Source organism: Hypanus sabinus, chromosome 16, assembly GCF_030144855.1.
Source record: "Hypanus sabinus isolate sHypSab1 chromosome 16, sHypSab1.hap1, whole genome shotgun sequence".
NCBI lineage: Eukaryota > Metazoa > Chordata > Chondrichthyes > Myliobatiformes > Dasyatidae > Hypanus > Hypanus sabinus.
Genome location: NC_082721.1, coordinates 44614617 through 44686705, shown reverse-complemented (window position 1 = coordinate 44686705; position 72089 = coordinate 44614617). Strand labels below are relative to the sequence as shown.

General features: G+C 40.9%; 1 protein-coding gene across 1 annotated transcript; it reads left to right on the top strand.

Moving 5' to 3' along the window:
- Positions 1-35477: 35477 nt before the first annotated feature.
- LOC132405900 (putative proline-rich protein 21) lies at positions 35478-56171 on the top strand. The gene is made up of 2 exons (XM_059990877.1): positions 35478-35577; positions 55348-56171. The coding sequence occupies exons 1-2, from the start codon at positions 35478-35480 to the stop codon at positions 56169-56171; spliced, it is 924 nt and encodes a 307-aa protein (XP_059846860.1).
- Positions 56172-72089: the final 15918 nt, after the last annotated feature.

The window sequence follows — 72089 nt, the reverse complement described above, 5'->3', positions numbered from 1 at the left end:
AAGCCTACTGTGCCATTTCATTGTGGTTGATCTATTTTGTCTCTCAGTCCCAATCTTCTAAATTTTAAAGAGATGTCTCTTTATTCTAAGGCTGTGCCCATAGGTCCTAAACTGAACTGCTCTAACCAGTCTTTTCAGTGTCAGCTAAGTTTCAGTGAGATTTCCCCCCTCATCCTTCTGAACTCCATCGAGTAGAGGCCCAGAGAAAACAACTGCTCCGCACATGTTAACCCTTTCATTCCCAGATTTGTTCTTGTGAACCTCTTCTGGACCTTCCCCAGGACCAACACATCTTTCTTTAGATGTGGCACCCAAAATTGCACACAATATTCTGAATGTGATCTCATCAATGCCTTATAAAGCCTCAGTTGTGGACCTGGTCCCTTCACATTACCACTTTAGTCAAGAAAGAACTACAGCGTATCCACTTTCTGAGGAGTTTGAGGTGAGCGAGGCTCTACCCCCTCCATTATAAGCAATTTTTACAGGAGCACCATTGAGACTCCCCTGACCAGCTGCATCATCGTCTGGTACAGGAATTTTAAGACATATGACTGTAAGACACTATTGCAAGGACTTCTGAAAGGATAATTGCTCTCTCTCTTCAATCCATCTGAGATATTTATCAGGACCACTGCATATTAAGAGTCCTTAGCTTTATCAAGGATACTTCCCATTCATCCCACAATTTCATTGACCTCCTCCCATCAAGTAGGAGGTACAATGGCATTCGGACAAGGACTTTTAGGATGGGAAACAGCCTCTTCCCCATGTTGTGAAATTATTGAACTCCCTGCCACCACCGAGATCTCATCATGCATGAAGTGCCAGTAGGATTATACTGTTTACTTCTTAACATGTCATAAATGCACCTGATATTAAATGTAATTATCTGAAATATATTTTAAATTTTGTTAATTTATTTGTGGGAATATTATTTTATGTATTGCAGGTGAGTTATATGTACTATTGTACACCTTGGTCTGGAGGGGCATTGTTATATTTGTCTGTATACATGTCTGTGGTTGAATAGCAATCTACTTAAGCTTGAGCTTGAACTTGAGCAATAAATACATCTTTCTTGTTATATTCTAATTCTCTTGAAATGAAAGCTAACATTGCATTTGCCTTTTTTACTACCCAGTTCAGCTTACAGGTTATCCTTAAGGAAATGCTAAACTAGGACTCCAAAGTCCCATGGCACTTCTATTTCTAAATGTTTTCCCTATTTAGAAAACAAGCTACACCTTTATTCTTCCTACCAAAGTATATAGCCCTGCTCTTCTCTATGCTATCCAAAGGTTCAGTTTATTATCAAAGTAGGTAACTCAGAAATTCTCATTTTCTGGGTAGCCATGAAATTAAGAAAGCAAAGAAAGGCAATATCATCAACTCCCAAATCCCCCCTCCCTGCACAAAAAAATGAACAAAATGGATTGGAAACATCAATCTCCAAATCTCACCTCATGCACACAACCCGAGCAAAATGAATCAGGCACATTGACCCCCAAAGCCCTCCTCCTGAACAAAAGAATCAAGCAAAATGGATCAGAATGGATCAATCTGCCACTGCCACTTCTTTAACACTTTTCCTCATGACATAGGGGGTCATTCAGCACACTGAAGCAATGTTAGCTCTCAAGTAATCCCAACAATTCATCTCCCTATAACTTATTCTCTCTCATATGCCCGTCAATTTCCTCCTGATTCTTGTGTTGTCCACGTGAACTTGGGGCAATTTACAACAACAGCCAAGCAGCATTCCAGCATTTCTTTGGAATGTGGGAGGAGCATTCAGGGAAACCTACACAGTCAGAGGAGATAATTTGCACACTCCACATATTCAGCACCCAAGGTCAGAATTGATCCTGTGTTGCTGAAGCTGGGATGCAATGCTAGCTACTGTGCCACCCAAATGTGAAGCTTTTTTTCTCTTTAATCATGAACTATCAGACAAAGTAATATATAAACAACCTAAAAACTACAGGTGGAATTTGGAATGATTGTAAAAAGAACAACGTCTGTACTGTTTTTTTTTGTAATATTTATTTATTTATTTATTAAATTTTACAAAATCACAAAGAATAAATGTGATGATAAAATAGTGAGAAAAATAATATTAACCCTCCCCCCCCCCCTTAACCCTTATCTAAAGAAAGTAAAATAAGAGAGAAAGATTGCCTAGATATCGGAGGATCCCCACATGCTCCATGGAGCTCAAAATAATTTTAAGATTTATTTTTACTTTCCCCAATTACTTTATAATTTTATCTTCAAAGGACCTATGTACTTAATCCTATCTTTTGTATGTATGGGAGCCAAATTTTCAAAAATATATCATACTCATTTCTTAGATTGTATGTAATTTTTTCAAGTGGAATACGACAATGTATTTCATTATTCCAATGATCCATAGTTAAATATAAATCAGATTTCCAAGTAACTGTGATAACTTTTTTGGCTACTGCCAATGCAATTTTTATAAATTTTTTCTGATACTTATTCAATTTAAGTTTCGGTATTGTCCCTTCAATGTCTCCTAATAAAAATAATACTGGACTATATGGGAGTTGTACTCCAGTAATGTGTTCCAATAAAAGTTTTAGATTTATCCAAAATGGTTGAATTTTAAAACAAGACCAAGTAGAATGTAAAAAAGTACCAATTTCTTGATTACATCGAATACATTGGTCAGACATATTTGAATTTAATCTATTTATTTTCTGTGGTGTTATATATAATTGATGTAAAAAATTATCTAAGTCGAACATTTATTGTATTTCTCATACTATCAGAACATAATCTTGACCAGTTTTTTCCATCAATTTTAACATTCAAATCAGATTCCCATTTTTGTCTTGATTTATGAATTCCTGATTTAATTGTCTGTTTTTGAATCAAATAATACATACAAGATGTAAATTTTTAAATTTTTCCTTTTTGAATTAATATTAATATTTCACTAGATTTTGGCATCAACATTGTTTGACCCAGCTTTTCTCGTAAATAAGCCTTTAATTGAAAATAACAGAAAAGAGTGTTATTTGATATTTTATATTTATTTTTTAATTGATCAAACGACATCAATATACCTCCTTCAAAACAATCACCTATATATTTAATCCCCTTTTGGAACCAATTATGTAAAATTTTATTATCCATTGTAAAAGGAATAAGCCTATTTTGAATTAAAGTTCTTTTTGCTAATAAAGATTTCTTTATCTCATCGTCCATATTTACCTTATTCCATAAATCAATCAAGTGTCTTAATATAGGAGATTTTTTTTCCCCATATCCATTTGGATTCCTATTTATATATAAAATCTTCTGGTATGTTTTCTCCTATCTTATCTAATTCTATTCTAATCCATGCCGGTTTTTCTTCATCAAAAAAAGATGCAATAAATCTAAGTTGATTTGCTTTATAATAATTCTTGGAAGTTGTAACCCTCCTAAATCAAATTTAAATGTCAATTTTTCCAATGATATTCTTGACATCTTTCCTTTCCAAAGAAATTTCATAACATATTTATTCAGTTCTTGAAAAAACTTCTGAGGTAATTGTATTGGTAAAGTTTGAAATAAATATTACAATCTAGGAAATATATTCATTTATACAGCATTAACTCTACCTATTAATGTTTGGTAACATCATCCATTTATCAAGATCCTTTTTTATTTTTTTAATAATGGCAAATAATTTTGTTTATATAATTTTTTTACATCATTATCAACTCTAATACCTAAATATTTTATCCTGTTTATTGACCATCGAAATTGAGTTACTAATTGACATTGATTATAATTTCCTTCGGTAAGGGGTAAAATTTCACTTTTATCCCAATTTACTTTATACCCTGATACTTTCCCATATTCTTCCAATCTAAAAGATAATCTTTGCAAAGATTGCAATGTGTTTGTTAGATAAATCAAAACATCATCAGCAAATAAAATAACCTTATATTCTTCTTGATTAACTCTAAAGCCCTCAATGTCTGAAACTGTTCTAATTAATTCAGCTAATTGTTCTATTGCCAATACAAATAAAGCAGGTGATAATAGGCAGCCTTGTCTAGTTGACCTCCTTAAGCAAAATGGTGTTGAAATCTGACCATTTGTAACTACTTTACCTTGAGGATTAGTATTTAAGGTTTTAATCCATTGTATTTTTAAATATTTTGCTAACTCATATTTTTCCAATACCTTAAATAAAAAATCCCATTCCAATCTATCAAATGCTTTTTCTGCACCCAAAGCAACTGCCACACTCATTTCCTCTCTTTTTTGTGCCAAATGAATTATACTAAGTAACTGGGTTCTATTATCCATTGATTGTCTGTTTTTAATAAAACCTGTTTGATCCATATGTATTAATTTTGGTAAATATTTAGATATTCTATTAGATAAAATTTTTGCTACTATTTTATAACCTGTATTCAACAAAGAACTTGGCCTATATGATGTTGGTTTTAAAGGATCTCTATCTTTTTTTTGGCAATATGAGTTATGATCGCTGTTAAAAAAGATTGTGGGAGTTTATGCATTCTTTCCACTTGGTATATTAATTCCATAAAAGGAGGAATTAATAAATCTTTAAATTTTTTATAAAATTCAGGAGGAAATCCATCTTCTCCTGGGGATTTATTACTCTGAAGTGATCCTAAAGCTTCTTCAACCTCTTTTAATGTAAAGGGCATATCTAATCCTTTCTGTTCTTCCAAATTTAATTTTTAAAGGGTTATTTGTGATAAAAATTTATCTATCTCAGCAATCTTCTTTTGTGATTCTGATTGATATAGTTCAGTATAATTTTTTTTAAGTTTCATTAATTTCTAAAGGTTTATAAGTAACCTTATTTACACTTGTTCTAATTGCATTTATTGTTTTAGAAGCCTGTTCTGTTTTCAACTGCCAAGCAAGAATTTTATGTGATCTGTCACCTAATTCGTAATATTTCTGTTTAGTTCTCATAATTACTTTTTCTGTATGATATGTCTGGAGTGTATTATATTGTAGTTTTTTATTAACAAGTTGTCTTCGTTTTTCTTCTGTCATATATCTTTGAGATTCTTTTTCTAACTTTATATCTTTTTCCAATTGATCTATTTCTGCCATGTATTCCTTCTTAATTTTAGATGTATAATTTATAATCTGACCCCTTAAATATGCTTTTATCGCTTCCCATAATACAATTTTATCCTCAACTGAATATAAATTTGTATCCAAAAAAAATTGAATCTGTTTTTTCATAAAATCACAAAAATCTTGACGTTTTAATAAAATTGAATTAAATCTCCATCTATAAATCGATTCCTCCTTATCCATCATTATCATTGTCATTATCAAGGGGGAGTCTGTACTGTTGTTAGTATAAATGCAAAGGGTTTCACTCAGTATCTGGGATGTTATATACAAGGTGATGTGGCAACATTTTGCAAATTTCCCTTAAACCTTGGAACAAGTATTCTCCTTCTAGTAAAAAGGAAGGGGTAGTTTTACTATATCCCACCTAGCAGGATTAGATCATTCATTGGATTTGTACCCACCTCTAGCCCTGTATTTAAATTCCAACTGTCTTCAACTGCAAGCATAATCAGGCATGGTTTAAAAGTGCTGGGCCCCCTAAGGGTCCCTGCTGGGTGGAGCAGTTTTCAATGAATCCCAACATCAACACCTTTTTGCAGCTTTTAATGACTACTATTTTAATCAATTGTAAGCAAATTTTTACTGTAGGCAATTTAGCCAATTAAGGTTTTTACAGCTAAAAATAATCTTCAGTCATATTCCATTAGCATTTCTCATACAGGGAGGCAATCAATTAAAGAATGTACATAGTGTAAAGTTTTGCAGTGTGCCATAGAATTCACCTCAGTGAAGTATAATGGGTCGATAGAAACAGAAAAAAAACATTGAATTAGCCAGTCTCAAAAAAGGATCTCAAGTATAATGGAGATTAGTGTGAAATTTAGAAGAATTATAAAGAGATCCCACTGAGGCATCCTTTGAAGGTTTTTGAGAATGTAATGAGGGACATTGAAATCCAGATTTGAGCACTGCAAAAATATGCATCTGACAAGTCCCACTGAGCTGAGCTGTTAATTGCCAGTAGTTCCTGTTGTGTTTTTTATGGATTCTGTACAAAGGCAACACTTAGCCTGCTTGTAAAGTGCTGCAGAAGAACAGTACAAAAGAGTTTCAAAAATATTATTACCAGCTCCTGTTTCCATAAATATCTAGCTCACAATTACCTGGTATAAGGTGCTGTTCTAGCTTTGAGATTGGGTATATCATAGGTATCCATTGTTTAATAGAGGACTTTGTCAAATGGTGCAAACTGAATCATCTGCAGCTCAACTTCAGTAAGACAAAGGAACTGGTGATGGACTTTTGGAAGACTAAGCTTGCACTGGTCCTTGCTGTTATTGATGGTCAGGTCATGGATATTGTAAGGACCTAAAAGTACCTGGGTGTGCAGCTGGATTACAGACTTGTGTGGAACACCAGCTGTGTACAAGAAGGGCCAGAGTCACCTCTACTTCTTGAGGAGATTGAGGTCCTTTGGAGTATGCAGACCTCTCCTTCACATGTTACATAAGAAAAAGGAGCAGGAGTAGGCCATTTGGTCCATCGAGCCTGCTCCACCATTCAATAAGATCTTTGCTGATCTATGCATGGACTCATCTCCACCTACCTGCCTTTTCCCATAACCGTTAATTCCCCTACTATGCAGAAACCTATCCAACCTTAACTTAAATATATTTACTGAGGTAGCCTCCACTGCTTCATTGAGCAGAGAATTTCACAGATTCACCACTCTTTGGGAAAAGCAGTTTCTCCTCATCTCCGTCCTAAACCTAGTCCCCTGAATTTTGAGGCTATGTCCCCTAGTTCGAGTCTCACTTACGTGGAAACAACTTTTCTGCCTCTATCTAATTTAAGCCTTTTATAACTTTATGTTTCTTTAAGATCTCTCATTCTTTCTGAATTCCAACAAGTGCAGTCCCAGGTGACTCAATCTTCTCCTCATAGTGTAATCCTCTCATCTCTGTAATCAATCTGGTGAACCATCTCTGCACTGCCTCAAAAGTCAATATATCTTTCCTCAAGTTAGGAGACCAGAACTGTATGCAGTACTCCAAGGGTGGCCTCAGCATTACCCTGTACAGTTGCAGCATAACCTCCCTGCTCTTAAATTCAATCCCTCTAGCAATGAAGGCCAACATTCCATTTGCCTTCTTGATAGCCTGCTGCACCTGCAAACCAGCCTTTTGTGATTCATGCACAAGCAATCCCAAGTCCTTCTGCACAGCAGCATGCTGCAATTTTTTTTACCATTTAAGTCTTTTATGTGGCACTTTATCGAACGCCTTCTTGAAATCCAAGTAAGTATCCATCTGTTCCCCTCTATCCACTGCACTCGTTATATCCTCAAAGAACTTTATTGTCAAGCAGGACCTGACTTGCTGAATCCATGCTGTGTTTGCCTGTTGAATCCATTTCTTTCCAGATATCTTGCTATTTCTTCTTTAATGATAACTTCAAGCATTTTGCCCAACAACAGATGTTAAACTAACTGGCCTATAGTTACCTACCTTGTGCCTCCATCCTTTTTTGAAAAGTAGAGTGACATTCACTGTCTTCCAATCTGCCAAGACCTGCCCAGAGTCCAGAGAATTTTGGTAATCATCGCCAAAGCCTTGACTATAACTTCTGCCATTTCTTTCAGTACCCTGGGATGCATTCCATCAGGACCAGGGAACTTACTTATCTTCAGGTCCACAACCTTGCTCAGCACTATCCCTTTAGTGATAGCTATTGTATTGAGGTCCTCACCTCCCATTGCATCTATAACATCTCTCCTTGAGATGTTCTACCAGTCTGTTGTCGTCAGTACAACCTTCTATGTGGTGGTGTGCTGGGGCAATGACATTGACATAGGTGATGTCAACATGCTCAATAAAATGATTAGAAAGGCTGGCTCTGTTATTGGAGTCAAAGTGGGCACACTGGAGGCTGTGGTAGAATAAAAGACCCTCAGAAAATCCTTGCAATGCTGGACAATGTTTCTCACCCTCTGAATGCCACCTTGGCTGAACAGAGGAACACTTTTAGTAATAGATTAAGACAACTGCACTGCTCCAAAGAGAGCTATATGAGTTTATTCTTTCCCTCAGCCATTATGTTCTATGATGAGTCAACCTATAGCCGGGGACATGATGACCCTCTCTTGTTAGATTGTTTGAGGTTACTTCTTAAAAATTATTTCTTACTCCTCTTCTAATATTCATAAATATTTGTATCTGTGCACTTGTAATAGCACTGTGACACTGTAATTTCCTTTGGGATCAATAAAGTATCTATCTATCTATATGCTTTTATCATTGATGACCTTGTTATCCAGTTTTGCAAGAGAACAATGGCCAAACTCAGACTCTCTTCTCTTTACTCATTCCATCAGCTAACTTGACTTCTTCTAGCTGTAGGATGGGAAAGCCACATTTTCACATTTATGATTATGTTTGGGATCTGTAGAATGAGAATGTAAATAATATCATAATTTGGATAAAATAAATATGGATATTTAATGTGGTGGCAACCTCCTCATCAGAAAATAATTTAAGAGGAGCAATAGGAGCTGAAGATAGATATCCATAATTTACTAAAAATAGTAATATGCATTGATAAAGAAACATGGGTCATATCCTGAGGAAGTCGAAAGCAGAGAAATATTAAATTTTGTAAAGAACTTTTTTTTTAAAAGCCACATGCTAGAAATCTGGATAAATCAGAAAATGCTGGAAATACTCAGCTGGTCAGACAGCACCTGTGAGAGGAGAAACAGAGTTAATATCTCAGATTCAAGACGGTCAGAACTGGGTAAGAGAGAAAATGTGTTAGTGTGCAGAGAAGGTGGGGAGAAGTGGAAAGGATGAAAGGACCAACTCTTATAGTGCAGAACCAAAAGGTTTAATGTGCCAGGTAATACAGGTTCCTCTGTGCTGTCTGTTGCTAATAAGCAAGCTGTGGGAATGCCCAGTGTGTTATGCTTTTTGTGGTAACCTCTGGAATCTATAGCAACATTGGGGAGTGGTTGAATGTATGTGCGGTGGGATGCCTTGTGGCTGTGTGGTGAATTTGAGCATGCCTTAGACTTGATGGTCCCAACTGATTGGTGAGTTTCTGCATGGGGAGGAATCTCAGTTCTCTTACTATCAGAGAGGTATTGGCAGTAGTTACTTTTCTAGTTACGATCTTAGTTTATAGGGTGTACAGGTCTGGAAAATAAGACATCACAGTAACACTTCAGACAGACTATTGATGCAAAACCTTATCCTCAGTCCCCTCATCATCTCCAACTGGTCCTTACTCAGCCCCATATTTGCCACTCCTGACCCTCAGCCTCCAAATAAGTCCTGCCCTAAGGCACTGACATCTCCAGACTTACCCGCACCTTATTTTGTAACCCCAGGTTTTAAAAGCTCACCAACACTCACATCCCACACAACTTAACGAACTCAGGATTCCCAAAGTGTTATGCACCCTCTGACAACCCAAAACAATAACTGTTGACAGAAGTAATTGTTTGATGCTACTCGTGAGCTTGCCAAATAGCTTGCAGATATTTCATCACCAGTCGCCGTGATGTCTTCAGTGCGAAGTTGTTGGTGTTTCTGTCTGGGAGTGTTGGCATTTATATAGGTCCCCATTTGCTTGCCTTGGTCCTGACCTTTGACCTCCAGCTGACCTTTGAATTCTATTGGCTTGCATTTCTTTGGCTCTTGGGAGTTCATAGATGGTGTCTGTTTTGATATTTGTGTTGATGGAGTGATCAGAAGAGAACCACGCTTTTAAACATTCTCGTGACTGCTTCACGTTTGCCTGCGCCAGAACCTCCTTGGAGTCCCAAGTTAAAGTGGTGTCCTTCTCGATCTTCATGTACTGAGATCAACGACAGTGGATCATGTCTCCAAACCAGTTTGAGTTCCCGTAGACAAATTGAGAGTTTACGTTCTGTCTGGCCAATGTAGTTCTCTTTGCAGTCTCCACAGTTGATTATGTGTACAACATTGCTTTTGTTGGTAGCCTTTACTAGTACCCTCGTTCTTGAAACAAGCCTCCTTATTCAAAGTGCTCCAGAACAATGGTTTCCACAGAATTTCATCAGGAGATGCTTAATAAGGAGGGAAAGTCATGCAGACCGTAACATAAATTGAAACGCACAACACAGCCATCAAGAATATCTCAGATTTAACAGCTCGACTGCATAACCCTCATGACATCACAATCACTCAAAAACCAAGGTGACTTTAAGGAAGCTTGTCTCAAAAACCAAGGTCCCAGTAAAGACAACCGACAAAAGTAACGTAATGTACCTGTGGAGACTGCAATAAGAATATTTGTAAACAGAACATAAACTCTTAACCCATTTATGGGAACACAAACTGGTGTAATGGAGACATGATTCATTGACGCTGATCTTGGTACATGAAGGACACCACTTTATCTGTGACGCTGCAGAGATTCTGCTATAGGTAAACTGGCAGCAGACACGAGAATTTTTAGAATTGTGGTTCTCTGCTGATAACTCCAAAAACAAACATATCAAAATATCTAAATAAACACCATCTATGAGCCTCTAAGAGCCAAATAAATGCAATCCAATAGAATTCAAAGGACAACTGAAGGGGTAGCCAATCAGCACTGAGGCAAACAACTGGGCGTGGAGGAGTGGTGGGGGCTACACAAATGTAGGCAGTCCCAGAAAGAAACACCTACAACTGCACACTGAGTATGTCACCTCGACTGGTGATGAAGTGTCTGCAGGTTAACTGAAAAGTTCTGCAAACACGGTAACATCAAACGCCTCAACCCGAGCCACCAATACTCACCAGCATCCTCCAGGTAATTATACTGCCCATCCATTCACTTTATATCAAATCGCCCTAATTTATGTGACACTCATCTACACAAAGTTTTGGGGAAGTTAATACACTTCACAACATCTTTCCCCAGAACCCAAACCATCTTAAATCCACATGAAAAAAAATCTATTCCCAACCTTGAACATAAATGGGTAGGCTAGTTTTATTGCAGGGATGGGGAAGGAACCAGAACCAGCTACAACTGATAATCAGGTAAGTGTTGCAACTGATGGATTGGGGATGAACGATGAACCTGGAAGACATGTCAGCAATTGTATGGTGTGTGTGGGGGGGGGGGTGGGGGAGAGAAGAGAAAAGAGGAGAGAGAGAGAGAGAGAGAGAGAGAGAGAGAAAAGGGTAAATCAGAGATTAAGGGCAACAAGAGTAGACTCTCACTTACCTCTAGCCAGGTTCAAAAGTTTCAAAGGTACATTTAATATCAGAGAAATGCATACAATATACATCCTGAAATGCTTTTTCTTCTCAACCATCCACGAAAATGGAGTGCCCCAAAGAATGAATGACTGTTAAATATTAGAACCCTGAAGTACCCCCCCCCAGCTTCCCCCTCCCACACGTAAACAGCAGCAAAGCAGCAATCCCCCTCCCCCCCACCGGCAAAGAAAAGCATCGTCACCCACCACAGTTTTTTGATGTATAAGTAATTAATAGCAACAATCTTGTTAAGTTAGAAAGTTTAAGGCACATCAAGAAGTTTCAGGCAGTGTTTTAGCCTTTGAGAGTGAACTCATCTCCCACCCAACTTCATGCCTTAATTACAGAAAGAAATGAGTATGTTCTGTTACTAAGTATCCTGTTCCAGATATTTTAGTATTTTAGTTTTTAAACCAGACTAAACCACTTTAGGCATCACGCATCAATCATGCTTTCTTTTCTTGCTCTTATCCAGCAGCCCCTATCAGAAAATGGTTTTGAGTAAACGTTGGATTAAGTTGCACATGGGTTTCAATTGCTCTGCACCCTATATTGAATATTCTGTCACCAGTCAAAGAGGAGACTCACACCTGTGTGATGCTGTCAATCTCTCAATGCTACCTATCCCCATAAACACAGGCAACCGGCAATAAAAAGAGATTTTAAAAAAGGGCAAAAACAGATGCAAAGAAAATGTGAAAATTAACAAGAAACACAGATTATACAAATGGTATAAGATCTTAACCATAAAAATAGAGTTCAGAGTTGTGGGGAATTGTTGTTCACTGATAATTGCACTTGGGTCAACAGCATTTTCAAACTAGTCCTGAACACTAATTTGTCAAATTACTAAAGACAAGCTGCAAGGACCATCACTCCTTTCATTCTCAAGTCTATCTTGATAGTAACTTTTCATAATCATTAATGATTATCAAGCTCCATGTATTGCTAGATAGATTAGAATTTATTGGACATTATTGCAGGTTCTGTGTGAATTAGAGTGTTGATATTTGAATTACATGACATAAAGATAAAGAGTCACATTGGTCTCTGGATTAGTCAATGACACAGCTTTCCCTGATATTTACTTTGAATTGTAAAGCTGGAAATCTTTCTAAAATTTAATTTGTGGTAAATTAATGATTAGCCCATGCTGAATTATGAAAATTTTGCATAACCCCTAAATGGCTTCCTATTGAAATTGCAATTTTAAGGCAAAAGTCATTTGGATAAGTTTATGGATAGAAAAGGTTTAGAGGAAAATCCGCTAAGCAAGGGCAAGTAGCTTAGGTGGTTAGCATGGAGGAGTTGGGTTGAAGGGTGTATTTCCCCATTGAATGCAATATCAACAGAAGATTGACATACTTGTTCAAATTTAGGTATTAAACTGTAGATTGTAAAGGATGTGTGATGCATAGTATAGTTGACCTAGATGTACCTAGTGCCAATTTGGAGAGAGTACTTTGAAATTTTAGTGCTGCATCTCTTCCCTTGCAAGCTTATTTAGCCTGATGACCCTCCAAAATCTCAGTGCTCTTCCAATTCTGGGCAGCAGTGCAACTCTGTATTTTACTATTCTTCTGTTGGCAGTTGTGGTTCAGCTGCCAAGTCCATTGGTTGTGGAATCTCCACCCCAAATCTCTTCCTCTCTCAAACCCACTGTTATGATATTTGGGTTTTGAATGTAGAAAGCAAATGGCTGGAGTCACTTAGCACTTTTGCGCAGGGGTGCTTATTGGTGTGTCAAAATCAAACTTACAAAATTAGTGAAAACAGTAAAAAGAAAACAACCAATATTTACAAAAAGATAACTACCAGAAATCACAATTATGATTACATACTACATCCAGTGTGAACTTCTCTCCCCCTCCCCCTTCCTTCAGAGAGAGATCCATTTCATTTTTTTTTGGAACATGCCATTTTAATTACCCACAAAGTTAGCTTACGACTGCATATGAAGCAGAGTATGAATCACTCTTCAATGTAGTTACAATGATATTACAAAATAAGCAGAAGTATTTTCCTTAAATAAAGAATACAAACAATATATACACATCATTTACAGATCCCCATTACTAAAGAGATAGAATATTCCATCATGTACGGTGGGAAAGGCTCCATAAAGCCAAACACTTTAGGACACTTTAGTAGAATAACTGGGAGAAGACATTGAAGTGTTCACACTCAGCACAATGACAGCAGAATGAGCAGGCAATGTTTGCGTGTGTAAGGAGTATGTTTACCGACCATCACAGAACCACCCATTGGTGACAATGTTCGGTAGCTGAGACAGGTAGTCTGCAGAAGCATTTCTTTTCCCTGCTTTATGGTGGACACAGAAATTGAAGGGTTGAGCTCCAGCTACCACAGTGTCACTCTGACATTATGGTCCTTCACTGTCTGAATCCATGTCATCACTTGGTCTGTGTAAAGGTCAAACTCCCTGCCAAGGGGGTAGTACCAGGGGCTGCCTAGGGCCCATTTAAAGGTGGAATACCTGATCTCCTTTGGAGAAGTTTTCAGTTCAGGTCAAAGACAGGACGCTCATCTGCAGGTTCTCCTTGGACCAGCACTGCCCCAATACTTGCTCCTGAGACATCAGCCTGGACAAGGAACGGTTTGTCAAAGTCTGGGGTCTGAAGGGCAGGTGAAGAACACATGAGCTTTAAGGGCTCGAAAAGTGTTTTCACACATCCACATCACTCTCATCCACATCACTGGGTTACTTACAGACTGCCCGGTAAAATCAGTCAGAGGTGTGCCCAGAGTGGCGGATTGGGGAATGAACTTGCAACATCATCTTACCAGGCCCAGCTAGGACCTCACTTCCCTCTCAGTGCGAGGTTGACGACAGTTGTAGATCGCTTCGACTTTGTCCACCTGTGCTTGAACCTCTCCATGTCGCAGCTGGTAGCCAATGTATCTGGTTTCCCTTTGTCCCCTCTCACATTTTTGTAGCTTGAGGGTGAGATCAGCAGCATGAATATTCCCCAGGACTCTGTGCAGATTGTCCATATGCTTTTACCACACCTGACTGTAGACAGCTACATCATCTAGGTAGGATGATGAGAACTGTGGTTCTCATAGCCTTGTCATGCCCAGTCCATCAATTGCTGGAGCACCATAAAGACTAAAGGGCATCATGGTGGACTGAAACATGCCCAGGGGTGTGTGAAGGGCAGTGAGGGGGTTTGATTGGTCATCCAGGGGAACCTGCAAGTAGCCTTTACTAAGGTTAAGTGTAGTAATGTAGTTTGCCTGTCTAATTCTTTCTATAGGTCATCAATACAGGATAAAGAAATGGCATTCAGCTTATGGAAATCAGTGCATACCCTCAGGGTGCCATCCTTCTTGGAGACGATAACGATAGGACAACTCCACTCACTATTTGAAGGCTTGATGACTCCCAGCTCCAGCATGGTCCAAGCCTTATCCTTCAGGGCTCCTCCAAGTCAGGTCTGTAGCAGTGCTGGTGTACTGAACCCTTGTCAGCTCTGATCCAGTCTTAGACCTTCTCCAGTCCTCGTTTTTTTGGAACAGTTGTAGAAAGTCAGTAAAACTCTCTTGTAGCTCCACTCTTTGGTGGCAATCAAAGATAGGAGAGGTCAACCTTCCCAGGCCCCTTAATATCATAATCTATGGGTATATCACCTGTACAAATATCACCAGAGGCAGGAGAACCAGCATATTTCTCAGGGTGCCATTGCTGGTGTGACTTTCTAGGTCTTTTGGTTCCTCCCTCGCATAGACGCGCATCTAAGTCAGGTAGGGATTGTAACACCCCACCATTGCTTTGTGTTGGCAGGAATCATGTCAAAATACAAAACAGCACTACCTACTCCTGGATTAATGGATATGATTGGCTGTTTCCCTTCCTTAGTAACTCATGTAACACAGGTAAATCTTTCCCCAGATTCACGCCAACTCATTGTTTTTCCAGCACCCCCCCCCCCCCCCCATTTGTCAAATACTTGTGGTCATCTAGCCCAGGAGTGAGTTCTGCCCGAGGCTCAGACTTACAGTCACCAAGGACACATTGAACAGGTGTTTGGTGACTGTAGTCAACACCAAATGCAGGGGACACACACAGAGTGCTCAGCAGGCCAGGCAGTATCTATGGAAAAAAGTACAGTCGACGTTTTGGACTGAGACCCTTCAGTAGGACCAGAAAAAAAAGGATGTGGATTAGATTTAAAAGGTGGGGGGAGGAGAGAGAAACACAAGGTGATTGGTGAAACCAGGAGGGGAAAGGATGAAGTAAAGATCTGGGAAGTTGATTGGTGAAAAAGATACAGGGCTGGAGAAGGGGAAGTTTGTTAGGAGAGGACAGAAGGCCATGGAGGAAAGAAATGGGGGGAGGAGTACCAGAGGGAGGCAATGGGAGGGCAAGGAGATAGGGTGAGGGAATGGTGAAGGGTGGGGGGGAACGTGTCTGATGTAGATTGGGAGACTGCTTCACCGAGCACCTAAGCCCTGTCCACCAGAAGGCCCGACATAAGACCGCTTTGCTGATCACCTCGTCTGCTCGAAGAAGCATGATCTCCCAGTGGCCACCCATTTTAATTCCACTTCTCATTCCCATTTCAACATGTCAATCCATGGCCTCCTCTACTGTTGTGATGACGTCACACTCAGGTTGGAGGAACAACACCTAATATCCCATCTGGGTAGCCTCCAACCTGATGGCAGGAACATCGACTTTTAGAGCGTGTGGTAATGGCCCCCCTCTCCTTCACCATTCCCCATTCCCTTTTCCCTCTCTCACCTTACCTTCCTGCTTGCTCGCTCATCGCCTTCCTCTGGTGCTACGCCCCTCTTTTCTTTCTTCCATGGCCTACTCTACCTACCTATTGACTCCCCCTTCTCCTGTATGTCTTTTACCAATCAACTTCCCAGCTATTTATTTCACCCCTCCCCTCACCTTTTAACTCTACCCCTCATTTTTTTTTCCAGTCCTGCCAAAGGGTCTCGTCCCAAAACGTCGACTGTACTCTTTCCCATAAGTTCCTTCAGCATTTTGTGTGTGTTGCTTGGATTTCCAGCATCTGCAGATTTTCTCTTGTTTACCAAAAGCAGTGGCATGACTTTTCTTAATAAATGACAGCGTGGTACCAGAATTTAAAAGAGCTTTAACGCGTTTTCTATTGACTTTGACAACTATAAACAAAGTCTCTTTCTCCTCACATTCTGCTTGTTTTTCATTAACAGTCACAATCATTACAGTCATTATCATTTTCACATTCCTCTCTTGCTACATAGCACATACCTGACAATTTGTGTTTCTTGAGAGGACATACAGAGGACTTATGACCTGGCTGCTGACAATGGTAGCAAATAAAAGACTTAGGAGCAACTACCAAAGGTTCTTTACCCTCATTTCTCCCATTTCCCAATTCCACAGAGTTACCCTGACAGTGCCTTGGAGGGTTGGTGTCTCTATTGCTTCAGAATGATGGCCATGATGTCTCCCCCTTTCAGGCATTGTGGCTCTGCAGGGCAGATGGGCTGCAGTGAGTCCATCTGCTGGCTCATACTCTTGGACCCATGTTCTGGTCTCTGGAGGAAGCACTTGTAGCAGCTGCTCCAAAACCATGGTCTCACCAACCTCCTCTTCTGGTCTGGTCGAACCCATCGACGGTAGAAACCCTTCAGGTGATGATATATTTGTGTGGGTGACTTCCCCGGTGGTAGAGAACTGGAGCAGAAGCATTGACAAAAGCTTTCTACCAAGAGATCAAATTTAGCCAGCAGCACCTCCTTCAGGTCAGGATAGTTGTTGGACTTCTCTTCATCCATTGCAGTATAGGCTTTAAGAGCTTTATACATCAGTAGTAGCACCAGTTGACAGGCCCACTCCTCCTCTTGAACCTGAGGAGATAGTTTTCAATATCGTCACCTAGTTGGTAAGACAGCATTTTGGCAACCTTTCCTCAGGCTTTAGAATTCCTTCCTAAAAGCATCATGTCTCCTCCACTGGGCAGCCAAAAAGTCTCGGAACAGATTTTCCAGCAAGGGTTCGGAGAGTTCTTCCTCCTCTGAGGTCTCCACTGTTTCCCAGGCAACTTCTTGATTCTTTGCCTCTGGGAGTTTCCTGACTCAGGACCCGAGTTCCACTTTTGTTCAATTTAAACACATTTATTTATGGGTATCCTACTATTGTTACCATATATTACGATTCATGGGTTTTGACTGAAGAGACAAAATGGCTGGAGCTACTTAGCCCATTAATGCAAGGGTGTTTATTAGTGCATCAATATCAAACAAAAATTTAGCAAAAATATTAACAAGAAAACTGCCAATACTTACAAAAAGATATCTACCAGAAAATACAATAATAGATACATTCTATGTCCAGTATGAATTCCTGGTAGCTCAATCTCTTTCTCCCACTGAGAGAAATCTGTCCCATTTTTATAGACAGGAACATCTCTGACTCCATCACACTGAGCACTGGATCACAACAAGGCTGTGTGCTTAGCCCATTGCTGTTTACACTACTAACACATGACTGTGCAGCCAGATTCAAGGAGAACCTGATCATTAAATTTGCTGATGATACCACAGTAGTGGGGCTCATCAGCAAAAATGAAGAAACAATGTACAGGGAGGAGGTCAAACACCTACAGAGCTGGTGCAGTGACAACAACTTGATGCTTAATGTCACCAAAACCAAGGAGATGATTGTCGATTTCAGACGGTCAGCATCAGAGGCTCCACAGTGGAGAGAATGGAAAACATCAAGTTCCTTGGGGTGCAGATCTCGGACAATCTCACCTGGTCCAGGAACACCACTGGGATTGTGAAATGAGCCCAGCAGAGATTGCACTTTCTGAGGAAGCTTAAACAAGCATCACTCCCCACTAACATCTTAACTACATTTCTACAGAGGCGTGGTTGAGAGTGTGCTGACCTTTTGCATCACAACCTGGTACTCCAGCTGCAGTGCTGCCAACAAAAAAGCCTTGCAGAGGGTGGTTAGGGGAGCAGAGAAGGTTATTGGGGTCTCCCTACCTACTGTCCAAGACCTCTTTCAGAGTCAATGCCTCCAGAAGACACGATACATCATTAAAGACCCCTCACACCCTCTCCATGAACTGTTTGTTCTTCTGCCATCAGGTAAATGTTACAGGAGCATCAAAACTAAAACCACAAGGCTTCTAAACAGCTTCCTCCCACAGGCAGTCAGACTGCTAAATAGCTGCTCTACCTGACTCTGCTTTGGACACTTTTAACTTGCACTGGACACTTATAACTTGCTTTAACTGACATGTGGCTGTGTGTTCTACTATTTATTATTTACTTTTTATTGTTATGTTTATTATTTAGTGTTGCATTTGTTATGTTATGATTGCACTGCTCCTGGGAAACGCTGTCTCATTCTGCCCTGCAGAGCTGATGTATGGTTAGAACGACAATAAAGTTTTTGAATCTTGAATCTTGAATCTTGAATATACCATCTTTAATTACCCACAAAGTTAACTTAAGACAACACATGAATCAGAATATAATGCACTTCACAATGTAGTTATAATTATATTACAAAATAAATAGTAGTATCTATCTTACATACAGTGTACAAACAATATGTACACATCATTTACACAACCCCATCACTAAAGAAATGGAATATTTCAAACAGTATGGCAGGAAAGGCAGCACAACGACAAACCCTTTAGGACTCATTTGTGGAATATACTGGGGGAAGACAATGAAGTGTGCGCTCTCAGTGCAACTTCAACAGAGTGACAATGTTTGTGCGTGTAGTGTAAATGCACGTGTACTGAGTGCGTTAACCGAGCACTCTCCATTACTCCCAATCTTCCCTTTTAACATTATAGTCTTGCATTGTGCTACTATTACCATATCTGTCTCAGACCTAAAATCAGTTTGAGAGTTTTAACATTTTACTGACATGACATAAATGTAAAGTGTCGTAACTGGTGTCAACAACTTATGCTTTAATTCTATTCCAATAGCAGAGGGAGGTAGTCATGTTTTCTAATGCCAGTTCTAGACTTATTTTCTCATGGCTTTTATGATTTTGTAGAGCACTTTTCAATCAGCATGTATGGGGAATGTGGGGTTGAGCTGCAGAAAGGGTTGGTGGTAAAATACTGTATGGCTATGATGTATCTTGGGTGATATAGAGAAAATACATGTACACTGTGGGTAATGCACCTGCAGTGTTACTAACTTTAAATTGCTGAAAATTTGTGAATGACGCAAGATTAGGAGGCATAGTTTATAGCGAAGAAGGTTATTATAGATTACAGTAGAGTAATTGATGACCCCACCCACTCAAAACATCCTCTCTTCTCCCCTCTTCCATTTGGCAGAAGATATTAAAGCCTGAAAACATTTACCACCAGGCTCAAGGACAGCTTCTATTTCTCTGCAATAGGACTATTGAACGGACCTCTTATATAAGATGGATTCTTAGCCGCACAATCTGCTGTATCTCGTTGTGGTTCTGCATGTTATTGTCTGCCTGCATTGCACTTTCTCTGTAACACTCTGCATACTGTTACCGATTTTCCATTGTACTATCTCAATGTATTGATGTAATGGAATGATTTGTATGGTTGGCTTGCAAAACAAAATTTTTCACTGCACCTTGGTATGTGTGACAATAATAAAACAATTTACCTAGTATTTTAATTCATTTAAGGGAGGTGGGTGTTACTGCCCATCTTTAAATGTCCTTGATATTTTGATGGTGAGTAACCTTATTTAATTTTAGCAATACAACACGGAGTAGGCCCTTCCAGTCCTTCGAGCCTTGCCGTCCCAGGAACCCCACAATTCCAACTAACCTTAACCTAATCACAGGACAATTTACAATGACCAATTAACCTACCCAGTATATCATTGGTACTGTGGGGGGAAACTGGAGCATCCGTGGAAAACCCACACTTTCCATGGGGAGGACATACAGAAACTCCTTACAGAAAGGCACCAGAATTTGAACTTTAAACTCTGGAATGCCTTGAGCTGCAATAGCTACAGTGTTGAGCTGTGTTTGAACAGCAACAGTTCATCTGGTGTTGTTGGCTATCAGTGCAAGATTTTAGGTAGAGTAACAGTGAAGGAAATACAATATATTTCCAAGAAAAGTTTGAAACATGAAGGGGAACATGGTGGTGTTCCCATGGGCCTTCTGCCTTTGTCACCTTGGGCATTATGTTCTAGACCGCAACCAACCGTAAATCCCTTCTCACCTATTCCTCTTCACCTTAACTTATGCCCCTGGCTTTAAACACCACTGTTATGGGGAGAAGTTTCTCGTTATTTATCCTTTCCTGTCTACTGATAATTTTGCATATGTCTATTTGATCTCCACTCAGCCTCTCCTGGTACATGTGAGAATATACATCAATTTGCCTAATAATTAAATTCATTTAAGGGATGCTACTGCCCATACTTAAATATTCTTGGTAATTTGATGAATCCTCCCCTGCTCCAGGAAAACAAGCCCAACTGTTCAGTCTGCCCTCGTTAATAAAATGTTCCAATTTCAGGCAGCATCCCAGTAAATCTCCTCTGTAAATTTCCTGACCATAGAGTAATAACCAGAACTGCATATATTACTTCAGTTGTGGTCTAACCGAAGTTTTATAAAGTTGTACTATGAACTCCTTGCTCAGTACTTCCTGTACTTAATAAAGTTGCCACTGAGGGTTTATTTGTGATCTTCTGCTGCTGTAGTCTGTCCCACTTCAAGGTTTGACATATTGTGTGTTCAGAGATGTTCTTCTGTTGTAACGTGTGGTTATTTGAGTTTCTGTTGCCTTCTTAACGGTTTGACCAATTTGTCCAGTCTCCTCTGACCTCTGTTATTTTTGCTCACAGAACTTCTGCTCACTGGGTGTTTTTTTGTTTGTCTGTAAACTCTAGAGACTGTTGTGTGTGAAAATCCCAGGAATTCAGCAGTTTCTGTGATACTCAAACCATCCCACCTGACACCAACAATCATTCACAGTCAAAGACACTTAGATCACACTTCTTCCCCATTCTGATGTTTGGTCTGAATAACAGCTGTACCTCTAAACCAGCTCTGCATGCTTTCATACATTGTGTTTCTGCCACATGATTAGATATTTGAATTATTGAGCAGATGTATCTAATAAAGTAGCCACTGAGTGTGTTCTATACCTGGAGTAATGAAGGCTGACATCTTGTGAACTTTCTTCAGCACCTTATTTACCGACACTGCCACATTTTGAGAACTATGAATATTTACTCCAAGGTTCCCCTGTTCATTAATTCTCCCTGGACCATAACCAAAGTCCTCTCTTACTAGACCTCTCAAAATGAATAAACATGCATTTACAGGTTAATTTCAATTTGTCTGGCTCCCCCAAATTTACCAGATGGTTCATGTTTTTGGTAATCCGACACTGATCATGGTAACTGTACTGCTTTGGGCAAATGGAAAGTACTCTATCACCTTCCTGGCTCGTGCATTGAAAATTGTGGGAAGAGTTTAGAGAGTCAGGTTGTTAGTTAATGCAGGATACCCAATTGACTTGCTCATGTAAACACAGTACTTAATTGGTCAGTCCAGTTTAGCTTCTAGTTACTGGGGAACCCAAGGTGTTGACGGTGGAGGAACTGGTATAATAAAGGTCACGAATGTCCGGGTTAGACAATAATGCTCTCTCTTGCTAGAGGTTGTCATTGCTGGTGAATGTGGTGTATATGTTACTTTCTGTGTATCAGCCCATGCCCAAGTGTCGTCTAGGTGTTGCTACATACATTTGTGAACTGCTTACTGATTGAGTGGGTTCAAATGGAATCGAATACTGTGCATTATCAGTGAACATCCACACATCTGACTTATAATAGAAGGAAGATCAGTAATGAAGTAGATGACAATGTCTGGGTCTCCATTCACCACACTGTGTTCCAATTCCAACCTCACTCCTCTGGTCTTCTGCCTGCTCTGGATCTCTTTATTGCTAATAGCCAATGGGACATCAACCGTCTCGACTTCACCACACCGTGTTCAAATTCCAACCTCACTCCTTTCACCACACCATGTTCCAATTCCAACCTCACTCCTTTAACCACATCATGTTCCAATTCCAACCTCACTCCTTTAACCACACTGTGTTCCAATTCCAACCTCACTCCTTTCACCACACCGTGTTCAAATTCCAACCTCACTCCTTTCACCACACCATGTTCCAATTCCAACCTCACTCCTTTCACCACACTGTGTTCCAATTCCAACCTCACTCCTTTCACCACACTGTGTTCCAATTTCAACCTCACTCCTTTCACCACACTGTGTTCCAATTCCAACCTCACTCCTTTCACCACACTGTGTTCCAATTCCAACCTCACTCCTTTCGCCACACTGTGTTCCAATTCCAACTTCACTCCTTTAACCACACTGTGTTCCAATTCCAACCTCACTCCTTTCACCACACTGTGTTCCAATTCCAACTTCACTCCTTTAACCACACTGTGTTCCAATTCCAACCTCACTCCTTTAACCACACCATGTTCCAATTCCAACCTCACTCCTTTCACCACATCATGTTCCAATTCCAACCTCACTCCTTTCACCACATCATGTTCCAATTCCAACCTCACTCCTTTCACCACACCATGTTCCAATTCCAACCTCACTCCTTTAACCACACTGTGTTCAAATTCCAACCTCACTCCTTTAACCACACTGTGTTCCAATTCCAACCTCACTCCTTTCGCCACACTGTGTTCAAATTCCAACCTCATTCCTTTAACCACACTGTGTTCCAATTCCAACCTCACTCCTTTCGCCACATTGTGTTCAAATTCTAACCTCACTCCTTTCACCACACCATGTTCCAATTCCAACCTCACTCCTTTAACCACACCATGTTCCAATTCCAACCTCACTCCTTTCACCACACTGTGTTCCAATTCCAACCTCACTCCTTTCACCACACTGTGTTCCAATTCCAACCTCACTTCTTTCACCACACTGTGTTCAAATTCTAACCTCACTCCTTTCACCACACTGTGTTCCAATTCCAACCTCACTCCTTTCACCACACTGTGTTCCAATTCCAACCTCACTCCTTTCGCCACACTGTGTTCAAATTCTAACCTCACTCCTTTCACCACACCATGTTCCAATTCCAACCTCACTCCTTTAACCACACCATGTTCCAATTCCAACCTCACTCCTTTCACCACACTGTGTTCCAATTCCAACCTCACTCCTTTCACCACACTGTGTTCAAATTCTAACCTCACTCCTTTCACCACACCATGTTCCAATTCCAACCTCACTCCTTTAACCACACCATGTTCCAATTCCAACCTCACTCCTTTCGCCACACCATGTTCCAATTCCAACCTCACTCCTTTCACCACACTGTGTTCAAATTCCAACCTCACTCCTTTCACCACACTGTGTTCCAATTCCAACCTCACTCCTTTCACCACATCATGTTCCAATTCTAACCTCACTGCTTCACATTTAATTGACTCTGCCTCCCGTTGTTTCTCCTGTTGAGCTCTGAGGGTGACACTCTCTGCCATAAGAAGGTACCTGACGTCCCTATCACAATCCCTTCCATGCCTCTGGGACACCTTTTTCTCCGTTTGCAATGGACCTGTCCGTTATTTCATCCTTTGTCGGATCCATGTGTGCAATCGCCATTTCTTTGACTTTATCATATCCTGCAAGGATCGCAAGATCTTCCATCTGCAGACCCCAGAGCATGGATTTTGTATCGCGGCCCTGGGTCCGGCCATCGATCTCGGCTGCCCTAGCTACCCAGGGCATATTCACAACCTGGACTCCAGCACCATCAACGCAGGTTCCAAAAATCTTGGACAGCTTCAAAGCAATTGCACAACCATCGACTGCGACTCCAGCCTGAACTCCAGGCCGGGTCTTCACATGCTGCGATTGTGACTCCCGTCTCCCCTTCCCCCACCACCACTCTGCAATCTCCTCTCTCTCAGATCCCATCATCAGCTCCTGGGCCCTCAGAGGCTCCATCTTCCTCTCACCCCAACCCTCCCCTCTCCACCGACACCACCAGCCTCCCTCCCTCCTCTGATCACATCTCTCATCCGTGCCGGGTCTTTACCATCTCCTCCGACCTTCAACTCTCTGAGGCAGAGCGCTCTGTCCTCATTAAGGGCCTCAGCTTTGTCCCCCTTCACCCACACTTCAGCCAGTTCTGCGTACGCCATGACGCTGAACTGTTCTTCCGCCGGCTCTGTCTCCGAGCTTACTTCTTTGGCAACGACTCTCCTACCCCCACCGATGACCCCTCCTCCTGTCTTCAGCCCTCCTCCTCTTCATGGACACCCCGCTCTGGTCTCTGCCTGCTCTGGATCTCTTTATTGCTAATTGCTGATGGGACATCAACTGTCTTGACTTCACCATACCCTGTTCCAATTCCAACCTCATTCCTGTTAGTCCTGACGAAGGGTCTCGGCCTGAAAGGTTGACAGCGCTTCTCCCTATAGATGCTGCCTAAACTGCTGCGTTCCATCAGCATTTTGTATGTGTTGCTTGGGACTGAGACATGGCCCTGGGGAACTCCTGCCATGGTGCCCTGGGGCTGGCATAATTGGCCTCTAACAGTTCCAATCATCTTTGTTTTTCTGTGGCAACAATTATAAATGTACTTCCTCGAATGAGTTCAGTTTTACCAGGACGTCAACATGCCGTGCTTGACCAAGTGGTGTCTTGATGACATGGTATTAGTTATTTAGACTCAGCTTTGGTACTCAGTTCATGATTGAAAAAAGGCAGTGAAGAGGACCAATGAGATGAATTAAGGCCTTTATGGTGATACTGCTAGCATTACTTTGCTGATGGTAAAGAATAGAGAGATTGAACAGCAGTTGTCCATCATTTGTCAATAGTAGAAGCTTGGGCAATCTTCCATATTGATGAGTAAATGCCAGTGTCGTAAATGTATTGGAATATCTTGGCTAGAGATGCAGGTCATTCTAGAATGTAAGCCTTCATCATTAATTTGAGAAGCTGTCTGGACCTTTAGCCTTTGCTGTACCAAGTATGGAATTGGTGGCATTGTGGCAAAGTTTGCGGATGATATGAAGATAGGTGGAGGGGTAGGTAGTGCTGAGGAAGCAATGCGATTGCAGCAGGACTGAGACAGATTGGAAGACTGGACAAAAAAGTGGCAGATGGAATGCAGTGTTGGGAAATGTATGATAATGCATTTTGATAAAAGGAACAATAATGCAGACTATTATATAAATGGGGAGAAGGTTCAAACATCAGAGGGGCAGAGGGACTTAAGAGTCCTTATGGAAGACTCTCAGGAGGTCAATTTACAGGTTGAGTCTGTGGTAAAGAAGGCAAATGCAATGTTGGCATTTATTTCAAGGGGAATAGAATATAAAGGCAAGGAGATACTGCTGAACTTTTATAAGACACTAGTCAGGCCAGAATAAGAGCATTGTCAAGAGTTTTGGATCCCATATCTCAGAAGGGATGTGTTGTCATTAGAGAGAGTCCAGAGGAGGTTCAGAAGGATGATTCCGGAATGATGGGGTTAACATGTGAGGAGCATTTGGCAGCTTTGGCCCTGTACTCATTGGAAGTTAGGAGAATGCAGGGGGATCTCATTGAACCTACCAAATCTTGAAATGACTAGATAGGATGGATGTGGAGAGGATGTTTCGTATGATGGGGCTATCCAGAACTAGAGAGCTCAGCCTCAAAATTGAGGGGCAACCTTTTAGAGCAGAAGTAAGGAAGATTTTTTTTTTATAGCTGGAGAGTTATAAATCTGTGGAATGCTCTAGCACAGATTGCAGTGGAGGCCAAGTCTCTGGGTATATTTAAAATGGAAACTGATCATTTCCTGATCAGTCAGGGCATCAAAGGTTATAGCGAGAAAGCAGGTGTATGGGGTTGAGTGGGATCTGAGATCAGCCATGATGGAATGGCAGAGCAGGCTGAATAGTCTAGTTCTATTCCCATGTCTTATGGTTTAAATACTCTCAGCTGAATCTTCATTGCATTAAGTGAATCAAAATAGTTAGACTGGCTTCTGTAATGATGGGAATATCATGAGGATCAGTCAAATGGCACTTCTGGCTGAGGATTGTTACAAGTACTTGAAGTTAAAACCTATGCCTGGCCATGAGATTGGAGGGTGGGAATTTTCCTGGTGCCTCCTCCTCCTGTTGGTTGCTTAATTGACCAATATCTTTCACATGTGACTCAATTGTAAACAAACCGATCATTGGTTGCATGATGGATTACTACCTTTGTGGTTTAGCATGCATATAGACCCATGTTACAGTTTCACCAGTTTGGCTGCTTATTGTTATATATCCTTCTGCCACTCCTGACCTACTCTTTCAACCTCACAGTCAGTTACCTGGGTTGTTGGTAAAGAGAGTGAGACCTTGTACAGACCATAAGGTTATAAATTCTAATCTTTTTGCTGATGGTCCACACTGCCTCACAAAATACAGTTTTGGGAGATGCCAGTCCCATCCCATTTGACTTTCCTGCTGGTGACTATCAAGGACAGATGCACCTGACATGAGAGTGAGATCAAGTGGATTGATTCATTATAATAATTTATTCACTATTTGCTATAGACCTAGCCCTGTAACCTTCAGGGCCTGGTTCGTGATATTACTGACCCACTTGTTATGGAATCTGTCTCCCTGATGCCCTTTGTGTTTTTTTCCCTTTTTCAACATGGAGATTCACTGATTCATCATTTGAGGAAGCTCCACAGGTTTGAATTGGCAGGTGGTTTTCCTGTTTCTATTTAATTTGAGCTTGGGCACGACTTCATCCAATCCAATGCAGTTTACATGGCTTTATTTTTAACCCATTCTAATATGGTTTTAACAGCTGAGTGGCTTGCTGGACCATTTCAAATGGTAGTTAAGAATCATTTACATTGCTCTGGATATTGGGTAAATGAAGGGCACTTTGAACCAGCTGAGTTTTTATAACTCTATTTTATGGATACCATTGCTAAAGCAAGTGCTTTTGCCCAATTTAATATCTGATGTTAATAACCAAATGTAAATGCCCCAGCTGGTGTAGTGGTATTTGACTTTGCATCTTACTCATTTAATGAATCACGTTAATTATTAGTCCAATACCTTAACTAGTAAACATATCTTGTCAGAGGCAGAATGGGGTTAGTAGTCTTAAGTTCAAATATACCAGAACAATACAGGAAGATCAAATTTAATTAATTCTTAATTCCAATGTTACCCTTTCCTCTTCTCATTGGTACTATCTTTGTCACACAGATGTTATTTTCTCTGCACTGAGATCTTAGTTTTAATAAGTTGCACCTCCAAACATTCAATACTTAGGGAGTAGATTACAGCACATTAGCGAATAATTGAACAATAGCTAAGTTACATAGCAATTGGCTATTTAGTTATAGAAGTTAAAAATATTCCTATTAATGTTTTGTGATTGCATATTATCTTGAATATTTAGTTAGTTCTCTCACCACAATGACAGAAGCATTGCTGAATATTTCCACCATTTCTTGGTCTTAATGTATAAGTACTGAGGTTTCTCAGTTCTGCCATATTCTTGCGAATGAGGCTTCTAAAAGATGCCTGGGAGCAGGTTCTTTATAATTGAAGTTCAGAGGTGTGATATGTCACAAGCCTGTGATACGTGTATCCTCTCCTCTGGGGATTACTTTTTTCAAATTCTTTAACTTATGTCAACTTAATTTATACAGACTAGGTCCTTGTTACCTTTTAATTTACCGTTGTGTGAATCCATGTATTTGTGAGATCTGGGTAACAGGAAAGTTGGTTTGCAACAGGAGCTTGAGTCTGAAGTGTGGGCTGGGTGTGTGACCAGAGCTGGACCTGGGTTGAGTTTTGAAACAATGGGGAAGAAATGCATTGGCAGATTTTCACACTGAAACTTGCATTACAGTTGTTACATCTATGGAGGGCTTTTCAGTTGTATGTCATTGTAGTCTAAACGTCAGGGTCTTGTGGTGAACTGCATATACCTATCTGGACACGCCCCCTGCTGACTGCTCCTGTGGCTCCTCCCACAGACCCCTGTATAAAGGTGATCAAGGCCTGAGCCCGGCCTCTCAGTCTCCAGGATGTAGTATGGTGGTCACTCACTGTTTGTTCCTTATTCCAGTCAAAAAAAGCCGATATCTCACCTTACGTCTCAGAGTGAGTTTTTGATGGTGCATCAGGTCTTAGTGATCTTTTTTGTTGCCTGCAGGAAACCACTGCCCTATCTTTTGCAAATAACAAGGACAGTAAAGAAAAAAATCAGAACTGGCCAATTTGAAATATTTTTGCTTAGAGGCCTCTGCTGTGGTGCTGTTGAGCTCAAGATTTGCTACATTAATACTTCAGCAATACTTCTGCGAGGTACCAGTCAGATATCTCAACATTTAATTACAGATGCAGTTCCCTGCATTAAGGTTTGGCCCATAATGGAAACTTGTGCATCTACTTTGGCAATAGTAAGTGATGGAATTCTAGTTTTTAATTTCATCCCTCATGCTTACAGCTTTATTTCTTATTCTACTAAGGAAGAATATCCAATGCTGAAACATCTTCCCACAGTTCCCACATTTCACAGGGTTGTTCTCTCAAATGAGAGTCTAGAATCAAGCATTGGAAGACTATTCAGATGTGAAAGGGTAGAGAATAAGGGAATGTAATGAAAATTATTTAAAAATTTGTTCATTGTTCTTTCCTGACTCAGTAATAGGCATTTGTATATGCATCTGCAAACACAGGGAACACTGTATGCAGTTTAAACCACAATAAATTGTTTTATTAAATTTATATAGAATATGCAATATAAAACACAAAACAAGTGGTTAATGAAATAGCAGTACAGAAAGCAAACTAATATTTATCATTCACCAAATGAGCTGATCTGCAGAATGCAGCCTTTTCTCTCTCTCTTCTGATGTACTCTTACCATCTTGACATATTTGTTCCTTTCTTCAACTCCATCACTAACGCTAATCCTAAGAGAGGGTTCATGTCACTCGCTCTTTTTCACTATCCTTCTCAGTCTCTTTCCTCTCTCCCCTTGCACAAGGGACTTGCCCCTTTTTATACCCTTCAAATGCCTTTACAGGAGTACTTCCCCGTGAGAATGCACATTGATCGCACTTTCCCCAGACAAGCATGTTTTCCACCATTATCTGGTGTTATGAATATAGACTTGAACTCCTTTAACTTTCTCTAAAACGTGCTGTGGGCTGGTTCTCTTGTACTTTCTCAAAACAATCCCACTCCAAACTAACACCATTTTGTCTTACAGACTTCCATTTTATTTCAGCATATACCAAGAAGGAATCACATTTAATGTTTTTCTTACAGATGATGAATAGTGGATGCCAAACATGACTGAGCTGGCCCATGCCTTCACGTGAAATGTACATAGTTGTCATTTCCAAGAGTAGAGTCATATAGTTGTGGATTGACATAGCCAGAAACAGATCCTTCAGCCCATTGTGTCACTGATGACCATCAATTACACATTTGTATTAAAATTTGTAATTCCACTTTATTCTCCCCACATTCCCATCAGTTCTCCCCAGATTCTATTTACTCACCTACACCTTAGGGGTACTTTGCATCTAGTTTTCAAATTATACAGGTTATTGGGAAGTAGAATCAACCTCCTAACCTGACGCTGTCATTTATATTTGAGCCAGAAAATACTGTATTGTGTTTTCAAATAAGGCAGGGTTCTAAAAGTCCTGAAGACGGACCTTGGCCCTAAACATTCACTGTTTCATTTTTTCCATAGATGCTGCCTGACCTGCTGAGTTCCTCCAGCATTTTAGGGTACCCAGCATCTGCAGACTTTCTCATGTTCAGGATTCGAGAATGTGTGTTAGTTGTACACCAAGCTCCAATGGGTTTTAATTCCTAGGACTCAACTTCAACCCAGAATCAGCAGGTAGGACTGTACGGTTAGGCAGGAGTCCCCAGTGAATTGAAGGGGATTGAGGACGCCAGCAAAGAAAAGTCCACATTAACATTGTAAATCTGTACCACTAAGCCCACCAGCTGTTCCTAGACATGAGATGGCTCCTGTTATCTCCACTCCACTTCCTCCCCTTTCTCTTTGCTCTTGTAGATGAGGCTCCATTTCATGGCAGACAAAGTCATGACAATGTCAAGGAACTATGATAAGCAAGTGCCACATGATCAGGCCTAGTGAATGGAAGAGACTGGACTCTCAATTCTAGACTTCTGATAACTGATGTTCCTATTTAGTATTTACGTTTGCTGCATTTAAACATAAGGCTGAATTACAAGGAAGAATTTGACCAAAAATTAACAGCGTGCTGAGGGAGTTAATATGATGCTGGCAGGTCCATTCTCAATGAACCCTTTCAAACTGTAATTGAACCTATGTTTACAAAGAGGATGTTGTGTTAAGAAGTGCTATTTAAATCAGACTCTTATTCTTCTGAGCCAGACCTTGTCCGATACCCAAAGTCAATCAGGTTAAAATGTTGTGGGAGAAAGACTGGGAAAGCACTGATAAAGCAGCAAAGACCCCAGCATCATATTAACTCTCCCTCTTGCTGTTCCTCCTGGTGGTCAACACTCTCTGTCATTGTATTTTCTATTTAAATGCAGCAAATGTGAACACCAAATAAAAGCATCGTTTATCTGAAGCCATTTGTAGTATTGAGAGTCCAGTTGCTTTCATTTGCCACACCTGATCACGTGGCACCTGCTTATCGCAGGTTTCGGGTGTTGCCATGACTACAGCTGCCATGAAGTAAGGACTCGTCAACAAATGCAAGGTGAAGGGGTTGGAGGTGGGTGCAGATTGCAGGAGGCACCTCATGCAAAGCAACAAAAAAAAAGAGACAACGTATATAACAAAAGACTGTTCATCAATATCTACACAGGCTTGAAGAAGAAAAACTGCATTCAACCTCAAATTCGCACAATCATTATGAAATAGTTGTCCTTATTTGTTCCTTTAAGATGATTTTAAGGCTTGCTAATAGGATTTGAAGAATATCCTTGCCTTCTTCCTTTATGTGGAGTTTCCGTGTTTGCTATAAAGTGCTCTGGAAGAATAAGGTGTGGATAATTCTTTGCACCCATTTCCTCTAAAGAATATTAAAAGATATTGAGGCTTCAGATGATAACTATTCTTCTTTCATTTGAAAATATAATTTCTGGTTCCTGTAAATATACAAAAGTGTGGAGTAATAGACACCATTCCTTATCTTTGTCACGAGAGTTGCTCTCTCCTCCAACAGTGTTGCTTTTGCTTACCATATTGCTTATGGGTGAGCCAGGTCTACAAATATGGTATCCCATGATATCATATCTGCAAGAAGTGAGGAATATCTGTCTACATACCTGTTGGAGCATCAAGACTGACAGTGCCTGGACTCACACAGAATGTAGACATTGTGTTGGTCGCCAAATGAAAATTCCAGCTGTATTGCAGATATCCTCCTTCAATATGGAGGAAGAGAAGCAAAGAGGCCACCAAGAGTGGAGTAGGACCCAGCTGCACTCAGGGGAGAACAGAGCCACTGTTACCCACTGTTATACTGGGTGCTGGATAACATTTGATGCTATTCTATATTTATTGTGAATTAGAACAGCAGGGTTCTGTAGAGCCTTGCCAAACATATTTTAGTAATAACAGGGATATGGGAACTGGAGCACCAGAACAGATAGAAATGTTGTTGAGAAGGATGTTATTAAACCTATATGCAAGGTCAGGAGTCAAAAGGTTGAGTATGGTGGGACTAATGTTCTGAGCTGCATGTATTTCAATGTAAGGAGTGTTGTAGGAAAGGCATTGTTCAGCACATGGAATTATGACACTGTAGCCATTAGTGAGATTTGGTTGTAGGATGGGCAGGACTGGCAGTTCAGTGTTTTGGGGTTCTGTTGCTTTAGATATGTTAGAATAGGAGAGATTAAAGAGGAAGAAATGGCATTATCCGTCAGGGAAAAGTCATGGCAGTACTCAGGAAAGACTGCAGAGCTCATCTAGTGAGGCTTTATGGGAAGAACTGAAGAATAAGAAGGATATGAAATGCCCACAAAATGCTAGAGGAACTCAGCAGGTCAGGCAGCATCTAGGAAAAAGAGTAAACGGTTGATATTTTGGGCTGAGACCCTTCATCAGGACTGGAAAAAGTATGAGAGAGTAAGAAGGTGGGGGGAGGGGAGGAAGAAGTACAATCTGGTATATGATAGGTGAAATCAGGAGAGGGAGAGGGTGTGAAGTAAAGAGCTAGAAATTGAATGGTGAAAGAGATAAAGGCTGGAATCTGAAAGGAGAAGGTAGAAGACCATGGAAGAAAGGGAAGTGGGTGGAGCACCAAAGGGAGATGATTGGCAGGTAAGGAGATAAGGTGAGAGAGGGAAATGGGAATGGGGAATGTTGAAAGGGGGGCAATTACTGTGAGTTCAAGAAATTGATATTCATACTATCAAGTTAGAGGCTAACCAGATGGAATATAAGGTGTTGATCCTCCAACATGAGTGTGGCCTCATACGGCAGTAGAGGAGTCCATGGACTGGCATATTGGAATAGGATGAGCAATAAGAAAGGTATGACTCGGTGAATGGGATTATATTATGGACTACCCAACAGTTTATGGTATTTAGAGGAGAAAATTTGTAGAGGGATTGCAGGCTGTTGCAAGAAACATAAGGTTGTGATAGTAGATAATTTTAACTTCCCACATATAGATTGTGACTCCCATACTGTAAAAGGGCTGTTTGGAAAAGTGTTGTCAAATGTGTTCCAGAAAGTTTCTGCAATTAGTATATAGAAGACCCAACTAAAGAGAGAGTGATACTAGATCTCCTGTTAGGGAATGAAACAGAACAGGTAGCAGAAGTTTGTGCAGGGGGACACTTTGTACCTAGTGATCATAATGCTATTAGTTCCAAGGTAATATGGCATTAGTTTCAAGATAAGATGAGATTCTAAATTGGAGAAAGGATCTGGTGAGAGTGGATTGAGACAGGTTGTTTTCTGGCAGAGGTGTATTTGGTAAATGGGAGGCTTCCTATAGTGAAATTTTAAGAGTACTGAGTTTATCTGTTCCAGTCAGAATAAAACACATGGATAACAGGTTTAAGGAACCTTGGTTTTTGAGGAATATTGAAGCCCTCGTTAAGAAAAAGAAGGAGATGCCTAGCAGGTATGGGCAGGCAGGAACAAATGAGGAACTTGAGGGGTATAACAAATGCAAGAGAACACTTTGGAAGGAAATCAGGAGGGCAAAAAGAAAACATGAGATTGATCAGGCAGAGAAGATGAAGGAGAATCCTAAGGGATTCTACAGATAGGTGAAGAGCAAGGGACAAAAGTAGTCATCTGGAAGATCAGAATGGTATTCTATGTGTGAAGTCAAAAGAGTTGAGGGAGATCTTAAATGGTTGTTTTGCAACTCTATTTGCTTGGGAGATGGACACAGCATCTGTTTAACTGAGGCCATGCAGCAGTGAGGTCATGGGCCCTCTACAAATTACAGAGGAGGAGGTATTTGGTGTCTTGAAGCAAATTAGAGTGGATAAATCTCTGAGGCCTGTCATGGTATTCCCTTGGACCTGTGGGAGATGTGCAGAAATTTCAGGGGCCCTAGCAGAGATATTTAAAACATCTCTAGTCATGGTTGAGGTGCTGGAGGATTGGAGGAGAGCTAATGTTATTCCATTGTTTAAGCAAGGCTCTAAGAATTAGCCATGAAGTTATAGGCTGATGATTCTGACATCAATAGTGGAAAGTTATTGAAAAGTAACATAAAGAAAGCTTTTGGCACATTGGCCTTCATAAATCAGCGTATTAAGTACAGGAGTTGGGATGTTACATTGACTTTGTGTAAGACATTGGAAAGGCCTAATTTGGAGTATTGTGTGCAGTTTTAGTCACCTATCTACAGGAAAGATGTAAATAAGCATGATAGAGTACAGGGAAAATTCACGAAAATGTTGCTAGAACTTGAGGATAGGGAAAGATTAAATAGGTTAGGACTTCATTCCCTGGAACGTAGAAGATTGAAGGGAGATTTGATAGAAGTACATATACAAATTTATGACTGGTTCAGATTGGGAAAATTCAAACAGAATTTTTCACCTAGGTTGGGGAATTGACAACTAGAGGTCATGGATTAAAGGTGAAAGCATAAAATGTTAAGGGGTGTTACATACCCCGTGGATATTTTGTCACTGTGACATGACCATGATGTAATTGAGGCTCTGCTGGGCATGATGTAATGGTCTTGTGATGGTGGAGTGATGTAATTTTCCTGCCAGTGAGAGGTCATGTGATGGCCTGTATAAAAGCAGAACCCCTCCCTGTGACACAGGTCAGTTCATGGCTTAATTCATCAGTGACTCCGTTCTGCTGCGTATTTGATTTCATGAATCAGTTTCATTTTAAAGTGGAGTTTTAATTTCTACTGTAAGAATCATTGTGCAGGCAGTTCTGAAAATATCTGCCAGTTAAAGTCCAGTTGGAGATTGAAGAATTATTGAATTTCAGGAAGCTGAAGAACTGAGAAAAGTTGGTGTTGTTGGCAGTGGAACAGGTTCGACCTTATTTAATCTTCATTCAGGAAGAATTAGTAACCTGCAATCCAAGGTAGTCCCTGTTAAAGAGCAAGGTTTCGCCAGGGAAAGGTCAGTGCCTTTAAGCTGTTTTATTTCCTTCATCGTAAATCTGTTGGGCAAAGCATATTTTGGCTGGGATCAGCAGTAGTGCCATGTAAGAGAATTTATTACTTCAAGGAAAGTCTCTCCTAACTGCGTAAATCATTTTGGACTTTTGCATTACTACTTTAAAGAACTGAGTTTGGATTTCTCATTTTAAGAACTGTTCAAGCTGCCCTGTAGCAGTCAACTTCCATTTAAGTTAGTCATTTGTTTACTTTTGGGTTTTTTTGAGCAGTGTTTAATAAATGTTTTATTTGTTATCAAAAAACCTGTCTCAATTCTGTATTCATTGTTGCCATCTCATAACAATTGGGGGCTCGTGGGATACGTACCATTTTTGAGTTCAAATGCTTGTTTAATTTTCAATCAGTGTTTTGGAAAAGGGGAATACCCGATTCTTCTGTTTGATTGGTTTGTGAGTGGTATTCGGCAACAATGAATATTGACAACTTCCTGGCTTCGCCAGACCCAGAGTTATTATTGAAGGTGAAAAAAAGTGATGTATTTGTGATTGCCAGCAGGTTGGAACTTAAAGGTATTTTGAAGGTTACAACAAAGCCTGTAATTCAGAGAAAAATCACAGAACACTATATAGATTCGGGTGTTTTTGATGTAACAATTTTAGATAAGTTTCCTGTGAGTAAAGCAGCGATTCAGATACACTTGGAACAAGTAGCATTAGAAAAGCTTAGAACAGCAGTTGAATTAAAACAGAAACAATTGGAAGCTAACTTGGAACTAAGTCGATTAGAAGCTGAACATAAAAGAGGGAATTTGAACTTGTGATGGTGGAATTAAGGTCTGAGAATCAGTCCTCTGGTTCTAGAAAAACATTTGTTGTTAGTCAGGAAGTTAAACTGGTCCCTCCATTTAGTGAAACAGAAGTAGAGAAATATTTTCAACATTTTGAAACTGTTGCACTGATTTCAGAGTAGTTGAAAGAGAAATGGTCGGTGTTGTTACAGAGTGTAATTAAATGCATTTATACAGCTTTAACTGCTGAGCAAGCACTTGATTATGATATTGTGAAACAGGATATATTAAAGGCGTATGAGCTAATTCCAGAAGCATATAGAGAAAGATTCAGAAATTTGAAGAAATCTGTGGAAAAGACTTGTGTGGCATTTGCCTACGATAAAGCTTTGTTGTTTTGAGAGATGGGTTTCCTCTAAAAATGTAAATGGGGACTATAATAAATTGAAAGAGCTGATTTTAATGGAGGAATTTAAAAGGAGCATCCCTGTTAAAGTAAAGACATACTTAAATGAGGGAGACACGGCTACATTGCAGGATTCTGCTAAATTAGCCGATAAGTATGCTTTAATCCACAAGAATAAATTTCCTCAGGGCAGAACTTTTAAAAGGAAAAACAACACAAATTTTTTTATTAATTAAAATTAAATCAGAAGTTAGTGAGAAAAGTAGGGAGGAAGGAAAACCTGTGAAGGAAAGACAGTTTGGTCCCATTTGTAATTATTTTAAGAAACCTGCTTACGTAATAGCTAACTGTTTCTGATTGAAAAAGGAGAAGGAAGCAGTCCCAGATGCTTGTGTGCAATGTACTGAAACACCTGTAAATTCACAGTGTTTGATAAACATGAATGAAGCTTTGTTAGAGTCTGACCAAGTTAACAAGGGATATGATCATTTTATAACTGAAAGACTTGTATCCTTGAAAGAGGGATCTACTCCAGTGCCAATAAAAATCCTTAGAGATACCGGAGTTTCTCAATCACTGATGTTAGACAGTGTGTTAAAGTTTAATGATGAGTCTGATACTGGTGAGGTAAGCTATATACGAAGTGTTGGGAATACCCTTATGCCTGTACATTTACATAGAGTAAATTTAAGGTCAGTGTTAGTTACAGGATTTGTTAAAGTAGGACTACAACCTAGTTTGCCTGTGAATGATATTTCTTTATTATTAGGCAATGACTTGGCAGGTGGACAAGTTTTTCTTGAAGTGCATTTGACAATAAAATCAGAGGAACCATGGATGGCTAAAAAGTTTGATGTGCAGAATGAGGTTGTTACCCATGATTGTTCAACTCAGGATTTGAGTTTTGAGGATGTGTCAGAAACTTTCTTATCTTCATTGTTTGAACAAGACTCTTGGAGTAAGTCTGACTATGAAGATTTGTCTCTGTCTCAGAAAGAGATGATAGCAGAGCAGATTAGATACCCTGAGAGATTATCAAGTTAAATGAACAAGCTCTTCTGGATAGTGAAATTGATAAGGTGCCAGTGGGATATTATTTTGAGAAAGGAGTACTGATGAGGAAGTGGAGAACACCTACAATTCCTGCAAATGATGAATGGAATATTGTTCACCAGGTAGTTGTTCCTAAAGTTTATCAAAATGGGATCTTAACTTTAGCCCATAGTGTTCCCTTGGGTGGACATCAAGTGGTATGGAAAACTGTGGACAAGATTTTAAAACATTTTTGCTGGCCTGGTTTGAGAAAAGATGTGGCGACGTTTTACAGAACGTATCATACTTGTCACATTATGGGTAAACCTAATCAAGTTACTCCAGTGGCCCCACTGCAACCTATTCCCACATTCAGTGAACTGTTTTCCAAAAGTATTATAGACTGTGTAGGTCCATTACCAAAGACAAAAACTGGTTATCAGTACTTGCTGACTTTCATGTGCACTGCGTCTAGGTTTCCAGAGGCAGTACCACTTAGGAATATAACAACTAAAACTGTAACAAAGGCTCTTATAAAATTCTTTACTTATTTTGGTTTACCTAAGGAAATACAATCTGATCAAGGCAGTAATTTTATGTCTGGATTGTTTCAACAGATAGTTTATAAATTGGGAGTTAAGCAAATTACTTCGTCTGCATACCATCCAGAATCACAAGGAGCTTTGGAGAGGTTTCATTCTACCCTCAAGACTATGATTAGAACGTATTTTGTGGAAAATGAAAATGATTGGAGTGAGGGTATATAATAACTTCTATTTGCAGTAAGGGAGTCGGTACAAGAATCATTAGGTTTCAGTCCATTTGAACTTGTATTTGGGCATAGAGTTAGAGGACCTTTGGCTTTATTAAAAGAACACTGGATTAATAACAAGGTACACACTAATTTGCTGGACTATGTTTTGAAATTTCAGGACAGGTTACATAAAGCTTGTAGTTTAGCCAGGGAAAATTAAAAATTGGCCCAGGAGAAAATGAAAACCTGGTAGGATAAAGAAGCTAGGATGAGGACATTTAAGCCTGGAGATAAGGTGCTGGTTCTTTTCCCAGTGCAAATGAATCATTTACAAGCCAAATTTCATGGTCCATGTGAAATTGTGTCAAAAATTAATGATATGGATTACGTGATTAAAAACTCCAGATCGTAGAAGGCCAACTCAACTTTGCCATATAAATAAGATAAAACCATATTATGAGAAACAGTCTGCTACTATGACTGTTGTGGTCATAAGTCTGATCTTATTAGGAACACAGTGGATGATCCACCTGAAACTCATTCTAAACCCAGCATTGCTTCTGTCAGATTACCAAACTCAACTGTTTTGGAAAATATTGATGAGAAGTTAGGTCATTTACAGCCAGAGCAGAAGCAGCAGATGAAGCAATTAATTTTTAAATATAAGGATTTATTTCCAGATATTCCTAGAAGAACCACAGTAGCTTCACATGATGTAGATGCTGGAGACGCCAAACCCATAAAACAACATCTATATAGGATGAACATGGAAAAATGTGAACTTGTTGAGAAAGAATTTAATAGAAAATAATATTATTAGACCTTCTAACTTAAATTGGAGTTCACCTTGTGTTATGGTGCCTAAGTCAGATGGTAGTATTAGGTTTTGTACGGACTACAGGAAGGTGAATGCTGCGATAAAAACAGATGCATATCCAATTCCTAGAGTAGATGATTGTGTAGATAAAGTTGGAATAGCAAAGTTCCTTACAAAGATTGATTTATTGAAAGGTGTGTTCCATTGAAGGATAGAGGTAGAGAAATTTCCACATTTGTAACTCCATCTGGGTTATCTGAATATAATGTTCTTCCATTTGGGATGAAGAATGCCCCAGGTACTTCCCAGCGGATGATTATCTCTGTGATTCAAGGATTGAAAGATACAGATGCTTATATTGACAATTTAGTTACAGGAAATGATACTTGGGAAGCACACATTACTGTGGTGGAGAAGCTATTTGAAAGGTTTTCAAAAGCTAACTTAACTATTAACCTAGTTAAAAGTGAATTCAGTCATGCCACTGTGACTTTCCTTAGCTATGTTGTAAATCCAGGCTTGGTTGAAGAAAATGGTTAAGGAAATACACCAAACTCCAATTTAGTAACAAAGGTTTGATGTTACAGGAGTAAAATATTTTGATAACTTATATTAATGGCAAAGATAATGTGATTGCTGATTATCTATCTCGATGTTGAATGTACAATGTAATTTTTTTTAATGGAGTGATATTTTAACATTTGTAACACTCCTACTGTATAGTAAGTTATAAGATGCTGTATGATAATACTATGTATACTGTGTATGCTGTAGATTTTATACATTTGTATTTTTTTTGTAAATAGTTAATTGTTAAAATTTTGCTCTTGACAGATCAAAAAATTTTTTTTGGACGGAGGTGTTACATACCCTGTGGGTATCTTGTCACTGTCACATGACCATGATGTAATTGCGGCTCTGCTGGGCATGATGTAATGGTCTTGTGATGGTGGAGTGATGTAATTTTCCCGCCAGTGAGAGGTCATGTGATGGCCTGTATAAAAGGAGAACCCCTCCTTGTGACACAGGTCAGTTCATGGCTTAATTCGTCAGTGACTCCATTCTGCTGCGTATTTGATTTCATGATGCAGTTTCATTTTAAAGTGGAGTTTTAATTTCTACTGTAAGAATCATCGTGCCGGCAGTTCTGAAAATAGCTGCCAGTTAAAGTCCAGTTGGAGAGTGAAGAATTATCGAAGTTCAGGAAGCTGAAGAATTGAGAAAAGTTGGTGTTGTTGGCGGTGAAACAGGTTCAACCTTATTTAATCTTCATTTGGAAGGTATTAGTAACCTGCAATCCAAGATAATCCCTGCTAAAGAGCAGAAAGGACTGGAGCAAGATTTCACTAAGGAAAGGTCAGTGCCTTTAAGCTGTTTTATTTCCTTCATCATAAATCCTTTGGGCAAGGCATATTTTGACTGGGATCAGCAGTAACGTCACATAAGACAATTTATTACTTCAAGGAAAGTCTTTTCTAACTGTGTAAGTCATTTTGGACTTTTGCATTACTACTTCAAAGAACTGAGTTTGCAGTTCTCGTTTTAAGAACTGTTTGAGCTGCCATATTGTGGTCGACTTCCAGTTAAGTTAGTCGTTTGTTTACTTATGTTTTTTTTTGAACAGTGTTTAATAAATGTTTTATTTGTTATAAAAAATCTGTCTCAATTCTATATTCATTGTTGCCATTTTTTAACAGGGGAACATGGGGGGGGGGGAGCTTCTTCACTCAGAGGGTGGTGAGAATGTAGAATAAACTGCCAGTGAAGGTGCAGGTGGTCAATGCAGGGTCGATTTAGAGAAATTTGGACAGCTACATGGAAGGGAGGACTATGGATGGCCGTGGTCCAGGTGCAGGTCAATGGGACTTGGCAGAGTAATGGTTCAGCACAGATGAGGTGGACTGAAGGGTTGGTTTCTGTGCTGTAGTGTTCTATGACTCTGTGACTCTAAGAGACAGTCCAGTCTGTGCCTTTACTTGTGTGGATTCCAGTGCTCTTGTGACCAACAGATCAAGTTTGCTTTTGGCAGTGTGTCTGACTTTCTGCAATTCCACTTCCAGTCAATTTGATAGGTTTCCTGGTTTTCCTCTTTCCCAATGAAACCGACTACCTTTCAGCTTGACTGCAAACTCGTGACACTTTATCTTAGGGTGTGAGCAGAATGCTATTAGAATCAAGATTGCAATCAGATCTGTTCTATCGAATAATAAACCTAAAGTTCTATAAATTCTCATCCATCTTCTTTACCTAACCATTCTGATCCGCATCCAGAATGCACATGTAAAATACGCCAGTGGAGTCTATTGACTCACTTAAATGGCTGTACTTATTACCATGGCAGTGAGTATGGATGAGCTTCTTTGACTTTCAAGCACGTTGCTGGGAAGGCGAGGGTGTAGGTGTTGGCATGTCACGGGGAAGGTCAGTTATTTCCCACTTCCAGGTAATTGTTCGTATTCCAGAAATATAAGATGCAGCAAATTATTTTTCACTGACACGGGTAAATTGTGTTACCAGCAGTCATATAGCTAAAGACATGTAACTCAACACAGATTGAGACTGAATTGGTCTGAACAGCTAAATTGCTGGAGTCACTGATTTGAAAATCTCAAAGCAAATTCTGACATTATTTCAACTAAATTGGAGGTTTATTACAATACAGAAGGAGTCCATTCAGCCCATTAGGCCCTTGCCAATTCCTGGAGGAACAATCCCATAAGTTAGATTCCACTTCTCCCCATTTCCTCTGTATCTATTTTTGTTCATATACAGTCTCATGATCACCTCATCTTTGATTTTTGTTGCCATAATTGTTCAAAATAGGGTAATGCACAGTTTCCAACCAATTTGCGAACTCATCTTGAGATAGTGGAGGAAACAGATCCACAGCCTGCATGCACATTAACTACAGATTCAGAATCAGGTTTATTATCACTGGCATGTGTCGTGAAATTTGTTAACTTAGCAGTAGCAGTTCAATGAAATACATAATATAGAAAAAATAACAATAAATGCAAGTAAATCAATTGCAGTATACATATATTGAATAGATAAAAAAATGTGCAAAAAACAGAAATAACATGTATTAAAAAAAAGTGAGGTAGTGTTCAGGGGTTCAATGTCGATTTAGGAATCAAATGGCAGAGGGGAAGAAGCTGTTCCTGAATCACTCAGTGTGTGCCTTCAGGATTCTGTACCTCCTACCTGATGGTAACAGTGAGAAAAGTGCATGCTTTGGGTGCTGGGGGTCCTTAATAATTGACATTGCTTTTCTGAGACACCGCTCCTTGAAGATGTTCTGGGTACTTTGTAGGCTAGTACCCAAGATGGAGCTGACTAAATTTACAGCCCTCAGCAGCTTCTTCCGGTCCTGCGCGGTAACACGCCCCCACCCCCCATACCAGACAGTGATGCAGCCTGCCTGAATGCTCTGCACAGTACACCTATAGAAGATTTTGTTGACATGCCAAATCTCTTCAAACTCCTAATGAAATGTAGTCACTGTCTTGAATTCTTTATATCTGTATCAATCTGGGACCAGGTTTCTTGACACCCAGAAACTTGAAACTGCTCACTCTCTCCACTTCTGATCTCTGGCATGTGTTTCTTCGTCTTCCCTTTTCTGAAGTCCACAATCAGCTCTTTCATCTTACTGATGTTGAGTGCCAGGTTTTTGCTGCAGCATCATTCCACTAGTTGGCATATCTCACTTCTGTACACCCTCTCATCACCACCTGAGATTCTACCAACAATGGTTGTATCATCAGCAAATTTATAGATGGTATTTGAGCTATGCCTAGTCACACAGCCATGTGTATAGAGAGAATAGAGCAGTGGGTTAAACTCACACCCCTGCGATGTGCCCGTGTTGATGGTCAGCGAGGAGGAGATGTTATCACAAATCTGCACAGATTGTGGTCTTCATGTTAGGAAGCTGAGGATTCAATTACAGAAAGAAGTACAGAGGCCCAGGTACTGTAACTTCTCAATTAGGATTGTGGGAATGATGGCATTAAATACAGAGACAGCACCTGAGATCAGTACTGGATGTAGGTCACTGGAGCAGGGAGGAAACAGCACTGCCTGCTCTACCAGCATGCCACCCTTAAAACAGAGTGAACTGAAGGTTGGGAAGGGCAGATTGGGAAGATGGGAGAATCATAGAGCATGGAAACAGGCTTTGTGGCCTATCTAGTCAATGCTGGCAAGCATTATCATTTAAGCTAGTCCTGTTGGCCTGTACTGTATGTGGTGGCATGGTAATATAGTGGGGGCAGTGTTGTAGCATTGTTGGGGCACCATGATAGTGAAACAGTTAGTATAACACGCTACAGAGATCGGGGTTCAATTCCTACGGCTGTCTGTAAGGAATTTATACTTTCTTCCCTTGACAACGAGGTTTTTCTCTAGGTGCTCCAGTTTCCTTCCACATTCCAAAGACACATGAGTTATTATTTGGGCATGCTATGTTGGCGCTGACAATATACGAGCCTAGTGGGCTGCTCTCAGCATATCCTCGGACTGCGTTAGTCGCAGCATTTTGCCGTATGTTTTGATGCTTGAATGTACATGTGACAGATCAAGCTAATCTTCAGTCTGTATTTAACCTGTATCCCCCTCAACAATGAATTTGAATGTATTTAAATCTTACATCCATCCCATAATGTGAGGGACTGTTCAAGTACCTTTTAAATATTGTTAATATATCCATTTCAACTTCCTCTGGCAGCCCATTTCATGTAATGACTACCTTCTGGGAGAAAAAAATTGCCTTTAAATTTTTCTCCCTCACCTCAAATCCATCTTATCTAATTCTTGATTCCACAGCTCTGGGACTAAGACTGTGTGTATTGATCCAATTAGCACCTCTTATAATTTATGCACCTCCATATTTAATATTACCCCTTATTCTCCTACTTCCCAATGAATAATGTTCCAATCTGCTCAATCTGTCTCCCTAACTTAGTCCTCTTGAGTCCCAGCAACATCCTCCTGAACCTGCTCTGCAGTATTTCCAGCCTCTTGGCATCTTTCCTAGTTCAGTGTGACCAAAACTGAACAGTATTCCAAATGCAGCCTCACTTACGAGCTTCAGAAACAGTCTCCCTTTTCCACCTGCTAACGTTCAGAGCTGCAGAGAGATGGGGTGGAGATTAATGCTTACCAGGGGTGTGTGTGAGGTGAAAATGGGGAAAGTACTTGCTGAAAACCTTGATGATAGAAATTACATGTGGTCAAGAGACCAGAGCAACAACAGGTCCTGAAAAATCCTGAAATGTAAAATCTATAATAGGTTCATAAAGAGAAAAAGTGAAGGAAGAAGTGACAATGATGGAGAAGCAGGAAGTTTGAAGCCACCCAATAAGGGCAGAGATGGGTGGTTTGAAGTGATTCTATCAATTACATTGAACTACAAGGATGTATTTCCTGGAATCATGGTCATTGAGTAATACAGCATGGATATATACCCTGCAGCCCAACTGGTCCATGAATACAACACTTTCCACCTAGCTAGTCCCAGTTTTCTGTGTTTGGCCTAAGCATCAGCCCTCCAAGTACCTATTCAAGTACTTCTTAAATGATATTATTGTACCTCCCTCAACCACTTCCTCTGGCAGCGTGTTCTATATAGCCACCACACTTTGTGTGAAAATATTTGTCTTCAGGTCCCTTTTTAAATCATTCCCTCTCACCCCAAAACTATGCCTGCCAGATTTCAATGATCTTACCCTGGAGAAAGGACTATTACCATCCACCTTATCTCTGCCTCATGATATTAAGCATTTCTATAAGTTTGCCCTTCATTCTCTTACATTGCAAAGAAAAACGAGATAGCCTAGCCAACCTCTCCCTATAACTCTAGACCACTAGTCCTTCCAACATTCTTGTACATCTTTTCAATTTAACCATGTCTTTCTTATAACAGAGTGACCAAAACTCCAAATGTAACCTCACCAACCACATATATAACTGTAACATAATGTTCCAGTTCCTGTGCTCAATACCCTGATTGATCAAAGCCAACACCTCATTGGTCAATCAGTGTTTTAAGTGCCTTAATCGATACCACATCCACCTATGACTGCTTTCAATGAACTATGCACTTGAATACACCTGCATTCCTATGATCCCTCTGATCCGTTCAATTCCCTAGCACTCTACCATTTATAACATGTCCTACACTGGTTTGACTTTCCAAAATGTGTCACCTTACACTTACCTGTATTGAAATCCATTTCCTGCACCTCTACTCACTTCCATAAATGATCAAGATCCCCCAAAATCTACGATAAACTTCTCCACTATCAACAACACCTCCTAATTTGGTATCATCTGTAAACTTACCGATCAAGCCTCTTGTATTTGCATCCAGGTTATTTATATAAATGATGAACAGCAAGGGTCCCTACACTGAACCATTTGGCACACCAGCAGTCACTAGCCTCCATTCAATGAAACAATCTTCAACCACTATTCTCTGCTTCAGAACACCAAGCAAATTTTGAATCTACTAGCTCCTCTTTGATTTCATGGTATCTAATTTTCCATCCAACTTTCCATGCAAGACCTTGTCAAAGGTCTTGCTAAGGTCCATATAGACAACACCCACCATCCTACACACATCTATCCCTTTGGTTATCTCTTTTTTAAAAAAAACTTTAAAACTTCTTATCCAGCCAGCCATTGCAGACTCTATGAATCAGACTTTATCTATCCAAATGCTGGTAGATCCTGTCACTCAGCATTTCCTTAAAGCAATTTACCCAATTTTGATGTCAGACTGTCTGGCCTATAGTCCTTGATACCCTTCTTATAGAAAAGAATAACATTAGCCAATTTCTTGTCTTCAGAAACTTCACTGTGAAGAAGATATCCCACAAAGACCTCCACAATTTCTTCTCTAGCCTTGCACAAAGTCCAAGGATACATTTGGTCAGGCCGTGGGGGCTTATTCAACTTAGTATGCTATTAAGCTACAAGTGCATCCTCCCTGTTAATTTTGAATGTTATCCAAAACATTTCCACTTGCTTCCCTTGTCTCTTGGGCAACCAGGATTTTCTCTTCAGCATACAACCAGGAGATCTCATTATTAAAAATCCCACCCATTGCTGAGTCTCGAGACATAGGTATCTCTGCTGATTCTAATGGGATCTAATTTTTCTCCACTCGCACCACATTTTTACTCTTAATATAGCTGCAAGACTTTTAAGGGTTTTCCTAACCATACCTGCCAGACCCATCTCATACTTCCTCTTTGCCCGCCTGACTTTTCTCCTAAGTGTACATTTAATCTTTTTATAACCATCCCTGATCCCTGACCCCTAAACCCTTCTTTTTCTTGAGCAAACCCTCAATATCTCTTATCAGCTAGGGTTGCTTAAACTTTCCTGGTTTATCCTTCACCCTGCAAGACACTCTTGATATCACACTCCTAAAAGCTACCCTCTTGCTGTTCATTCCTTTCCCTTCAAACAGGCTCTCTCAGTCAATCACAACTAGATTCTGCCTAATTCCCCCAAAATTAACCCTGCTCCAGTTTAGGACCCAGACCTGTGGACCTGTCCTTTCCTTTTCTATCACTATGTTAAAACTAGGGTTATCAGAGTCGAGGTACTCCATGACTGCCACTTCAGTTACTTGCCTTGTGTCATTCCCTAAGAGTATCGTGCCCCCCACCCATCAGTAAGGCTCTCTTAGGAAATTTTCCTGGATATATTTCACAAATTCCACCCCATCCAGGCACTTAAGACGCTGAATAGTAGAATCGATAATAAATAAATTAATGTTTTCCTCTAGTGCGACCCTATTATTTACAACCATCAGCAATTTCTCTACACACCTGCTCCTCAGATTTTTGCTGACTACTGGGGTCCCAATGGGGTGACCCTCCCCTTCTTGTTTCTAAGTTCTATGCCTATGGTCTCAGTGGATTATTCTCTAAGAATGTCACCTCTAAGTATGCTATTACATTCTCTATCATCAAAACACAACACTTCCTTACCTGTGTGTCTGTCACACCTGCAGCATCTGTAACAAACTGCCAGTCATGCTATACTGTCATCCTGTTATCTTATGGCTATAATATCCCAGTCCCCAAAGCCAGTCCATACTCTGAGTTCTTCTGCCTTACCTGTTAAGCCTCAGACAGTGAAATAAAGGCAGTTTAACTTAATATTCTATTCCTCCCTTTAGTATGCCCCTGATTTTCCTGATAACTAACCTTTCTCTCCTGGCTCCCGATAAGTTCCATGACTTGCTGTCTCGAACCAAACAAAAAGAAGACACTGGGAAGAAGGTGGTGGGGGAGTGTGTTTTATTTCCCACTACACTTTTCTCCTTGGGTTATCCTGTCAAATCTACAAAGGCCGTAATAAATCTAGACAAGAGGAACAGAAAAACTTACAAAAGGTTCAGAGAGCTCGGTAATGTTAGCAATCTAGATGATTATAAGGCTACTAGGAAGGAGCTTAAGAAGGCAATTCGGAAAGCCAGATGGGGCCATGAGGAGGCCTTGGTGGGCAGAATTAAAGAAAACCCCAAGGTATTCTACAAGTATGTGAAGAGCAAGAGGATAAGACATGAAAGAATAGGACAGTGGGAAAGTGTGTATGCAACCAGAGGCAATGGCAGAGGTACTTAATGAATACCTTACTTCAGTATTCACAGTGGAAAAGGATTTTAGTGATTGTAGTGATGACTTGCAGCAGACTGAAAAGCTTGAGCATGTAGATATTAAGAAAGAGGATGTGCTGGAGCTTTTGGAAAGCATCAAGTTGGATAAGTTGCCAGGACTGGATGAAATGCACCCCAGGCTACTGTGGGAGGTGAGGGAAGAGATTGCTGAGCCTCTGGCGATGATCTTTGCATCATCAATGGGGACATGAGAGTTTCCAGAGGATTGGAGGGTTGCAGATGTTGTTCTTTTATTCAAGAAAGGGAGTAGAGATAGCCCAGGAAATTATAGACCAGTGAGTCTTACTTCAGTGGTTGGTAAGTTGATGGAAAAGATCCTGAGAGGCAGGATTTATGAACATTTGGATTTATATAATATGATTAGGAGTTGTCAGCATGGCTTTGTCAAGGGCAGGTCATGCCTTATGAGCCTGATTGAATTTTTTGAGGATGTGACTAAACACATTGATGAAAGAAGAGTAGTAGATGTAGTGTATATGGATTTCAGCAAGGCATTTGTTAAGGTACCTCACGCAAGGCTTATTGAGAAAATAAGGAGGCATGGGATCCAAGGGGTCATTGCTTTGTTCATCCAGAACTGGTTTGCCCACAGAAGGCAAAAAGTGGTTGTAGATGGGTCATATTCTGCATGGAGGTCGGTCACCAGTGGAGTGCCTCAGGGATCTTTCTGGGACCCCTACTCTTTGTGATTTTTATAAATGACCTGGATGAAGAAAAGGTTGGAGGTGTTGTGGATAGTGTGGAGGGCTGTCAGACGTTACAGCGGGACAGTGATAGGATGCAAAATTAGGCTAAGAAATGGCAGATGGAGTTCAACTCAGATAAGTATGAAGTGGTTCATTTTGGTATGTCAAATATGATGTCAGAATATAGTATTAATGCTAAGACTCTTGGCAGTGTGGCGGATCAGAGGGATCTTGGTGTCCATAGGACACTCAAAGCAGCTGCGCAGGTTGACTCTGTAGTTAAGAAGGCATACGGTGTATTGGACTTCATCAATTGTGGAAGTGAATTTAGGAGCTGAGAGGTAATGTTGCAGCTATACAGTACCCTGGTCAGACCTCACTTGGAGTACTGTGCTCAGTACTGGTCACCTCACTACAGGAAGGATGTGAAAACCATAGAAAGGGTGCAGAGGAGATTTAACAGGATGTTGCCTGCATTGGAGAGCATGCCTAATGAGAATAGATTGAGTGAACTTGGCCTTTTCACCTTGGAGCGAAGGAGGATGAAAGGTGACCTGATAGAGGTATATAAGATGATGAGAGGCATTGATTGTGTGGGCAGTCAGAGGCTTTTTCCCAGTGCGGAAATCGTTGCCACAAGAGGACACAGGTTTAAGGTGATGGGGAATAGGTACAGAGGAGATGTCAGGGTAAGTTTTTTACTCAGAGAGTGGTGAGTTCGTGAAATGGGCTGCCAGCTATGGTGGTGGAGGCAGATATGATAGGGTCTTTTAAGAGACTTTTGGATAGATACATGGAGCTTAGTAAAATAGAGGGCTTTAGGTAAACCTAGTAATTTCTAAGGTAAGGACATGTTCAGCAAACTTTGTGGGCCAAAGGGCCTGTATTGTGCTGTAGGTTTTCTATGTTTCTATGCTAACTTGAGTCATGTAATGACGAGGTCTCTGGCAACATTCTCAATTTCAATTGTGAGTGGAAGGGACACATGTTTAGCAGAATTCCACTATCTGACAGATTGTTCACCACATACATTGCATGCTCATAGAACATAGACCAGTCCAAACCCTTCAGCCCAACAATGTTGTGCCAACCCTTTTACCTACTCCATGATCAATCTGGACTTCCCTTCTACATAGTTCTCCATTGTTCTTTCATCCATGTGATCATCTAAGAGTCTTTTAAATGTCCCTAGTGTATCTGCCTCTTCCAGCAGCCATGGCAGTGCATTCAAGTTTAAGCGTAATTGTCCTACAACTGTATACTTGAATACAGGCAAATGAAACAACATTTCTACAGGGCCTAGGTGCAAAACACATTGATAACATTCACACACAGCACATATAATTACAATAGCAGAAAAACATACAGTCACCAAAAAATATATAGCCCATGTCTCTTAGTGTCATCTATAGACTTAAAGTACAGGCAGTCCCTGGGTTATGAATGACTGACTTACGGACAACTCATACTTATGAACGGACTGCCATAAAGCCTATTATATTAAAAATTTGAGTTAAATACAATGGTTCATAATAACAAACGCACACATTACTTTGTGACGCTCATGAAAACATTGCGCAGCTTCAGCGGTTTGTTGGCTCGAGGAAGGAGAACGCCGTCTGCCGTTTCAAGTCGGATCACATTGCCGTTAATACTGTGTTGAGTGTACAACTTTGTATTTGGTTTAAATTTTTCTCTTATTTACCCTTGTAACCATGCCTCCAAAGTGTAAATCTGATGCAAGTGCTGGTGATGCAGTAAAGAAAAGGAAAATGATCATGATTGGAAAATGATATTTTCTGACCTTTTATATACACTTTCTTGTACTCTGTATTCTTCCATGTAGAAACTAATAAAAATATTGGAAAAGAAAATAAAGTGGAAATAATAAATCAATCGGAAAGAGGTGAAATGCCATCGGTCATTGGAAAAGTGACCAAAGTTTGGAACAACTTTAAAGGATAAAGTGATGAGAGCATTTGAGGAAGAAGACTAAAAACTCCAGAACTGAAAAAGATTTCGAAAAAAGAGTTAGCTGAAGCCTTTTGTCTCATTGAAGCAGGGATGGCAAAGTCAGAGGAGTAAGATCCTAATACAGAGAGGTTCACCAAAGTTTACCGTACAGTTACCGAGGGCCTCAGCTGCTACAAGGCCACTTATGATGAGAAAAAGAAAAGCTCTGCATAGAAAGGTAAAATATATGCTATGTACTGACAAATGTTTGAGTAACTGACGCTAAATGAGAACTGTATGTACCTGTTCTGACTTACTTACAAATTTGACTTAAAGACAGACTTAGGACTGCATCTCGTTGGTAACCAGGGGACTGCCTGTACATGTGATGTTGTCCTGGTGTCGTGTTTCTGCAAGAACAAACTCACAGCAGTCCTCGATGCATGGGTGCAACTGCAGATGAATGCAATCCAGCTTGACTTCCTGGAAGTAAACACTGGAGCCTGCACCCCCGCCCCCCCCCACCTCAGCTCAGAGGATCCCTGTGCCTCGCGCCTCCAGTGTCTCCTCCCCTGAGTGACTGCAACAGACAGCCTCATGGTATGAGGGCCAGGTCTGCACAACAACCAAGGCTACACAGCTCCCCTGCCTTCGGTCTCACTAGTATTCTGCATTATCTATGTCCAACGGGGTCTTGCAGTCACAAGAAAAACATCCAAGACAATCTCTTGCATGCAACTACAACTCTCTCTGTAAAAAAAGACTACCTCTGACATGCCCCTTATACATTCCTCCGATGATCTTAAAGGTATGCCCTCTTGTATTAGCCATTTCCATCCTGGACCAGAAGTCTCTGGCTGTCCACTCTATCTATGTCTCTTATCATCTTGAACATATCCATCAGGTCACCTGTCATCCTCCTTCTCTCCAAAAAGAAAATCCCTGGCTTGCTCAAACTATCCTCATTAGACAGACTTACTAATCCAGGCAGCATCCTGGTAAATCCCCTCTACACCCTCTCTTCCATATTCTTTTTATAATGAAGCAACCAGAACAGAACACAATATTCCAACATACCATGAGGCTGCCTGTGCTTCATGGAGCTGTCACAGCATTCCATGGCTCTTGAACTCAATCCCCTGACTAATGAAGGACAACTCACCATATGCCTTCTTAACCACCCTATCAACCTGCACAGCCACGTTGAAGGATTCACAAGATCCCTATATTCCTCCACAATGTGCAGAATCCTGCCATTAAACTTGTATTCTGCCTTCAAGTTTGACTTTCCAATGTGAATCACTTCATACTTTTCCAGAGTGAATTCCATTTGCCACTCCTTAGCTGAGCTCTGCATCCTATCAATGTCCTGTTGTAACCCACGACAACCTTCTACCCTATGAAAAACACCAAGAATATTCCTGTGGACCTCATACAGCAAGGCCTAGTAAGCATTAAGGCAGATACTTCATGTTTCTGTGACCTGCAAGGCTAAGGAAACAGCACCGGAGGTGGGTTTGGGCTACATAGCCCTATTCCCACCTAGCAAAGACACAATGGTCCAAAAGGCTCCTGCTTACATTATATTGCACATTTTCTATGAATCTATAAATTTCCCAAGTATTAATCACATCATCAGAATGACTATCTCCACCAACGCAGAGTCTGGATAGAAAATGTTCAAGTTCAAAAAGGTGGAAATTCAAAGTAAGTTTGTTATTAAACTACATATACAGTATGTCATTATATCCTACCTTGACATTCACTTTCTTGCAGACATTAACATTTGTATGGAGAAATACAATATAATAGTAATTAATAAATAAATAATGCAGAGAATTTGAACTGTAGAGTTCTTGAAAATGAGTACTTAGGTTGTAGAGTTAGTTCGGAGTGGAAATGAGTGAAGTTATCCACTCAAGTTCAGGAGCTCGATGGTTGGAGGGTAATAATTGTTCCTGAACCTGGTAGTGTAGGACTGAAACCTCCTGCATCTTCGTTCTGATGACAGAAGCAAAAAGAGAGCATGGTGGTGGGCCTTGATCATGAATGATGCTGTCTTATGGCAGTGGTCTTTGTAGATGTGCTCAATGGTGGGGAGGACTTTGCTTGTGATGGACTTGCATTGACTCCACTGCTTTTTGTAGGCTTTACCATTCTTGGGCATTGGTGTTTGCCTATCACCATGATGCAACCAGTCAGAATACTCTCCACTGAACATCTGTAGAGGTTTGTCATCGTTTTAGATGTCATACCAAATCTGTGCAAACTTTTGAGAAAGTAGAGGTGCTGTTGTGTCTTTTTGTGATGCCACTTACATGCTGGTCCCGGGAGAGATCTCCTGATATGATAACACTAGGGAAACTGAAATTACCGACCCTAGCCACCTTTGATCCCCTACTGAGAACTGGTTTACGGACTTCGGTTTCTTCATCCTGTAGTCAATAATCAGCTCTTTCGTTTTGCTGATGTTGTGTGAGAGGTTGTTGTTGTGACACCATTCAACCCTCCCATATGCCGATTTGTTAACACCTTTGATTTGGCCTACAACAGTGGTGTCATTACAGTCAGGGGCAATCAATTTAAAAAGCAGCATTTTTCTCAGGTTTTTGTTTTTTTTCTGGTGGCCCAGTTGTATCACAATTCATTAGCAAGGGTAAATAAAAATAAGGTAGAGACAAGAGGAGTGGCCATTGTAGTGGACCAGAGTTAGAGTCAGGAGGCTTTGCTCAACAGGATTGGGTGAGGTAAGTTTCTGGTAAGTTTGATCTTCATTCTTTGTTTGTTAGTGCGAAGATAATACAGTGAGAATTGCTCCAAGTGCTGTCTTATTGTTCCGTGTGTGACATGTAGGAACTCTGGGAGAATTCCAGTCTTCCGGATAACCACATCTGCACCAGGTGCACTGAGCTGCAGCTCCTCAGAGAGCGTGTTAAGGAATTGGAGCTGCAGTTCAATGACCTTTAACTCATATGGGAAAATTAGGAGGTAATAGACTGGAGATACAGGGAGGTAAGGGAGGTAGTCATTTCTAAGTTGCAGGAGGCAGGTACCTGTGTGATGTCAGGAGAGGGAGAGGCAATGGACAGTCAGTTCTGTGTGCCACTCTGGCTGTTCCCCTCAATAATTCATTGCTTAGAAAATGTGTTCAACCACCCCCTCCCCAACAAACTGAAGTTTTCATCTTTTATTGTTATTGTTATTATTGTATTTAATTTGCTTTTTTTGATACTGATCTTTTTCTGTTAAAAGACTCTTCCACGTCAAAGTGAAACCAGATCTCTACAAAGTGATCTAAATTAATTACAAATCTAAAACGCTGAATAATAGATTGCACAAACATTCACCCTTTTTAATACGACACATCAAATCATCACTGGTGCAGCCAATTGGTTTTAGAAGTCACATAGTGGGTTAAATTGTGATCACCATGTGTAGTCAAGGTCTTTCAATTGATTGTACTAAAAATACACCTGTATTTGGAAGGTCCAACAGCTGGTGAGTCAGTATCCTGGCAAAAACGACACCATAAAGATAAAGGAAAACTCCGAGCAGCTCCACCCAAAGGTTATTGAAAGTAACATCAGCAGATGGATACAAGAAAATGTCCAAGTCACTGAGTATCTCTTGGAGTACTGTTAAATCATAAGCAAGAAATAGAAAGAATATGGCAGAGTTGTAAATCTGCCTTGAGCAGGCCATCTCAAAAACTGGTGATCGTGCAAGAAGGGAACTAGTGAGGAGGCCACCAGGAGATCTATGACAGCTCTAGGGGAGTTATAAGTTTCTTTGCTGACATGGGAGAGACTGTGCATACAACTGTTGCCCGGGTGCTTCACTGGTTACAGCTTTATGGGAGAGTGGCAAAAAGAAAGCCACTTTTGAACAAACTCACATGAAATCTCAGCTAGAGTTACCAAACACCATACATAGTCAAAAACACACCAACCCTACCGTGAAGGATGGTGGTGGCTGCATCATACTATGGGGATGCTTCACTGCAGCAGGCCCTGAAAGGCTTATTATGGTGGAGGGTAAAATGAATGCAGCAAAATACAGGGAAATCCTAGAGGAAAACCTGATGCAGTCTGTAAGATAACTACGACTTAGGAGATTTGTTTTCCAGCAAAACAATGACCCCAAGCATAAACCCAAAGCTACACAGGAATGGATTAAAAACAGCTAAGTTAATGTCCTGGAGTGGCCGAGTTGGAGTCTAGACCTGAATTCAATTGTGGCTGGACTTGAAAAGGGCTGTTCACTCACTCTCAGTCTGATCAGTTTGATCTTTGTGGGTAGAGTTAAGAAATTAAAAGGATAAAAAGAACCTGATGTGAGCTATATAGAAGCCTCTAAACAGTAGTCATGATGCAGGATACAAATAACATTGGGAAATAGAAAAGGCTTGTCAAAGGGCAATATTATACTAGTCATGGGGGATTTCAATATGCAGGTAGATTGGGAATATCAGGTTCGTGCTAGATCCCAAGACAGTGAATTTGTTGAATGCCTATGAGATAGCTTTTTAGAAAAACTAGTGGTTGAGTCCAGTAGGGCAAAGGTTATTCTAGATTTGGAGTTGTGCAAGGAACCTGACTTGAAAAGGGAGCTTAAGGTAAAGGAACCCTTAGGTGCAGTGATCATAAAATGATAGAATTTAACCTGAAATTTGAGAGGGAAAAACGTATTACTTCAATATTACAGTAAAGTAAAGGGAATTTTAGAGGCATGAGAGAAGAGCTAGCCAAAGTTGATTGAAAGGGGATGATTTCAGGGTTGATGGCAGAAAGCAATGGTGAGATTTTCTGGGAGCAATTCAGAAGGTGCAGGATAGATTGTCACAGTCTGGTCTGTGAAGTCCCCATTGCAGTTCACAGTCCAGTCCATGGATTCTGCATTCGAGTTGTTTCTGTTTTCCCTTGTTCCATTGGGAACCTTAATTAAGGTAGCTGATCCTCATTTCGGGCTTGCAACGTAAATAACTCAGTGGTCCAGATATTCTTTTGCTGGACCGTCCCCGTCAGAATCCCACATCAAGAAGCTCGGCATCCGAAACCCACATCAAGAAGCTCGGCATCCGAAACCCACATCAAGAAGCTCGGCATCTGAAACCCACACCGAGAAGCTCGGCATCTGAATCCCACACCGAGAAGCTCGGCTTCTGAAACCCACACCGAGAAGCTCGGCTTCTGAAACCCACACCGAGAAGCTCGGCATCCGAAACCCACACCGAGAAGCTCGGCATCTGAATCCCACACCGAGAAGCTCGGCATCCGAAACCCACACCGAGAAGCTCGGCATCCGAAACCCACACCGAGAAGCTCGGCATCCGAAACCCACATCGAGAAGCTCGGCATCAGAAACCCACACCGAGAAGCTCGGCATCCGAAACCCACACCGAGAAGCTCGGCATCTGAAACCCACACCGAGAAGCTCGGCATCCGAAACCCACACCGAGAAGCTCGGCATCCGAAACCCACACCGAGAAGCTCGGCTTCAGAAACTCACACCGAGAAGCTCGGCATCCGAAACCCACACCGAGAAGCTCGGCATCCGAAACCCACACCGAGAAGCTCGGCATCTGAAACCCACACCGAGAAGCTCGGCATCCGAAACCCACACCGAGAAGCTCGGCATCCGAAACCCACACCGAGAAGCTCGGCATCCGAAACCCACATCGAGAAGCTCGGCATCAGAAACCCACACCGAGAAGCTCGGCATCCGAAACCCACACCGAGAAGCTCGGCATCTGAAACCCACACCGAGAAGCTCGGCATCCGAAACCCACACCGAGAAGCTCGGCATCCGAAACCCACACCGAGAAGCTCGGCTTCAGAAACTCACACCGAGAAGCTCGGCATCCGAAACCCACACCGAGAAGCTCGGCATCAGAATCCCACATCGAGAAGCTCGGCATCTGAAACCCACACCGAGAAGCTCGGCATCCGAAACCCACACCGAGAAGCTCGGCATCCGAAACCCACACCGAGAAGCTCGGCATCAGAAACTCACACCGAGAAGCTCGGCATCTGAATCCCACACCGAGAAGCTCGGCTTCAGAAACTCATACCAAGAAGAGTCCCGGATCTGTGTCCAATGTCCAGAAAAGGTCCTGGCTCTGTGTCCTGTGTGCAAGGTTGAGTCCCGGCTCTGTGTCCTGTGTCCAAGGTTGAGTCCCAGCTCTGTGTCCTGTGTGCAAGAAGGGTCCCGGCTCTGTGTCCTGTGTCCAAGGTTGAGTCCCGGCTCTGTGTCCTGTGTCCAAGGTTGAGTCCTGGCTCTGTGTCCTGTGTCCAAGGTTGAGTCCTGGCTCTGTGTCCTGTGTGCAAGAAGGGTCCTGGCTCTGTGTCCTGTATCCAGGAAGAGTCCCGGCTCTGTGTCCTGTGTCCAAGGTTGAGTCCCGGTTCTGTGTCCTGTGTCCAGGAAGAGTCCCGGCTCTGTGTCCTGTGTCCAAGGTTGAGTCCCGGTTCTGTGTCCTGTGTCCAGGAAGAGTCCTGGTTCTGTGTCCTGTGTCCAGGAAGAGTCCCAGCTCTGTGACCTGTGTCCAGGAAGAATCCCGGCTCTGTGTCCTGTGTGCAAGTTTGAGTCCCGGCTCTGTGTCCTGTGTGCAAGAAGGGTCCTGGCTCTGTGTCCTGTGTCCAGGAAGAGTCCCAGCTCTGTGTCCTGTGTTCAGGAAGAGTCCCGGCTCTGTGTCCTGTGTCCAGGAAGAGTCCCAGCTCTGTGACCTGTGTCCAGGAAGAGTCCCGGCTCTGTGTCCTGTGTGCAAGAAGAGTCCCGGCTCTGTGTCCTGTGTCCAGGAAGAGTCCCAGCTCTGTGTCCTGTGTTCAGGAAGAGTCCTGGTTCTGTGTCCTGTGTCCAGGAAGAGTCCCGGCTCTGTGACCTGCGTCCAGGAAGAGTCCCAGCTCTGTGACCTGTGTCCAGGAAGAGTCCCAGCTCTGTGACCTGTGTGCAAGAAGGGTCCTGGCTCTGTGACCTGTGTCTAAGGTTGAGTCCCGGTTCTGTGTCCTGTGTCCAGGAAGAGTCCTAGATCAGTGTCCTGTGTCCAGGAAGAGTCCTAGATCAGCGTCCTGTGTCCAGGAAGAGTCCTGGCTCTGTGTCCTGTGTCCAGGAAGAGTCACGGCTCTGTGACCTGTGTGCAAGAAGGGTCCTGGCTCTGTGTCCTGTGTGCAAGAAGGGTCCTGGCTCTGTGTCCTGTGTGCAAGGTTGAGTCCCAGCTCTGTGTCCTGTGTCCAAGGTTGAGTCCCGGCTCTGTGTCCTCTGTCCAGGAAGAGTCCTGGCTCTGTGTCATGTGTCCAAGGTTGAGTCCCGGCTCTGTGTCCTGTATCCAGGAAGAGTCCTGGATCAGTGTCCTGTGTCCAGGAAGAGTCCCGGCTCTGTGACCTGCGTCCAGGAAGAGTCCCAGCTCTGTGACCTGTGTCCAGGAAGAGTCCTGGCTCTGTGTCCTGTGTCCAAGGTTGAGTCCCGGCTCTGTGTCCTGTGTGCAAGGTTGAGTCCCAGCTCTGCGTCCTGTGTCCAAGGTTGAGTCCCGGCTCTGTGTCCTCTGTCCAGGAAGAGTCCTGGCTCTGTGTCATGTGTCCAAGGTTGAGTCCCGGTTCTGTGTCCTGTGTCCAGGAAGAGTCCTGGCTCTGTGTCCTGTGTGCAAGAAGGGTCCTGGCTCTGTGTCCTGTATCCAGGAAGAGTCCCGGCTCTGTGTCCTGTGTTCAAGAAGGGTCCTGGCTCTGTGTCCTGTATCCAGGAAGAGTCCCGGCTCTGTGTCCTGTGTCCAAGGTTGAGTCCCGGTTCTGTGTCCTGTGTCCAGGAAGAGTCCCAGCTCTGTGTCCTGTGTCCAGGAAGAGTCCTGGTTCTGTGTCCTGTGTCCAGGAAGAGTCCCGGCTCTGTGTCATGTGTCCAAGGTTGAGTCCCGGCTCTGTGTCCTGTATCCAGGAAGAGTCCTGGATCAGTGTCCTGTGTCCAGGAAGAGTCACGGCTCTGTGACCTGTGTGCAAGAAGGGTCCTGGCTCTGTGTCCTGTGTGCAAGAAGGGTCCCAGCTCTGTGTCCTGTGTCCAAGGTTGAGTCCCGGCTCTGTGTCCTGTGTCCAGGAAGAGTCCTGGCTCTGTGTCCTGTGTGCAAGAAGGGTCCTGGCTCTGTGTCCTGTATCCAGGAAGAGTCCCGGCTCTGTGCCCTGTGTCCAAGGTTGAGTCCTGGCTCTGTGTCCTGTGTGCAAGAAGGGTCCTGGCTCTGTGTCCTGTATCCAGGAAGAGTCCCGGCTCTGTGTCCTGTGTCCAAGGTTGAGTCCCGGTTCTGTGTCCTGTGTCCAGGAAGAGTCCCGGCTCTGTGACCTGCGTCCAGGAAGAGTCCCAGCTCTGTGACCTGTGTCCAGGAAGAGTCCCGGCTCTGTGTCCTGTGTGCAAGTTTGAGTCCCGGCTCTGTGTCCTGTGTGCAAGAAGGGTCCTGGCTCTGTGTCCTGTGTCCAGGAAGAGTCCCAGCTCTGTGTCCTGTGTTCAGGAAGAGTCCCGGCTCTGTGTCCTGTGTCCAGGAAGAGTCCCAGCTCTGTGACCTGTGTCCAGGAAGAGTCCCGGCTCTGTGTCCTGTGTGCAAGAAGAGTCCTGGTTCTGTGTCCTGTGTCCAGGAAGAGTCCCGGCTCTGTGACCTGCGTCCAGGAAGAGTCCCAGCTCTGTGACCTGTGTCCAGGAAGAGTCCCAGCTCTGTGTCCTGTGTTCAGGAAGAGTCCTGGTTCTGTGTCCTGTGTCCAGGAAGAGTCCCGGCTCTGTGACCTGCGTCCAGGAAGAGTCCCAGCTCTGTGACCTGTGTCCAGGAAGAGTCCCAGCTCTGTGACCTGTGTCCAGGAAGAGTCACGGCTCTGTGACCTGTGTGCAAGTAGGGTCCTGGCTCTGTGTCCTGTGTCTAAGGTTGAGTCCCGGTTCTGTGTCCTGTGTCCAGGAAGAGTCCTAGATCTGTGTCCTGTGTCCAGGAAGAGTCCTGGCTCTGTGTCCTGTGTCCAAGGTTGAGTCCCGGCTCTGTGTCCTCTGTCCAGGAAGAGTCCTGGCTCTGTGTCATGTGTCCAAGGTTGAGTCCCGGCTCTGTGTCCTGTGTCCAGGAAGAGTCACGGCTCTGTGACCTGTGTCCAAGGTTGAGTCCCGGCTCTGTGTCCTCTGTCCAGGAAGAGTCCTGGCTCTGTGACCTGTGTGCAAGAAGGGTCCTGGCTCTGTGACCTGTGTGCAGGGTTGAATCCCAGCTCTGTGTCCTGTGTCCAAGGTTGAGTCCCGGCTCTGTGTCCTCTGTCCAGGAAGAGTCCTGGCTCTGTGTCATGTGTCCAAGGTTGAGTCCCGGCTCTGTGTCCTGTATCCAGGAAGAGTCCTGGCTCTGTGTCCTGTGTCCAGGAAGAGTCACGGCTCTGTGACCTGTGTGCAAGAAGGGTCCTGGCTCTGTGTCCTGTGTGCAAGAAGGGTCCCAGCTCTGTGTCCTGTGTCCAAGGTTGAGTCCCGGCTCTGTGTCCTGTGTCCAAGGTTGAGTCCTGGCTCTGTGTCCTGTGTCCAGGAAGAGTCCTGGCTCTGTGTCCTGTGTTCAAGGTTGTCCCAGCTCTGTGTCCAGAAAGAGACCTGGATCTGTGTCCTGTGTCCAAGCTTGAGGCCCAGCTCTGTGTCCTGTGTCCAGGAAGAGTCCCGGCTCTGTGACCTGCGTCCAGGAAGAGTCCCAGCTCTGTGTCCTGTGTGCAAGGTTGAGTCCCGGCTCTGCGTCCTGTGTCCAGGAAGAGTCCCGGCTCTGTGACCTGCATCCAGGAAGGGTCCTGGCTCTGTGTCCTGTGAGCAGGGTCCTGGCTCCCTGTCCTCTGTCCAAGGTTGAGTCCCATCACAGTGTCCAAGAAGAGTCCAAGTCTAGTCAAATCTGAGTCTGAGTTTGAGGCTGAGTTCCTGGTCAGGGCCAGCCCGAGTTCTAAGTCACGAGCCCAGTCAAGACCCAGGTACTTAGTCCCTGCCAAGACCAGAGTTGTCAGTCAAGTCCAAGTCCCAAGTCCTAGTCCAGGTTTTCTGGTTTGTTATTCTATGTTCATGTCCAGGTTGATATTTTGTCCTCGCTGCTTGGCTTCCCTAGTATTCTTAATAAACATAGTCCTGTTCATACTACTTCAGTGTCTGTGTCTTGCATTTTGGTCCCCTCCCAATGCCCCCTTGTGATATAGATAGATCCCAAAGAAGTATTCTAAAGGCAGGATGATGCAACAAGGAAAGTCAAAGGCAACATAGTGCTGACTGTTGGAGGACAGGGTCTAACAGTCATCCAATACCTTCTGCATTGATGGTGATGTAATCAATAGGGATCACTGGCGGAATTGGGTATGTTGTCTTGGTATCTTGCGCTCATCTCTCTGAGAAAACAGGATGCTGGTTATGACAAAACCATTGTCCAATCAATCAGGGAGAGGACCTTTGGAGTTAGTTTTTTGCTACTTCCACATTTCTTTCCCAGAGATTTGTAACATTTTTCAACTTTCCAGCAAAGTACACAAGAGGAACAGTTTGTTTCTCTCTGGCATGGATGCTAGTGTTTTCTCAAGGTTGTAGAAGTCCATGTCCTCATTGCTTCTGGGGTTTGGGTATATACATTGGTGACCCAAATGCACTGATTTCATGTTAAAATGGACTATATGTTCCTGAGACTTTCACACACAAAAGAATGGGTGAGAAGTCAACCAAGGTGTTTCCTGATCACATAACTCAATCCATGTGGAAGGAGCTTCATTTCTAGATTTCCGCTCCAAGGAAAGTCCATCTGTCAGTTGGTCACCTTTACTTACACTGTCTCACTCAGACTGGCAACTTCAATATCAGGGCATCTGAGTTCCTGTGCAGTGAGAACAAAGTGACCTTAACTTTTGAGACTGTCCATATAGTGTTGATGTTCCGTGTCCTGAACTTTTTGAAGTGGAAAATGCTTGTGTGTGAATTATCTAAGCATGGGGTTGCATTCAACTACTTCATCAACTTGACAGAGTAAGTTCAAACTCCAGAAGTAAGAAGGTCCAAGAGAAGTGGAGACTAGGTTCTGCTGCATTAGTATATACGTGTGCACACAAATGTACTCACATGTGTAGGCATGCATGCACAGACTCATCCATAAATAGGCACACACATCTACCATTGGTACACTTTTGGCAGAGCTGACCTGAAGCTTTAACTTTTCATTCAGCTAAGAGGTACTGATGTGGACTCTGACCAAACAGTGCTAGCCAGGCAATTCATCCTGAGTCACGACTTATAGCTTAAACAAGAACTGGGAACAGTAGTGAGAAGAGACATGTTGTTTGTCATGCTCTGTTGCCAAACAAGCTCTAAATAAGATCTGAGCCTGCACAATCTATTTAGGGCAAAGTTACTGTGCAAACTGGATTTTAGTTATTTAAAGTTCACCTTGCTGACTTCACTAATCTTCTTGTGCTTCAACTACAACCATGGTGAGGTAAATTACATCCTGGATAATGAATCACATCTGTGTGAAACATGACAAACCCATTATGGACTAACACAGTGTAAGGCATCTCATTTCCATTTCAACAGGAAAAAGATATACAGGGTTCCATATGCAATCTGGATTTATTTGCATACAGAAATGAAAACTAATTTGCCTTGTTAGGCCAGAACCCAAACCCTGCATTAGGTTACAGAGAAATGAAGAACCCTTAACACTGTTATCTAGATTATTAAGTGTTTATTCTATTATTCATGATTAGTTTAGCTGTCTTGACCAGCATCTAGTGTCCATTTCTCAGCTTGATATATTGAGCAGAAGACTAATCTGTAAATGAGTTGCTGTGAGGTTGGAGTTAATTGGATGAGATAAGAATGGTAAGTGCTTCCTGTAAACCTGTTAAATTTTATGATAATCCAAATGTTTCACAAGCCACTTACTACTGACATTTTTTCTTCTTTTTTCCATTCAGAATTCTATTTTTCTAGCTGTCATGGCGGTATTTGAAGGCATATTCACTGTATTATAAATCACGACTTGCAGTCCACATGTCATTCTCATGTTGTAACTGTCGTTTACACTATGGAAAATACGGATATGAAAGGGTAAGAATGCAATTATTGGAAACTGAAATATAAACAAATTCGATAGAGAAACACAACAGATCTGTTGACTGTACAAAGGTGAAGAAAGTCAGTAAAGTGTCCCTGAAAAGGGGTCAGTGAGGTTAGGTTCAGTTGTGATGCCTTTGTAGTTGGATGCTGTCAACACTTGTGGAATTCAATTCTTTTTGAATAGGAGATGAGACATAATTGTTGAGTGGAACAAGAAGCATGAGATAACTTGTTGGGAAAAAAAGGACTGAGGTCTGGAAAATTCAGACAATTTGAAGCTTTACACACAGTGATTAGGGACATATTGAGCAGAGCGAGAACAGACTTGTGAAATTTTCTAACACCTCCTGTCTCACATTGCTGAAACCCGTAGTGTCTGCCTCTCAGCCATATTGGTTCCAATGGCTCTTGCTGTTTTTTTTTTACCCATGTCTGCTAAAGGTTAATGAATCCAAATGACATTTAGAGACAGTTTCATCTTTTTGTGCACTTTCCTTATTTTGAACCTTTTATTAGTGGAGCAATGCTGTAGCAAAGCCAACCATGACTACCTGTCCTTAGGGAGAGAGGTTGCACAGTTTGAAGGGCACGCCTGATTATCACATAGTATGGCAGTGCTGAGACAAATAAAAATAATAAAGATATAACAGGCGTGGTATTAGGGCAAATTACGATGGATAGTCAGGTCAGTCACTTGGTACTTTCATGTTCCGCATTCAAATTGTCACAAAGACCCAACTACTTCAGTATTGTTCTCTATATAGAAAATAAGCATGTTTAACTAAACCATTCAGTTTATAACTACAATGCCATATGAGCATGGTTGATGTGTTTCAGGGAAATACTGGTATCAAATCTGAAAATTTAAGGGTTGGCATGAAATATGAAATATTGCCAGCAGTGAGTGCCCTCAAAATGCAAAAGATAGAACAACAAAAGCAATGGCAATGTGGTCACTGATTTGAAACAGGAAACAAGATGTTGGAAGTATTCAAAGGATCAGGCTGCATCTGTGGATGGAAGCTGACTGTTGACTGAGAGATGTATTTCTACAATAGTGTCAGATTCCTCAAATCTCCCCCCAGCGCTACCTTTCTTTCTCTTTTATTTCTCATAATTCTCCACCTTCCCCCAGCCTATCACTTCCCAGCTCTCTACTTCATCCCTCCCCCCACTCCTTATCCCCCCTTGACCATTCTATGTTACTTCACTCCTGCTGAAGGGTTTCAGCCCGAAACACCATCACTACCTCCTCTCATAGATGCTGTCTGGCCTGCTGATTTCTGCCAGTATTTTGTGTTTTTACTATGGTAGAATTGTGATCATTATCTCCAAAATGCTCTCCCACTGAGAGACCTGACACCTGACCAGGTTCATTTCCTAATACCAGATCAAGTACAACCTCTCCTCTTGTAGGCTTACCTACATATTGTGTCAGGAAACCTTACTGAACACACCTAACAAACTCCACTCCATCTAAACCCCTCACTCTAGGGAAATGCCAATCAATATTTAGGAAATTAAAATCTCTCACCACAACAATCCTGTTATCATTACTCCTTTCCAGAATCTGTGTCCCTATCTGCTCCTTGCGGTCCCTGTTACTATTGGGTGGTCTATAAAAACATCTAGTAGATTTATTGACCCCTTCCTATTCCTAACTCCGTAGACAACCCCTCCATGACTTCCTCCTTTTCTGCAGTTGTGACACTAGCTCTGATCAATAGTGCCACATCCCCACCTCTACCTCTTTTGCCTCCCTCCCTGTCCTTTCTGAAACATCTAAAGCCTGACACTTGAAGTAGCCATTTCTGCCCTGCATCATCCAAGTCTCTGTAATGGCCACAACATCATAGCTCCAAGTGCTGATCCAAGCTCTAAGCTCACCTGCTTTATTCATAATACTCCTCGCATTAATATCAACACATTTCAAACTATCGGTTTGAGTGCATCCCTTCTCTATCACTTGTCTATCTTCCCTTTCACTCTGTCTCCAAGCTTTTTCTATTTGTGAGCCAACCTCTCTTTCCCTTGTCACTTCAGTTCGGTTCCCACCCCCCAGCAATTCTAGTTTAAACACTCCCCAATAGCCTCTGCAAACGTCCCTGCCAGGATATTGGTCCCCCTCAGATTCAAGTGCAACCCATCCTTTTTGTACAGGTCACACCTGGTCCCAATGATCAATAAATCCAAATCCCTGCCCCCTGCTCCAATGCCTCAGTCATGCATTAATCCTCCACCTTACTCTTGGCAGTGTGGAGGATCAGAGGGATCTTGGGGTCAGAGTCCATAGGACACTCAAAGCTGCTATGCAGGTTGACTGTGTGGTTAAGAAGGCATACGTGGGGTGGAGTTTCAAGATGGCGGCGTAAGCATCTGCCTTTTAGGCGCTCTTTATTTTTTTAACTATAATCACCCTTTAATTAGACCTTTTCGAACTTAATCATATGAGTTGCTACCTTTGATTGACCCTTTTTTCCTAAAATAATAGTTGATCTAATCTTGTCAAACCTAAAATGGCTACAAGTAAGAAATCGGCTAAGGATCCTGTATCCATCGACGCAATTGTTGGTCTTTTGGACACTAAACTGGATGTTAAATTTGCGGCTATGGAAAGTAAATTGGACAATAAACTGGATGCTAAATTTGCGGCTCTGGAAGGCAGACTAGAAGGTAAATTGGACAGTAAACTGTTAAGTTTTGAAAGGAGGATTACTTCGAAAATATCCGATCTTGAAGGAGTTGTTAAATCGCTTGAAACTAAGTTTCAGTCGCAGGCGTTAGAGGTTCAACAGCATGGAAATAAGATCACGACTCTTGAACAATCAATTTGTGAAAAAGCACGTATAATTGAAGTGTTAGAGAAGAAGATAGAGTCGACTGCTAAAACTTTAGATCAGTACAAGTTTAAAATTACTGATCTTGAAAATCGTTCTCGCAGACAGAATTTGCGCATCATCGGAATTCCCGAAAAAGTTGAGTCCGGTGATTTAACTGAATTTTTCTCTAATTAGTTTTTTTTTTGATTTGTCTGATATGGGTGTGTATGTGTATGTGTATATATATATATATATATATATATATGTAGGTATATATATATATATATATTTTTTTTTTTTTGCAACTCTATATTTTAATTGGGGTGTTATATAGTTTTTTCTTAAAAAATTTTCTTATGGAGCTGCCATCTTGAAATGGGGGTAATATTAGTATTAGTTTATGCGCCTGCCGCTTGGCTTTCTTTCAAAGGGTGGGGGGATGGGGGAGGGATCTTTTTTCATGCTTTTGCTTTTTATTTTTTTGCTTTTAGTTTATGGGCTGACTTTAAATTGTTAATATTGTTGAGGTGTCAGGATCTCCGGTTGCTCCTGAATCAATTTTCCTTCTTCCTAAATTGTGGGTTATGTGTCTTTTTAACCTTTTATGATACACACAATTAATATTGGTATGATGGATAAATCTATTAACTTTATCTCGTGGAATACTAATGGTTTAAATCATCCGATTAAACGTAAAAAAATATTTAAAGTATTCCATAGATTGAACGCTAATATTATTTTTGCACAGGAGACCCACATTAGGAGGGAGGATAATCAACGTTTTTTTAGGTTCTGGAAAGGTCAACAATTTCACTCAAATTGTACCGCTAAAATTAGGGGTGTGTCTATTTTTATAGACGCCTCAATTTCGTTTACACATTATGAAATTATTTCTGATCCACAGGGTAGATTTTTGTTGATAACTGGTTCACTTTTTAATCGGAAAGTTGTTTTAGTTAATATTTATGCTCCAAACTTTGATTGTCCTGAATTTTTTAAACGTTTATTTACTTCTCTTCCTAATTTGAATGAATATATGTTGATTATGGGTGGAGACTTTAATTGTTGTTTGAATCCTTCGATGGATAGATCTAAACCTATTCGAACTCTTCCGAATAGATCAGCTTTACTTATTAATTCTTTTATGGTTGATTCTGGAATTACTGAAATATGGCGGTTTTTGAATCCTAAAGGTAAAGAATTTTCATTTTTTTCACATGTATATCATAGTTATTCTAGAATTGATTACTTTCTTATTGATCATCGTTTATTAACAGATGTTATTGATTGTAAATACGATTCTATTGCTATTTCGGATCATGCGCCTTTGAAGTTATCTATCAAGATTTCGGATTCTTCTATCAATACTAGATCTTGGAGACTTAATGCTACTTTACTTCAAGATCCAGAATTTATTACCTTCATAAAACAACAAATTGACTTATTTTTTTCAACAAACTATAATGAAGAGATTGATAAAGGAATACTTTGGGACTCTTTCAAGGCTTTTATTCGTGGACAAATTATTTCATATTCCGCTGGTAAAAGAAAACAAAGATATTCAGATATAGCTTTATTGGTGGATAAAATTAAAGAAATTGATAAGATTTATTCCGTTACTCCTACCAAAGAACTTTATAAGAAGAGAGTTGAGCTTCAAATGGAACATAGTTTATTATTATCTTCTTCAATTGAGAATCAATTAATTAAGACTAGGGCTCAATTTTATATTCATAGTGATCGAACTGGTAAATTGTTAGCTAATCAATTAAAAGCTATTTCGACTAAGCGACAAATTATTAAAATTCGTAAACAAGACGGTAATTTAACTACTGATTATAAAGAAATCAATAACACTTTTCAAGATTTTTATAAATCTTTATATCAATCAGAATTTGACGGTGACCTGTTTACGATGGATAATTTTTTTAATAATTTGAATATTTCTAAACTGATAGATGAAGATTGTAGCTTGCTTGATGCTCCTATTTCTATGGATGAAATAAGAGAGGCTATCTCATCAATGAATTCAGGGAAAGCTCCTGGTCCTGATGGTTTTATTGTAGAATTTTTTAAAACTTTTTCTTTATTGCTTTCTCCTTGGCTATGTGAAATCTTTAATGATGCGTTTGTTAAGAAGAGATTACCTCAATCGTTTTATGAAGCTACTATCTCTTTAATTCTTAAAAAAGATAAAGATCCTACCTTATGTGCATCTTATCGCCCTATATCATTATTAAATGTAGACTCTAAGATTCTTACAAAAATTTTAGCCATTAGATTAGAAAAGGTATTACCACAGATTATTTCAGAAGATCAAACTGGTTTTATTAGGAATCGATATTCCTTTTTTAATATTAGAAAATTGATTAACATAATTTATACTTCATCTCCTACAACCCCAGAATGTGTTATCTCATTAGATGCTGAAAAAGCCTTTGATAGAGTTGAATGGACATATTTATTTAATGCATTGAGAAACTTTAATTTTAGTCCTAATTTTATATCATGGATTAAATTAATATATTATAAACCTGTTGCTTCTGTTCTTACAAATAATTATAGATCCTCTTTTTTTCAATTATCTCGTGGTACGAGACAAGGTTGTCCTTTAAGTCCTTTATTATTTAATATTGCATTAGAACCTTTAGCTATTGCTATTCGTGAGTCTCCTAATATTTTTGGTATTACCCGTAATGAGAAGTTATACAAATTATCGCTTTATGCTGATGATTTGTTGTTATATATTTCTAATCCTAGTAGGTCTATTCCTGCTATTTTATCCTTGTTGGCTCAATTTGGTAGTTTTTCTGGTTATAAGTTAAACTTAGATAAGAGTGAGTTATTCCCTTTAAACGCGCAAACTTTATTGAGTGATAGGATGCCATTTAAAGTTGTTACTGATAACTTTATCTATTTAGGTATAAAAATCACCAAGAAATATAAAGATTTATTTGGACTGAATTTTTTACCTATGCTTCATCAAATTCAGCAACTTACTACTAGATGGTCTTCCTTATTTTTATCATTAGTTGGTCGGATTAATGCTATTAAAATGATGATTTTACCGAAATTTTTATATTTATTCCAAGCTTTACCAATTTTTATTCCTAAATCTTTTTTTGATAATATTGATTCAAAGATTTCCTCATTTGTTTGGCAAAATAAAAATCCTAGGTTAAGCAAAAGGCAATTACAAAAGTCTAAAAAAGATGGTGGTCTAGCTTTACCTAACTTTAGATTTTATTATTGGGCGAATAATATTCGTAACCTAATGTACTGGAAACTAGATTTGGATTCACCTGTGTGCCCACAGTGGGTAAATTTGGAATGTAGTGAGGTTAAGGGATATTCTATATTTTCCGTTCTTGGTTCTTTTCTTCCTATTGATTTAGCCAAATTCAATAAACAGATATCTAACCCTGTTGTTAAACATACACTACGAATTTGGTTTCAATTTCGCAAATTCTTTAATCTGAAAAACTTTGCTCTGGACAGCCCTATTTTATGTAATTTTTTTTTTCAAACCTTCATTGACAGATCAAGCTTTTAGTATATGGAAAAGGAAAGGTATAAAATGTTTTCGTGATCTTTTTTTTGAAGGTACTTTGATGTCTTTTGATCAACTATCCAACAAATTTGAATTACCTAAATCTAATTTTTTTAGATACTTACAAATTAGAAATTTCTTACATAAAATTCTTCCATCTTTTCCTAATTCAACTCCATCGGATTTTTCAGATTTGATTTTTACTTTTAATCCTTGTCAGAAGGGATTAGTAGCTTTTATTTATAACATGATTATGAAGATACAGCCAGAAATATCGGATAGAATTAGACAAGAATGGGAAAAAGAACTTCGATGTAATATATCAACAGATAAATGGGAAAAAATTTTACAAATGGTTAATTCCTCCTCTATTTGTGCTAAACATGCTTTAATACAATTTAAAATTGTACATAGAGCTTATATGTCTAAAGATAAACTTGCCCGATTTTATTCGCATATTAATCCTCAATGTGACAGATGTCACTTAGAAGTGGCTTCATTGACTCACATGTTTTGGACATGTCCCACTTTACATAACTATTGGAAGGACATTTTTGATGTCATTTCCTCAGTATGGAATATCGATTTACAACCCCATTTTATTACTGCAATTTTCGGTATACCAAATGAAGATGGCAATCAGCTTTCCCCTTCAATCAGACGAATGATTGCTTTTGTAACATTAATTGCCAGAAGGTCTATATTACAAAACTGGAAAGAAGTAAATCCTCCTACTACATTTCAGTGGTTCTCCCAAACTATTTCTTATCTGAGTTTGGAAAAAATCAGAAGCACTATCTTTGATTCTTCAATTAAATTTGAAGAAACCTGGGGACCATTTATTCGACACTTTCATATGAATTAATTTGGCTTATTTCAGATCCTTTTCTCTACTTATACTTGTTCAGGTATGGAGTTCTGGAGTTTTTCTTGACACCTTTATATATTTATAAAGTGCTATTATTGCCCATGTTAGTTTTAGTTTAGTATTTTTGTTCATTATATATTTTCTCTCATATATAATTTCAATTTTTTTTTCTTTTTTCGACGATTATTTTTGTTTTTCATATATATTTATATAGACTTGATTGATTTATGTACCTTTTGTTGATGGATGTTTTAATAGGATATTATTATCCTATTACTAATGTAATCTCAAGTCTATTGAATCTGTAATCTATTCATTATTTTGTGTTGTTTTTTTTATATATGAAATTTAATAAAAAGATTGAAAAAGAAAGAAAGAAAAAAGAAGAAGGCATACGGTGCATTGGCTTTCATCAATTGTGGGATTTAGTTTAAGGGCCGAGAGGTAATGTTGCAGCTATATAGGACCCTGGTCAGATCCCACTTAGAGTACTGTGCTCAATTCTGGTTGCTTCACTACTGGATGTGGAAACCATAGAAAGGGTGCAGAGGAGATTTAAAAGGGTGCTGGCTGGATTGGGGAACATGCCTTATGAGAAAAAGTTAAGTGAACTCGACCTTTTCTCCTCGGAGCAACGGAGGATGAGAGGTGACTTGAAAGAAGTGTACAAGATAATGAGAGGCATTGATCATGTGGATTGTTAAAGGCATTTTCCCAGGGCTAAAATGGCTAGCATGAGAGGGCATATTTTTAAGGAAGTAGGTTCAGAGGGGATGTCAAAGGTAAGTTTTTTAGCAGAGAGTGGTGAGTGCGTTGAATGGGCTGATGGCAGCAGTGTTGGAGGTGGAAACACTGGGGTCTTTTAAGAGACTTCTGGATGGATACATGGACCTTAGAAAAATAGAGGGCTATGGGTAAGCCTAGGTAGTTCTATGGTAAGGACATGTTTGGCACAGCTTTGTGGGCGGAAGGGCCTATATTGTGCTGTAGGTTTTCTATGTTTCTATATGACAGGCTCTTTCCCTAATATGGGAGAAGGAGGAGTCTCCATTTCATAGTGAGAGGGGAAATATAACCACTGGCTTATGATGTTAAAAGTCTATTGCGTCTCTTTTTCCGAGCTCTACTCCCAAAGATCTCAGGTTTTTGACAAGATAATCCAAAACCAGCATGGTTTCCTGAAAGGAAAATCCTGCCGGACAAACTACTGCAATTCTTTGAGGCAATTACAAGCAGGGTAGACAATGGAGATGCAGTAGACAGCTTGGATTTTCAGAAGGCCTTTGACAAGGTGCCACACATGAGGCTCCTCAGCAAGGTAAGAGCCCATGGAACTACAAGGGAGTTACTGTCATGGGTGGAGCATTGGCTGATCGGCAGAAAACAGAGAGTGGGAATAAAGGGATCCTATTCTGGCTGACTGCCAGTTACCAGTGGAGTTCCACAGGGGTCCGTGTTGGGACTGCTGGTTTATACAATGTGTGTCAATGATTTGGACTCCGGTATTAATAGATTTGTGGCTAAATTTGCCGATGATGCAAAGATTGGTGGAGGAGCGTGTAGTGTTGAGGAAACAGAGCAGGCAGAGAGACTTAGATAGTTTAGGGGAATGGACAAAGAAATGGAAAATGTAATAAAATGTTGGAAAGTGTATGCACTTTGGTGGAAGAAATAAATGGGCAGACTATTATTTGGATGGGGAGAGAATTCAAAATGCAGAGATGCAAAGGAACTTGGGAGTCCTTGTGCAAGATACCCTAAAGGTTAACCTTCAGGTTGAGTCTGTTGTGAAGAGGGCAAATGCAAGGTTGGCATTCATTTCTAGAGGTGTAGAATATAAAAGTAAGGATGTGATGTTGAGGCTCTGTAAGGCACTTGAGAGACCACACTTGGAGTATTGTGTGCAGTTTTGGTTACTTATTTTAGGGAGGACATACTGACATTGGAGAGGGTTCAGAGAAGATTCACGAGAATGATTCTAGGAGTGAAAAGGTTACCGTATGAGAAATATCTGGCAGCTCTTAGGCTGTATTCCCTGAAGTTCAGGAGAATGAGGGGGAATCTCATAGAAACATTCTGAATGTTAAGCAGCCTGAACAGATTGGAAATGGCAAAATTATTTCCCATTGTAGAGGATTCTCGAACAAGAGGGAAAGAATTCAGGATTGAAGGATTTTAGAACTGAGATGCAGAGAAATTACTTAAATCGGATGGTGATAAATCTGTGGAATTTGTTGCCATGAGCAGCTGCGGAAGCCATTGGGTGTATTTAAGGCAGAGATAGATAGGTTCTTGATTAGCCAGGGCATCAAAGGGTAAGGGGTGAAAGCAGGGGAGTGGGGATGACTGGAAGAATTAGATCAGCCCATGACCAAATGGTGGAGCTGACTTGATGGGCTGAACAGCCTACTTCTGCTCCTATATCTTATGGTTTTATGGTCTCTGGGCACATAGCCTTAGATCTTCCATTTCCCACCACAGGTTAATCTGCTCAAACATCGACTGTAAAGGAAGCCTGAGATGCGTAGCATTTATGGAGAAGATCTTCACTAATGGACATGCTGAAGTAGCACCGCCACTGAGGGAAGGTGAGGAGTGTTGGTACCTCCCAACGTTTGGGGTTTACCACCCACAAAAGCCCAATCAGATCAGGGTGG

Excerpts from the sequence above, each read along its gene's own strand:
- LOC132405900 (XM_059990877.1), top strand. The coding sequence starts at position 35,478 with ATGAATATTGACAACTTCCTGGCTTCGCCAGACCCAGAGTTATTATTG. Across the intron at positions 35,578-55,347 it reads CAGCAGGTTGGAACTTAAAG|CTCGGCATCCGAAACCCACA; the intron begins GTATTTTGAAGG and ends CACACCGAGAAG.